The 72,089-nt window shown below is 37.0% G+C and overlaps 4 protein-coding genes across 9 annotated transcripts; 2 read left to right on the top strand and 2 right to left on the bottom strand.

The window, feature by feature from the left end:
- The first annotated feature begins 24,673 nt into the window (after window positions 1-24,673).
- Window positions 24,674-27,146, top strand: LOC109240153 (eukaryotic translation initiation factor 5A-2-like). The gene is made up of 5 exons (XM_019406780.1): window positions 24,674-24,915; window positions 25,720-25,842; window positions 25,933-25,989; window positions 26,071-26,145; window positions 26,691-27,146. The coding sequence occupies exons 1-5, from the start codon at window positions 24,793-24,795 to the stop codon at window positions 26,790-26,792; spliced, it is 480 nt and encodes a 159-aa protein (XP_019262325.1). The 5' UTR covers window positions 24,674-24,792; the 3' UTR covers window positions 26,793-27,146.
- A 383-nt stretch (window positions 27,147-27,529) lies between these two features.
- Window positions 27,530-39,242, bottom strand: LOC109240151 (glutamate 5-kinase). 6 transcript variants are annotated; one of them, XM_019406776.1, is made up of 13 exons: window positions 39,032-39,242; window positions 36,284-36,418; window positions 33,902-34,132; window positions 33,625-33,722; window positions 33,061-33,103; window positions 32,414-32,475; window positions 32,230-32,286; window positions 29,580-29,615; window positions 29,435-29,512; window positions 28,856-28,922; window positions 28,677-28,739; window positions 28,213-28,316; window positions 27,530-28,009 (listed from the first exon to the last, which is right to left on the bottom strand). In XM_019406776.1, exons 2-13 carry the CDS (start codon window positions 36,318-36,320, stop codon window positions 27,914-27,916), a joined length of 972 nt encoding a protein of 323 aa, XP_019262321.1. In that variant the 5' UTR covers window positions 36,321-36,418; window positions 39,032-39,242; the 3' UTR covers window positions 27,530-27,913. The 6 variants fall into 6 exon arrangements, with proteins under 6 accessions (XP_019262321.1, XP_019262324.1, XP_019262322.1 ...); XM_019406779.1 differs by having other exon boundaries at window positions 33,902-34,137; window positions 39,032-39,235; XM_019406777.1 differs by having other exon boundaries at window positions 36,284-36,443; window positions 39,032-39,110.
- Window positions 39,243-44,128: 4,886 nt separating this feature from the next.
- On the bottom strand, window positions 44,129-45,160 carry LOC109240145. The gene has a single exon (XM_019406768.1). The coding sequence runs from the start codon at window positions 45,158-45,160 to the stop codon at window positions 44,129-44,131; it is 1,032 nt and encodes a 343-aa protein (XP_019262313.1).
- Window positions 45,161-49,779: 4,619 nt separating this feature from the next.
- Window positions 49,780-52,501, top strand: LOC109240150. Its single transcript, XM_019406773.1, has 2 exons — window positions 49,780-50,361; window positions 52,255-52,501. Exons 1-2 carry the CDS (start codon window positions 49,903-49,905, stop codon window positions 52,339-52,341), a joined length of 546 nt encoding a protein of 181 aa, XP_019262318.1. The 5' UTR covers window positions 49,780-49,902; the 3' UTR covers window positions 52,342-52,501.
- Window positions 52,502-72,089: the final 19,588 nt, after the last annotated feature.

Below are 72,089 nucleotides of genomic sequence, written 5' to 3'. Positions count from 1 at the left end.
TCTATAAAAAGTGGTTCTTTGTATTTATCTTTGAATACTTCCCTTACAATCCAAAAATCCCCCCACCCCCCCCCCCTCCACCCCCCTGCTTTCTATCTATTCCCTTATTTATATGGGATATCTCCAACGAAACTTAGAAAGTACAACTAGAGGGAATATTCTATTGAATATTCTCTTCACAGATTCCAAAGCCAAACTGACCGTTACTTTCCTTCCTTGCTTGATCTCGTCCCTAGCGGGCCACTCTGTGGCTCGTTCCGCTTGTCATCGACTTCGGGTTTAACGATTCCTTCAATGGCTCGTCCTGGTCGTACTCGGCTGAGCCGCCCATGGTGAGCTATGATCTCCATGATGATAACATTCGCATACTGAGTTTTCTAGATCGGATCTTAGCCCATACAAGGGGGGAAAACATACTTCAAGGATGACAATATTCTTTTACCTTTGCCAAGAAAAGATAAAACAACTTTTGCATAATGATTTTCTAAAACAATACTTTAGTACCTTACTTTAATTGGCACACTGATGAATCTTAAGTAGGACGCCACATGATTTGGTATAGTATTTAATTTGTTTCTTTGTGCTCACACCGACACTCACAAATACGCCATTTTCTTTAGTCCACAAACTTATTAAAACACACAAAAAGAACGAAGAAAAAAAGAAACCAAACAGAACGACAAGATGGGTGTGACCTAGTGCAATGAAATGTATTGAGAATTATAATATTTCAGGTTTAATTTTAGCGGTCGCAAAAGAATTGTAAGGTGATTTTTTCAGTTTCTTTAAATTTTAAAGGACAAAGTTAACCAATAATATTTATACCGATAAAAATAATAAATATTCATAAAATTAATCGTGATACACGTAAACAAATAAGAAAGTTTGGTTATTAAAAAAATAGAACGACTAGACACTGTCGTCAGCTCCTTCTTGGTTAGTTGGGTTGTCTTTCTCTTTCCTCTTTCCTCTTTCCTTCTAACCCCACTTCCACTGTCGGCAGCTGTTAAGAGACAATTCTTCAGCTGTTAAGAGACAATTCTTCTACGGGCTACAGCTCATTTTTCTGTTATTTTTAATTACTACTCCTACTACTATTATCTAAAGAATTTAAATTATATGTTTTCATTTGTAAAAAAAGTTATATCATTAATTTAGTTGTAAAGTAAAGTTACATATACTTACAATATAATCAATTTACTATATATATACTTGTTCTCAATCTATTGTTAGGATACAATATAAGACCTCCATCAAAAGAATATGTAATAGAAGACTAGATGTAAATTAAACTCATAATGTGTTATTCACTGTATCGTCAGGCTATTAGAAACCGTTATCTATAGTCTATTTAAAAATTAAGCTCTTTATGTAAATGTTTTTATTCAAATATTTCGTACTCCATTTATTCTTGCATCAGCCTAAAAAGGTTTTACATATTTAACTGTTATTTCCATATGTATTAAGTAGAAGATTCTTTTCTTTAGGGGTTAAAAAGTCCTTGTATTGCTACAGACGCTTCTCCCTCCATAGCAACGAATTGAAAAGACGGGCGACTCTTTAATTTTTGAACACAATTGCATTCTTTACATGAATACGTTGGCAATTAAGACAGATAGAGATTTTGATAGCTGCAAAATTTAACCATTGAAGAGGACACTTGGTTTACTTTCCGATTTATGTTCCTTATTGAATTATACAGGAGTGCTATTTTTAGGTATAAATATTCAAATACTTCGCTTTGATAAAAAGTTTCTTTTTTCCTAAACTAACATAATTACAAAAAATGAGAACACTCAAAAGTGGAGTACTGTTGGGATCGAAAAACATGGTGCACGCGGAAACTAACAATATAAAGTTTGGTGGACGATAAATCAACGACAAAAGAAAAATATATTAAACTAAGCATAATAGTTTATAATGATTTGATCAATCGAAAAGAAGAAAAACTATCAAGAGAAAAATCAACCCCTAAACAAAACTCTTTAATGACTATATTGTGGATATTTTTTTTTTTTGTGCACTTGTGAGAAGCAGAGATTCTTAATTTATAGATGTGCAAAACTTGTCTTCCAAGAAAAGGATAAGACATATTAAGGAGATTTAATCCTTTTAGGAGTCTTTTTCCATTTCTTTACGAAAGAGAGTCCTAATAAATTAGAAATTGAGGGCAAAATCCTAACAAGTACTACTATCATTTATAGTTGCACGTACACTTTTGGTTCTAATATCCGATTGGGGCTTTGTTTTACTCTAGTCAGTTTCAAATAAAGTAGCTTATTGAAGTATTTTTTTCACCTTTTATTTAAGGAATTATACCCTCAGGGTCCATTTAGTTTTTTTGTGTAAGAAAAAATAATATCGAATTACACTCGCAGACATTATGTCTCTGATTATCATTTTAAGAAGACCCTTAAAGTTTTAATAAGCCTGTCTTATCTTAAAGGGGCACTGCTTCATTGAGTAAAAGTAAATTCTTAATAAAAATAATACAATTACATAACGGAAATTACCAGCTATTCCATTTATAAGTAGCTCATTACAAAAATTGACCAATTGATAAAATATTACTAATATTAGCCAAATTAGCCAATTAGCTATTTGTAGCAAAAAATATCAAATTTTTGCTTTGTTTTAAGTGGGTGTTATTAGAATAGATTGGGCACAACTTAAGGAGCTTGAATCTCAGTTTTGGGATGATTTGGTGAAGTTTTGAGGTGGTTTGAATTGAAAACTCGAAGTAAAAGCTGAACATGAAAAAAAATGATATGTGTATCACACTGTGTATCATTTGTGTATCACATATGTATCATATTTGTATCAATTGTATATCACATGTATATCCATGTGTACCTGCGTGTGTGATACATGCGTGATACATGTTTGATACATGTGTCGCAGAAGACTTTTTTGAACTCGATTTAATTACGAATTTTGATACAAAACCAGTCCAAATCACCTCCAATCTTCCTCAAATTTTGTATATTGACTTTTCTATATATTTTCAATGAATTTCAACTATACCCATTGAAAAAGTTCCTTTTTTTGTTTAGATTTTTGGAATATTGTATAGTTTTTTGTATTTCATCACCTTGTTTGCTACCCCGTCCATGAAATTTCATTTCCGTCTTGTATCTAATGTTGCTAATCACGCTTAAAAATATGGAAGGTGATTTTTGCATGTGATTCTTTGAGAGAAAGAACCCTATTATTTGGTTTTTTAATTTTTGTTGGCTAGTTTTGGTAAGTCTATGACTAATGGCTAAAGGTTGGTAAGTTGAGATTTATTTGGGACATTTGTGTAAGTTTCCCTTACTGTTTGGTGGGCAAGGAGGAAAATGATTTCCTAACCATCTAATAAAAGTAATTTCCAACAACCCTAACCTTCCACGTTACTTAGAGGTACAATAACGATTTAAAGTTTTTCTGAATTTGTCATCAAATTTATAGCTTGTCTTTGTTTTTGGATTCACAATTAAACATTTATATATATTTAATAAATTTTTTAATATAAATACAAGTTCTAACTTCTAAGCAAAAACTAATGGATTTGTCTGAACGGGTACCTAATACTTTAGCTCTATCTCTGACTTTACCCCATCCCCCATTCCAACCGTGGCTGATCTAGAGCAAATGTTACGGTTCCTGTGAACCTAATAGCTTTTGCATAGACTCTATATTTGTAATAAAAAAATTATTAAAAGTATAAGAATATTTAGCTTGGAACCCAGTTCGTTGGTCCAGTTATTATATAGATTAATTGAAATTATTGTAGGAACTCATAAGTTTAAATTTCGAATCCGCCTCTGACCGTGATCTAATTAACATCTTGAAACAATTGTGAACTATCTTAGAGGTAATAAAGTTAACAAAGCAACTTCGTGATCACATATATACAGCATTAAGTAGTTCAAACCAATTTGCAACGCTATTATCACTGCTGGGCTATGGGTCATTTTGTCACTGCAATTCCACAATTTAATTTCATATATTAACAACAAGATCTAAGCTTCTTCATCAGGTGATATCTTAACTCCTTGACATTGAAATATTATCCTGTCGGCATACTTGGTATAGAAAATATATGAAAAATTGCATTCTTATTTTGGAAAATTTTAACCAGAAATTTTGAAGAATTAACCCAAATAGTCGTTCACCCAACCGCTTAAACAAAAAAGAAAAATTTATCTCCTATAGCAAACTATTACACCCTATTTATTATAAACCAAAACAATTTTAAAATATTATTATTTATAGCTACATTTTCTATATTATAGCAAAATAGGTATTTATTTTATACCCTACCATTGAGGCATGAAATACGGCAATTATGTTCTTTCTCTCTCTCTATCAGCATGATTCTCAATCCTCTCTCTTCTCCCTCAAACATAACACAGCTTTTTTGGCATCTCGGATTCGGTTTGTTGTTAAACTTACCCAACTTCTAGACTAGAAGAAAAAGTAATATTAGCACTGCTACTTTCATGCTATATTCTCAGATCAACATTCTCCATCAACTCGCATCCAAGCGGCTTGCTGACTGCTGGCGAGCAGATCTGGTCATGGCTACACCGGAGAAGATTTGAGGGTAGGATTTTTGTTCGTCTCCATTTTTAATTTTAATACAATATATAAAGTATTTGCTTGGCCGGTGTTGCTCCCAAACGCATACGCAAGTATACGTGATCGGCAAGCAATATTTGTAAGTCCAGATATCGTACCCACATGGACTTGTGATTAACTATCAACTAAATTAAACTAAGACCATTAATCTATTCAAGCGACTTTCTAAAGATTATTAACTACAACTAATCTAGAGTAGCAAACTAAGAAAGTAAAGGTAACAAGTCGGCAATCTTTGACACGAATTCAATTAGAGACAATATTCTAGAGCTATGGAATAGCTAACAATTCCGTTGAGTCTTCCACTTAAATTGTCTAATTAATTTATCTGATTTATTAGTTGACATGGTTAATATTACTCGTAGCCTTCTCCCGAAGTACTACTTGCCTATTCAAGCTAACCTAACGCCTATATTCCTATGGAATTAGGATTAACAAGAACGCATTTATAATTCCCATATAGTAACCAAGCAAGGCGATTAGGTATATCCCTATCCTAACCGCAAATCCGTTCCCGATGCTCGAGTTCAAGGTCTTGCTCTATTCAATCTTGTATGCAATCTAGAATTCCCTCTCCCAAGTTCAATCCTAGATTCGTAGATAGCATTCAATTGTCGATCAAGCAATGAAATAATTAAGCACAAGATTGAATAAATAAACTAATAAGAACAATTCAAACTTCAAACTACAACCTTCATGTAGCACCCACAACTCTAGAACTAATGAGCTATAAAGTTAAACGAAGAGAAAGAAGAAAAACTCGTTAGAAGCCTCCTCCATGCGTGGTATGGGTTCCCCCATGTGAATTCTCCTTCAATGTATGTTATCTATCCTCCAAATTAGGTTTAAACTTGCTTTTATACGAGTTTGGGGGAGGGGGGGTCTTGGGCCGAAATAACCTTGTCGCGGGGGAAGTAGGAGATGTTTTCCATCACCAGCGATCGGGGTAACGTGGAGCGCTGGAAAAATAAGCTTTCTGAAACAGGGCCACAGGTAGCGCCCATGCTACCTGAGGCGCTACACTGTCCCACTTTTTCGTTTTACTCCATTTTGGCTCTAATCTCGCACCTTTCGCCCCCTATTACCTCCGGATGATTCCTACATATAAAATCACCACGAATTAACATAATTCAATACATTTTACATCCGAAATCCACGAAACACGAGTAAAACATGAGGCAATATATATATATATATATATATATATATATATATATATATATATATATATATATATATATATATATATATATATACATACATACACACACACTTTAATCCAAATATCAGCCGGAAAATGCCATCTCCGGCGAACTTTCTTCTATTCTTTGCTATTTAGTCATATACAATGATACAAATACATTGTATTGTATACAAATACATTGTATTATGTACAAATACACTCAAATACATTGTATTTTTTTGCCTGTTTTTATGTATTCTAAAGGTCTGTATGTTTTTAATACAACCGAATACCACTGTATTTTGTGATTTTTTGTTGTTTGAATATAGCCGAATTGAATACAGTGTATAATAGTGAATAATGAATATATGTGAATTGAATATAGTGGAGACAGTCGAATTGTATAGAACGGTATACACCTTATTCTTGATTACCTCACTATATTTATAAATACAGTCGCGCGAATACATGAAATACAACACAGTAGCAGCAAAATTTTATGTAGAATTGATTTTGTTGAGATAAATTAGGAGTGATACGCACTAATTGATCCTCTTTCCGTTATTAAACAACTGGATTCCCCTATTTTTTAAGCGAATTCCGCTACTATATTCTTGAATACAGTAGCATGAATACATCGAATACAGTCGCACAGCTGGATTCCCCTAATTTTTAGGTGAAATCGTAACAACTAAATAGTAGCTATAGAAAGTAATTATGTATATGATAGCTATATAAAATTAATAGCTATTATACAATAATTATTTCTGAAAATTACTCAACAGAAAATAGTCGGTGGAAGTATAATATGAAATAGGTTCCAGCCCACTGTTTAGTGGCCCTTGAAGTTTGGATAATCAACAAGTTGCACATGCACTTTCCCTTTTGTCACTCCATTCAAGAAAATGCTATCCTACATTCCTAATGGAGCAATAAAATATCTCTCCTACTTAGTTTCTATTTATCCTTCATATAAATGCAGGAAATAATTGTCATGCACAGACACCCTTCATTTTATTCATTCAACTCATGTAAAAAATAGGCCAAATAGGACTTGATTGGATAAATTTTGAACAGCTGAATTTCGATATGATTAGAGAACTTTTAAAACAAATAATTATGTGCGCAAATTAGGTTTTAAATTGTGTATTTAATTAAGTTAATTTTCAAAAACAAATAGTTAGGTTAAATTAATATCCAGAAGCTAAAATAATCTTTTCAGAAAATGAGATTAAGTTTGTTCTGATTTCTGAAATCAAATTAAGTTTGTTTTTCGAAATTTTATTTGTAACAGAATATTTGTAAGACAAAAATTTGATCCATATATATGATATGGTGGCTTCTTGTTATTGGTGATGATGATCGATGAAGAAAACTATCAATATGTATCGAGTGTAAATACAAAATTTAATTAACTTATTATGGTTAAGTAATTAAATAAGTTAAAAGTGTACATCAAAATAATTATGGTGCAATCATAGAAATTTATGTGTAGCAATATGTCATTTGTGTATTAGTTTAGTGTAAATACTAAGTGATTACTATTATTATTATTATTATTATTATTATTATTATTATTATTATTATTATTATTTTCAAGAATGATAAGTGATGAGTGACAAAGCACCTGTCTTTATCAGCTTATTAATTCCGAAAATCTTATTAAAATTAAGAAAATAAGATGGGTTTGTGAGTCAATTAAGTTAATCACTCTTAGTTCTGCTGTTTAGTTATTCTATATTACGTATGTCGAAAATAGTACGAATACCTAATAATTGTAATATAGTAAGGAGCTTAGACAAATAAAGTAGTCCCCACAGGACATGCCATGGTCACTTCCATAGGAAATGTGTGACACTTTACCAAGCCAACCACCCCAAGATTTTGCTTAACTTCAAGTTAAGGGCCCTTTCTGGCTCTCCAAATCATCTTGTCCCTCTAGCTTTAAATTAATTCTTTTGGATTTCTTCTAATTTTTTTAAAAGTTAAATAGTCGTCTGCCTAAAAAGTAATCGACAGATGAATACAATCATGTCACGATCCCAAACTACTCCGGTCGTGATGACGCCTATCGCAGTACTAGACCAGCCGATTCAATATTTAAAACATAAAAGATCTTTTTCTTAATCCATTTACTAATTAGATTTATTATAATTCTTTCGTTTAAATATTTCAAAACAAGCAGAAACAAATAAGCCAAAACATCAAACACTGTCCGATCCCGGTGTCACTAGTCATGAGCCACTAACATACAACCTGATACTGTCTACTCAATACAAGATGAGTCTGATAAAAACAATACTAAAGATAGGAAGGAGAAAGGCAGGGTTGTGGACGCCATGCAGCTACCTTGCAATCTCCGGAATGCTCTGAAGGCAAGAGACGGCTCTCACTCGGATGCTCTGGCACCTGGATCTGCACACAAGGTGCAGGGAGTAATGTGAGTACGCCAACTCAGTAAGTAACAATTATAAATAAAGGCTGAGTGCAGTGACGAGCATTTAAAATCATATACATATCATAACATAAAAACCTTAGTGGGAATAATAAGATCAAATCAGTAATTAAATTCTGAACATCTAGTAAAAACACCAGTTTCAATGAAAAGTCGTAAAAAATATTTGTTCAACATTTTTAACAGAGGCTCGGTAATAAGAAGAGTGAAAACAGTATTTTCATAAAACAAGCCCCTCGGGCATAACATCACTCATATATATAGCCCCTCGGTCAAGCCTCTCAGTCACTCGTGACTCAACTATCATCAATCAGCTCTCACGCTCAATAGATATCTTATAATAACCGCTGCGGCGTGCAGCCCGATCGATAAATATATAGTCGACTGCGCTCACTGGGGGTGTACAAACTCCGGAGGGGCTCCTACAGCCCAAGCGTTATATCGCTGCGGCGTGCAGCCTGATCCATGTATATATATATATATATATATATATATATAACGTTGCGGCGTGCAGCCCGATCCATAACTATCCTCACAATCCGACCCTCGACCTCACTCACTCATCAAACCTCACAATCTGCTCGGGCATCTCAGTGCAAACTCAGGGAACTCAGCCCAAAACACATTCATAAATATTAAAATAGAATGATGAACAAGATTTAACAATAAATAGGTATAACCATGACTGAGGATAAAGCTTTCTATCAAAACACTGTGAGGATAATAGTAAAATACCCCTAAGGGTCCAAACAGTTCGGCACAAGGCCCCAAACATGGCATTCAACCCAAGTTAACAGAATCATTTCTAAAACACATAGATATCATATAGAGTTTATCAAAATATGCAACTCTACAGTTGTCACGGGATGGACCAAGTTACAATCCCTACAGGTGTACGCCCACACGCCCGTCACCTAGCATGTGCGTCACCTCATTTATCAAAATAGTACGAAATTTCAGGGTTTCATACCCTCAGGTCTAGATTTACAATAGTTACTTACCTCGAACCGGACGAAAATCTACTCTGCAATGCCCTTGCCGCTCGACTCGGCCTCAAATCACCCCGAATCTACCCAAAATCAGAATCATATCATCAATACATGCCAAAGGAACAAAGCCCACACAAAATTATCAAATTTAATCAAAATTCCCGAAATTGGCCAAACCCGACCCCAGGGCCCACGTCTCGAAATCCGATAAAAATTACAACACTATAATCCTTATCCTCTCACGAGTCTATACATATCAAAATCATCAAAATCGGACCTCAAATGGCCCCTCAAATCCCCAATTTAAACTCTCCAATTTCAAGCCCTAATCTCCAATTTCATCCTTAATTTTTCCACAAATTCCATGTTTAAACAACAGAAGTCATCACATATATAAGTTTTAGGACTCAAGTTACTCACCTTGCTGTTAACCCTTGAATCCCTTCTCAAATTCGCCCTCAAAAGCTTCAAAGCCGACCAAAAATGGTGAAAAATAAGCTGAAAATTGCGAAGATGGCCTTTTATACTTTCTGCCCAGCGATTTCCGCATCTGCGGACAAAATCTCGCACCTGCGGGCCGCTTCTGCGTCCAAAAATCCGAACCTGCGGATTTTACTTAAGTCCTCAGACGCCGCACCTGTGCCCCAGGTCTCGAGCCTGCAGGCTCGCATATGCGGTCCAGCCCTCCGCTTCTGCGACCAATGCTGCTTCTGCGGTCTCCTTTCCACTTCTACGGCTCGCACCTACGGTCCCCTATCCGCAGGTACGGTTATGACAAAACAGCAGCTTCAGCTGCAACTCCAATCTTTCCAACTTTCCGGCAACCCTTCGAAATCATCCTGAGGCCCTCGGGACCTCAACCAAACCTACCAACAAGTCACATATCATCATTCAAAATTATACCAACCTTCGGAACACTCAAAACAACATCGAAACACCAAATCACCCTCGGATTCAAGCCTAAGTATTTCAAAACTTCCGAATTTCGCAAACGTTGTAAAAACCTATCAAAACTCGTCCGAATGACCTGAAATTTTGCACACATGTCACAAATGACACAACGGACCTACTCTAATTTTCGGAGTTCCATTCCGACCCCGATATCAAGATTTCCATTGCCGATCGGAAAGCTCCAAATTTCTAATTTTGCCAATTCAAGTCTGAATCTACCACGGACCTACAAATTACATTCCGAACACGCTCCTAAGTCCAAAATCACCTAACGAAGCTATCCGAACTATCAGAATTCACATCCGAGACCTTCTAGATATAAGTTAACATCCGGTTGACTTTTCCAACTTAAGCTCCTAAATTAGAGACTAAGTGTCTCATTCCACTCCAAGACCACTCCGAACACAGAACAACCAACACGATATGATGAAATACAGCTGAACAACACATAAAGAAGCAGAAATGGGGAAAACGGGGCTGTAACTCATGAAACGACCGGCCGGGTCATTACAAATCAATCCTCTCTATAACAGTCACGTTTATTCCGGATATTTTTGAATATTATAGTGAATTGCTGTTATAGAGAACATATATTATAACAAAATATGATATTTGGTTCCGAAAAAATTTGGCTTTTATAATAAAGTGATGCTATATAAGGATATTGTTATAGATAGGTCTGACTGTATATAATATATAATTAGTGCATAATATATGTGTATTAACTAGTGCTGTAAATATTTTCTGCCAGAGTCTGAAATTTTTTAGATTTTGCATTTTTGTCTTTGGTGTTTATTGGCTATTCGTTGTGTGGCACATGGGTTGGTAACGTTATTTACACTAAATTAATAAATGTATTTATATTATGTGATGGACTTCTATCACTTTACTATGATTGGTTGTTATATATTGTTGTCGCATTAAATTACTTAACTATGATAAACCGATATGGTTTGATAAAGCACTCGTTGGTGGTAAGTTTTTTATCAGGAGTTTATTCTATTTGTTCCTATACCCACTCAGTAAAAATTTACCCTCACTCGGATTTAGACCAAATTAATAAATAAAAAAATAATGATGGGACTATAGGAAAGGGGGGAAATGAGAGAAACATAGTTAACAAGGAAAAGAGTCATGAGGTAATGATATTGCAGTGGGAACAAACGACCAATGAAGTAGGTTGAGAATCATGAAGTCTTAAGTTTAAATTCAAGTGAAGATAAAATATTAGGTAATTCATTTCATTTGTTCAAGCCTTGATGTATAGAATTATATAATACCTATTGCTGGTGTGAGATGACATATATTTTGTGTAAGCACAAGTTGTTCCGCATACCACGCTTATCTTAAAAATATTGGAGGAACTATATAGTGTGTTCCTTTGGACAAATAGAAATTAACATCTAGAAAAATTCTCCCTCTAGCTAAAGTTGGAAAATAATCCATCAAAGATCCATCTGTAATTCTCATCTTACTCAGCCGTAAAAATTGCACGGGGTGTCCTATTTGATCGCCCCCATTTAACCTATACTCATATTTTTAAAATTATTTAACTTATACCCTAATTTTGACAACTTCAAATCGACCTATTCCGCTCCTTTCTTCCTCCTCTTCTTCTTCTTTTCTCTCTCAAACGCGTTATCCTATAAGTTACACATGTTATCCTCTCAAACATTAATACATCCTAACACAAAGTACATAAATAATAAAACAAGAGTTTATATTCAAAACTCGAAGAAGCACCAACTGAAGTTTGGGACTGCAGGGCCAAACTTCAGACACTACCAGGTTAAATTTCGTCTGAAGTTTGCAACTATCATGCCAGAAAAAATTATCTGAAGTTCAAATATAACAAGCTGATTTTGTTTGAAATTTGCACTACAAATTAGTCTGAAGTTTGCACTACAAACTGAAGAACTTCAGACTAATTTGTCTGAAGTTTGCACTATGAATTGAAGTTTTTTCGATTGCTTTTGCAAGTTAGGCCAAACTTCAGACGAAAGTATCTGAAGTTTACTTTGATAAGGTCACACTTCAGGCAAAAAAATCTGAAGTTCAAACTTCAGACATAAATTCTTGGTACTTCAAGTCCCGTATGTCTGAAGTTACCCGAAAAGTGGGTATATACGCTTGCATTTTTTTTGTAAAACGGGTATAAGTTAAACTGTGACCCAAAAATTGAGTATAGATGCAAATCCCCCTACTCAACCTTAGGATTTAAATAGATTATCATATATCAATGCAATGAATAACTGTAGTGCCTTTTTACTTATATATTGAGTTAAAAACAAATGAAATTTCCTTTTTGATTAAATTATTATTCATGAAAAGCCAATATATTCTTCTGTTTTACCTGAAAAATTATCTAATTTCTTTAACTGAATATGGAGAAACAATATCTTCCTCGATCTGTAACTTCTCTCATTTTTCGCCTCCGATGCCAATACGTACTATATACGTGATTTCTAAAGGCACATAATCAAACAAATCTTCCTTTTGGAATTAATTATTAAATAAATTACTCACTCCATCTCAAATTATCTGTCGTGTTTTCTAAAAATAGTTATTTCAAATTATTGTCATTTTAAAAGTTTAAGACAAAACAAATTATTATTATTTTCATTTACCCTTAATAGTAATTGTTCTTGAAGATCAAGATATCACATTAATAGAGTAAATATTCAATGAAGAGGGATTATATTTTAAGATATAAATAAGGGTAAAATTGACCAAAAATCCTTCAAAATAATATTTTCTAAGGAGCATGTAAAAGAAAAATACGACAGATAATTTGAGACGGATAAAGTATTAAACTCACATATAATGTCAAGTACCCGATAAACTCCCTACTAATTTTAGAGTTATATATACCTCCTTGTCGAATTATCATTAGGCAAATTTTATTTGCCACTAATTCATTTTCTTATGTAAAAAAAAAGTATGTCATAACTTTATCTTGGATTCGTTTTCGTCTCATTCTTTCTTACTTTCTTTGCCTTTTTCCTGTTTAAGTCAACTTATATATAAAAAAAAAAAAAAAATCAACTTAACCTTTTACTGTGCTTTGAAATAATAGGGAGACGTTAACACTTGGAAAGCATCAAAATTGTGAAGGCAGTCCAACTTTTGCCATTAACAAAATATATACACAAAGAAGAAAAACATTTCTCTACATTCTAAGCAAAAGTGGTTTGTTCCAAAATTGAAAAGCACAAACTATTCGAACAACTTTTACCTGATGAGCATCAAGGGCGGATTTACAATATATATATATATATATATATATATATATATATATATATATATATATATATTGAATTTAGTACTCCCTTCGGTTCACAATAAGTGACCATTTTATCTTTGGCACACTCATTAAGGAAATACGAACTCCTAGAGAAAAAAAAATGTATTCACTAAATTAACCTTAATTAATTGTTACCTTGACAAATTAGAATATGTAAATAAGGGCAAATTTTGAAAAAATAAAATTAATTCCTTTTAATTATGTGATTGAACACTTATTTTGAACCAAAATAAAAAGGTAAAATTGTACTAATTATTCGAGGAGTAATTATGGAGGGCCAAAAGCCATGCAACACTAGTCTATATGACCAACAAAGGTTGTGGTGGAGTGGTAAGTACTCCTTCATTCTTAATCATAGGTCTCGGGTTCGAGCCCCTGGATACTCCCTTTTGTTAGGGAACGCTTTACCCCCCAATATGGGACTTTCCGGCGCGAATCGGGATCTAGTCGGGCCCCAATATAGGTACCGAACACCGAATGGGAAACCAAAAAAAACACTAGTACGTCTATATGTGGAATGCATGTGACAGTTCTTTAAAAAAAGAGAGGTGTTTCTGTTAGCAACTTTTATGCAAATTTGAGATAAATCTACATACTCAGCATTATTTTCAAGTTTTCATTTCCAAAACACGGCAACTTTATTGAACATATCACTTGCAATTATTTCCTACTTCATAAGTCTGGACAGTTTGGAATGATAGTAAAGCAAAGTTAGCTCGACATTATTTTTATCTCGCTTTATAGATGTTAAATCATACTTCAAGCAATCTTAAATATTACTATGGTTTTGATATATTGAATTTGTTCTAAAATACTTATTCTTTTAAAAACAAAGTGATATTTCTTACACTTTTATTACTACTTTAATCAGTAGAGTTTTAATTAGACAAAACGCTTAAGAGATAGAAACATGGTAGCATAAACAAATATTTTATGTACTTACCACTACTTTCTTCGGTCTATTTTAATTGATTTTTTTCTGCGATTCACAATATTTGACTTTTCAGATATCAAGAAGAAATTAACTTCTTTTTTCTAAAATTGTCCTTGAAGTAAAGAATCTTGGAGTATCTGTTATACTTCTAATAAATAAATTAAAGAGATAGTAAATATTAATATGAGCAATTTTAATATTAATTAATATTAAAAGGTGAATTGGTTAATATGTGTAAAAACAGCCCAAAAAATCGATCAAAGTAGACCCAAAGAAGTATTACATAACTTTTATTTATAAATGTATGTGATCCTTAAAAAGACAAATAATATGAATCAAATATAATAATTCCTAAAATATCATTATTGTTGTAGGCATGCAAATTTTATTGAATGTAAATTCAATAAAATTATTTGGACCGTTTTAAATATATTAGTCTAAATAAATATTATGGGCTAATATAATTGAATTAATTATGTAAGTCCAATATATATGGATTAAATAAATAAGTCTTAATCCATTGGGCTAGCCCATTTAATTGGGCTAAAGGATGAGCCCACTTTACTAAGCCCAAGATGTCATCTTCCTAGAGGCCCAGTTTGATGCCACGTGTCAAATGACGTGGCGCGCCAAGTCAAACGAAAGAGCCAATAGGACCATGACACGTGTCAAAATGACAAGGCATGCCCAGTCACACTAAAAGGCCAATGAAATCGCGCCACGTGTGCAGGTGACATGTTCTGGCCAATCAAATGCGGCCATGTCACACTTCAATTTGATTGGTCGGAAAGAGTTTGTTCTTATCACAACTCCTCCTTTCCATAACTATAAATAGGGGTCTTCATAACTCAGAAAAGGGACCAGAAGTTATAACAAGAAGCAAGAAAGAGCTCGTGGATCAAACACTACAAATTTCTCCACAAGTTTCAAGCTTCAAGCAATCAAGTTCAAGTTCAAGAACGAAGAACAAATCAAGTTCAAGTTCAAGCAATCAAACTCAAGATCAAGAACGAAGTCAAATCAAATACAAGGCGTTCAAGATCAAGGCTACTTGTTCGTGATAAAATTCGTGGCAACAATCAAAGTGTTCGCGACGGATAAATCAAATTCAAATTCAAGATCAAGCTCAAAGGCCCTTGAATTTATTTACCATTGAAAAGAAGAACCAGAGGAATTATAGAGATTGTACACTCAAATATTCAAAATCAAACACTACGATTGTTGCAATATATTTCGGTCTTCATTTTATTTTCTCGATTCAAATTTATTATCTACAAATTCTGGCACGCCCAGTGGGACAATCTCTACCTCTCATCTCAACTTTTCAATCACTAAAGTTCAAGAACATTGAAATGGCTTCAAAGAAAATCAACTTCGTTTCAACTTCCACCAAGGCTGCTAACTCCAGGTTCTATGTTGATGTGGAAAACATCCTCGATGTCACCTTTGGAAGCTTCGGACCAGTTACGAGGAGCAAAGCAAGCTCTTTAGGACAACAAGCACCCCAAGTGTCGTCCGCATCTACCCCTGTTTTCGGATCTTCATCCTCAAAAGGAGTAAGATCTGCCACGAACGCATCTGAAGGAGGAAGCAATGTTGCTGAAAAGATCAAGAAAACTCTTTCTCTGCTTGACCTCTCCGGCTCCAAGCACTCTGCTGTGAAGGAAGATGATGATGCTTCAAGTGATGGATCCTCCCCACTTACACCACATAGCGTGAGCCAATCAAGGATCAATCTGTGTGAAAATCCATGCTACTCTCCGTCATCCACGACTATCGTGCAAGCCATGGTGACAAACACTACATCCATGGAGGAGCAGTTGGCAAACTTGACGGAAGTGTCACACCACTTTTTGTACCCCCCGAAATATATGTATATATGGGTTAAAGAGTTTTTCCAATTAAAGTGACAAAAAACTTGAGTAGGGATTATTTTATTGTTCAGAGTCGCCATTGGAATTGATTTTTTCGGTGTTCCAAGTCACCATTTATTTGAATCCCTAGTCAAAGGAAGGTTTGACTCTATTTTTATCGGTCCGCGAAAATAAAGTTCGGATAAGGAATTCTGTTGACCGGGGAGAAGGTATAAGGCATTCCCCGAGTCCCGTGGTTCTAGCACGGTCGCTTTATTGACTTAAACTTGGCTTGAATTAATTTTGGACAAACTGTGATTTATATTATTTTCATGTTGTACCTATCTGCTTTTATCTCTTGATTATTAGAGAAATCAAAGAATGTTTTTGAATAATATAAAAAATGTCATAACCACGCTACGCGAGCGAATGAGTGATCGAATAAAAAATAATTAATTAATTTGTCATAATTGTGCCTCGCAAGCGAATCCGAAATCATGACAATCAATTATTTGTAATACTTTTTAAAAAAAAGAAATACTACATTTGAGAAAATTAGCTCTTTAAAATTTACAAGTCAACCGTCGCGCTACTCAAGCGAATGCGTGATCGACGAAATTTATTATTTAATCATAACGGCGCTACGCAAGCGAATCCGCAGTCATGACAAACAATTGTTAGCAAGTTATTTACTTCTAGGAAAATTAATACATTCTAAGAGTTTAATTATTAATTTTTTTTTGAAATTTATTAAAAGGTCAATTATCGCGCTACGCAAGCGAATCCGCGAGTTTGACAAAGAGTTTATTAAACTAAAAAATCAACTAGAAAACTAACGAATATTGTATGACCTTGTTGAATTAAATTATTGAATGTTGAACATCACGTTACGCAAGCGAAACCGTGGAATTAGAGCGCACCTACTAATTGCCTAGCGTTCGATATAATTAATTGGAAGAAAGTGAGTTACTTAATTGGTATATAAAAAAAATCTGATTTTTTATTTCTATTTTTCTAATCTTATTATTGAAAATATTATGCAAATAAATGTTGGACCAACTCTATCTATTTTAAAGGGATGTGCCAACTTCTTTGTTAAAAGGGGAAATGGGCCAGCTTGTAAAGACCTCTTGGGCTGCTGGAATTTATTACTAAAAAATGGGCCAAGAAATGGATTTTTATTGGCCCAATGCTATATAGAAGAAAAGGGTAATTTTGTTGTTTAAGGTAAATGGGCCAGCTTTTATTTTTTGGTTCAATAAGGCCCAAAGTTGATACAATATTGGTTCTTTAACTTAGTTTGCATTTATGACCATTAACTACATAGCCACAATTGTATAAACACACACTTTACAAAAATAGCCACTTTTGCAAAGCTGGCAAAATGGCCAGATTCAAAGAAAATACTTTACAAAAATAGCCACTTTCGCAAAAATGGCAAAAATGGCCAAATTCGAGAAAAAAAACAGCAATCCTAAAGCAATGTTGCATTGAAATTTCAGCAACTAAAACAAACTCATGCTATGTGTTATACACCTAAAGTCATTCATGGCATACTTAACATTGTTACTCGAATACAATAGCTTGAAAACATGCTTAAAAATCCATAAAACTACTGACATATCAACTTATTCCCATTGCTAAAAATACATACATTACGAGTCTTAAAGGATTACCTGAATAGCAAAAGAATAAATGGTAGTCCAGCAATTCAACCAGCATAAAAAACAGCAGCACAACAACAGCAAAATCAGCAGCAAATCTGTGTTAAAACAGCCCGAAAATTCAGAGGAGAAACCCAGAAACGAACTCTAAAGAGGACTTATACTTTTCTAAAAGTTTGCACTCTAAAATCAACTCCTAAAGCTCACCATTTCAGCTTACTTTCCATGTGTTCAAGTGCTGATTTTTTAATGTTTTTGTGTGTTTTTTCTTCTCAATTGTAGTGTGTTTTTTAGTCCTTTATAATGAAGAAAGGGCAGCCCTTAAATAGGCAAAGAAAAGCCAACTTTTTGGACAGATTTTGGTTCCCCAAAAATCTGTCCAAAAGAGGCTGAATTTGTGGGCTAAAGGCTGTCCAAAAGGTGAAAGGACAGCCTGAAATCTGCTATGGCAGGAGCCAAAGGGTCACTTCAGCCACCCTACTAAAATAAAGCTACTAGTACCCTATTTCATTATAAAAATATCTAAATTTCAGATTTTAACAACACCAATATCAACCTATTGATTCAAATTAAACCAAGTATTAAAACATGTAATTAAATTTCAACACATGTATTGTGAACCAACATGAGCAAAACAAAAATTAGCTATTAAAATAAAACGGAACGCACGATATCGCCGAAGCGATTTAACAGAGACAAACATAATCAGAAAATGGATTAAATTAAAAAAAAACAGAAACTAACTCTAAAAAAAAACAAAAGAAAAAGAAAAAATCAGAAAATTAATAACGGGGCCGGGATTGCGATTTTACCATATACTCGAGCATCCGGGAGACGACGATAGGCAGTGGTACGACTTTGGAGCAAGCTTCTATTGTTGATATTCTTGAAACCAAAAAATTCCGGCGAATCCGAGTCCGGTTTCAATAATATCAACGACACAACCTTGCTCGAGGCCGGTTAAAGAAAAGAAACGGGCGGAAGTGTGCGGCAGTGGCGGCGGCGGGATGGCGGCAGTAGGGGCGGCTGCCGGCGGCGGTTGGGTTTTTTGAGGTTTTGAGTTGGAGATATGGAAAGAGGGGGACAAGAGGAAACCGGTGGTGTAAAATTTCCGGAATTTGGGGTGGTGGGCGGCGGCTAGGGTGGTGACGGCGCGACTAGGGTTTGATTTTGTTGATTATTGGTGGAGATTTGGGGGATTTGGGTTGTGGATCTAGAAAGAGGGTGATGAGAGGAAAAGAATGGCGTAATTTGGGGGTGTTTGGACGTTGGCCGCCGCCGGTGGCGAATTCCGGCGGGCGGCGCTGGGCGGCGGACAGGCGGAGGGGAAGAGAGGGGGGAGAGAGTGATAAGAGAGAAGAAGAGAAAAGGATTATGCGTGGAAATGGGGAAAATTTTCAGATTTTGGAGGCTTTAAATACCTAGGACAAGAGTGAATGAGATCCATTGGATCAAGGTGGAATGGAGGGGTAAGATTTGATCTTGTTTCATTTAGTGAAACGACGTAGTTTTGATCCAAAACTACGTCGTTTGGACCCTCCTCTTGGCATCCCCTTGTGGACCGGATTTGGACGAAATGGGCTCAAATTTTGGGCCAATTTTGGCTCAATTTTAATTAAAATATACTAGTCCAATCCCTACCCCATTTATCAAACCATTAATCAACTCTTGAAACTTATACATACAAAAAATAAGAAAAACACACACCCACACACACACACACACACACACACACACACACATATATATATATATATATATATATATATATATATATATATATATATAAACAAGGCAAAAATTAGGCATTTACAGGAAGCAATCGCTAGCTTGACCAAATGCATGCAAAATCAAGAGGCTAGAATTGACAAGCTAATAGATAGGGTGGGAATCTTGATGGAAGAAGAATCTACCCATGCACCCGGCAAGCTCCCAGAAGTTCTAGAGAGTGACTCTCCCCCAAGACAAGCAGCATCCACTAAGGCTATCCCTGTCTCATCTGAAGGGATAATTCCAATCGATCAACTGAAGGAGTTCATCGAAGGAACTATTAAGAACAAATATGAAGTTGCTGCCAAATCCTCCCTTACATATGCAAAGCCGTACACTGCAAGGGTCGATATGTTGAAGATGCCTGCTGGCTATCAACTTTGAAGTTTCAACAGTTTGATGGTAAAGGTAACCCGAAGCAACATGTTGCGCACTTCGTGGAGACGTGCAACAATGCTGGGACTTTGGGAAAATTCTTATCTAAAGATAGATAAATAAAAGGAGAAAAAATTGCTACCCAGATACGATCATGACATTACACACAAATATTGCAACGTCACAGCCCATTGTCTTCTATGTATACTTCAAGACTAATTTTTGAGTTTCGACTAGTCTACACTCCAATAAATCTTGAAGTAGGGGGTATTTGTAGGCATGCAAATTTTATTGAATGTAAATTCAATAAAATTATTTGGACCGTTTTAAATATATTAGTCTAAATAGATATTATGGGCTAATATAATTGAATTAATTATGTAAGTCCAATATATATGAATTAAATAAATAAGTCTTAATCCATTGGGCTAGCCCATTTAATTGGGCTAAAGGATGAGCCCACTTTACTAAGCCCAAGATGTCATCTTCCTAGAGGCCCAGTTTGATGCCACGTGTCAAATGACATGGCGCGCCAAGTCAAACGAAAGAGCCAATAGGACCATGACACGTGTCAAAATAACAAGGCATGCCCAGTCACACTAAAAGGCCAATGAAATCGCGCCACGTGTGCAGGTGACATGTTCTGGCCAATTAAATGCGGCCATGTCACACTTCAATTTGATTGGTCGGAAAGAGTTTGTTCTTATCACAACTCCTCCTTTCCATAACTATAAATAGGGGTCTTCATAACTCAGAAAAGGGACCAGAAGTTATAACAAGAAGCAAGAAAGAGCTCGTGGATCAAACACTACAAATTTCTCCACAAGTTTCAAGCTTCAAGCAATCAAGTTCAAGTTCAAGAACGAAGAACAAATCAAGTTCAAGTTCAAGCAATCAAACTCAAGATCAAGAACGAAGTCAAATCAAATACAAGGCGTTCAAGATCAAGGCTACTTGTTCGTGATAAAATTCGTGGCAACAATCAAAGTGTTCGCGACGGATAAATCAAATTCAAATTCAAGATCAAGCTCAAAGGCCCTTGAATTTATTTACCATTGAAAAGAAGAATCAGAGGAATCATAGAGATTGTACACTCAAATATTCAAAATCAAATACTACGATTGTTGCAATATTTTTCGGTCTTGATTTTATTTTCTCGACTCAAATTTATTGTCTACAATTGTATCCACCTACTAAATACTAATAATAAAAACATCTATATGACAATCTCAAGAATAAGGGCCACAACACAGGAACACATTAGGATAATTATATCTTCTCTACCACTGTTGAGCGTGCATTTTCAATATTTTGTTGAATTTATAAGAAATAGAAAAGAAAAAAATTCAATATTGCAAGGTTTAAATATAAATGATCTATCAAATCATGAAACCTGACATAAATAAATGAGTGTTAACGTTATACCAACTGGCAACTTAATTTACTTTTATGAAAAAGGTTTGACGATTTTTTTAAAAGGTTAACTGGATCAGTTATTATTTTTTTGGGAAACGTTTTATGAATTTAAAATTTTAAAGGTTTTCGATTTTTCCTATTTCTCTTCTTCTGGAAGAGACCGAGATAAACGACATATACCCAAAAATTTTAAAAAAAATGATACCGTATAGCCGTTGTAAAAATAATAGTAAAAAAAAATATAAAATTTATATATTTTATGTATATATATACATTATGTATGTTATATACAAAAATTATACATTTTCTCGGTTACCAACATAAATAGTTTCTGACGCGAGTTTAATATCCCAAAACTTATCATATCAAACTTGCTTGATCGGCTTCATTTCCAACCCAACCCCATATAGCAATTACCTTCTTGTTAGTTATTTATTAGGGAATTTGGGGTGAAGTACACAAATATCCCTCAAATTCCATGGTTGCCCCAACTTGTCTCATGTACACAAGTTGAAGTTTAACAAGCGTTGTCCTCGCTTGACTCATGACCAACACGTTTAACTTTTGATCTTCAAATTCTGCCCGTGAGACAAGCGGGTGTCAAAAGTTAGAAGACCACCCAAAAATTATTATTATATTTCTGTAATTTTTTGAGAAATTTGCGCAGATGTATAGGAGTATCTTTTCAGGCTTTATTGCACTTATTTGGGTGTATTAATGAAATAGCATCCGCTAGCCCAAAAAAGTATTGCTATGTGGCCAAATCCCCAAACCAACATCTTCCTCCATTTCATTCCTCAATCTTCAACCATAAATTTTCTCTTCTCTTCCTCTTTCCTCTTGATTAAACCTCCAATATTAATACCTTCTGATTTGGTAAACAATTGAAAAAAGTTTGGTAGAACCATTACTATAGACTCACATAGTATGTGTATATCACATTAATATTATATGGATATACACGAATGATACACATAATTGCATCAGGTTTTTTACATTTGATTGAGGTGATAATAAATTACTTGTGTGACTTATGAAATGATATTGCTATAAAATCGAAGGTAGATTTGAATTGCATCACGTGCAATTGTGATATTTTTTTAAATGACCATGATACCCGGGCTAGTTTGAGCGTACCACAACAAATTCCATGAGGTATCTTCTATCTACTACTAACATATGTACCCGTTTTGTCCACCAATTAATTTTTTTCCGATTTGAACGTATCAAATTTAGAGCGTTGATGATAGGCTATAATTGCATATTTTAGTCGCTTATTACACTCGAATTTACTGCACTTTAATTGAGTTTGCGCTTTAATCGCTAGTGTTTTGCACTAATTGTGTGTTTTATGCCTTGTAGGTGTGATTCCGAGCTATATAGATGTTATGGAATGAATTTAAGTGATTTGAAGCTTTGAAGTCTGAGTAAACGCTCAAGGAATTAAGCCGGGATCGTGTTCGGGGGTCAAATTTGATAATTAAGTACGAACGAAGACTTGAGGAGGCATATTGCGCACTGTATAGTAAAATAGACATAACTTTTTGCTCAGAATTCCATTTGGGCTCCACAATATATGGTTGGAAAGCTAACTCAAAGGACTACAACTTTCATGTTTTACGTTTTCCCAAATTCCAAACGGAACAGGGCGAAAAACCGCGGTTTTGCCGCGACCGCGGCAGAACCGCGGCAGAACCGCGGTGGAAGGCAGTTTCTGAAGAATGAAGAATCCGCGAGGGCGTTTGGCCGCGGTTCCACCGCGATCGCGGTGAAACCGCGGTGGGAAGCGTAAATTTCAGGGGCTAAAGTGTAAAACATGGGATTTTAAGTCCTAAACCCTATATAAAACAAAGGAGGCCGGCCTAGAACAAGAGGAGGACATATTTTGGACACAAATTAGACCTAAGGAGGCGGAGAGACACTACTTTAGGGTTAGACAACACCCTTGGAGGCAAGAACACATTGGAAGCAAGGCGGAGAATTCTTCTACAAGTTTTTCCTTCCTCTTCCTATTTTTCATTGTTGGTTATGACTTTTAGTATTGTAGTTTTACATACTATTATGAATAGCTAATTTGTTATCTAGAGTTTTGATAGAACCTTTTGTAGGATAAATTCTTGTTATGTTTTTATATAATTGAGCCATAGCTTTTCTCTATTTGTTCAACTACGTTTATATTGTGGTTGATTGAAGAGCTCTCAATTAGCTGTGCCTATTTAGTATGCATAACTCGGGAGAGAGTGCATATTTAGGTAATTGTTGAACAACACCACTCCCAGAGTATATGAGGGATCAATAACCGAGGGTTTAAAGGCGGGATTAGGGATAACGAAGCCTTGGGTGCGATCTGAAGTGAGCTGTATTAAAAGCCAGCTAGCGTAGCTCGGGAGAGTGCGTCTAGTAAATTGTCGTAATTACTCGGGAGAGATTTACGGTAATAAGAGTGCTCATGATAGGTAGAGAATACTTAGGCGAAATTATAGAAGACATAGCGGGAAGGATTCCGACAATTGGGGTAATCATAACTCTAGACCTCCTTAATCTTTTCTCTAACCCTCAGTATCTTTAGTTGTTAAATTACTATTTTAATTTGTTAGTTAATTAGTTAAACACAAGAATCTTAATATCTATAAGTTAGGAATTGTTCAAGCTTGTCTTCTTGGTGATAGTGAACAGCTGTAGCTAAACCTTAGTTCTATGTGGGATTCGACTCCGGACTTGTAAACCGGATTATATTTGCAACGACCGCATTGTCCTTTTTATAAGGCATAGTTGGGCGTGATCAAGCATCAATTAAAAAAGAGATATGGTCATAAAACTAAAAAATAGTTTGTAAGACCTACAAAATTATCTGAAGCAATAATTAAAAATAGTTTGAAAAGACCAAATGATATGATACAAATTTTATAAAATAATAAAAAAATTGATACGATATAAATTGTTCTAACTATTGACACCCCTCCGCTACAAAAATTCAAAATAACTTTTTTTATTTTTTATAAAAAAAAACCTAAAAATAAAATAATACAGCGTCATTTCAACGCAGAACACATACGGGAAATGAAATATCTTTCCACAGACAAGTTAAATCAACGGTTAAAAATTAATCATCCAAAAAAAACCCTAAAAAAGAATATGTAAAGCCCAAAGTTTCCAACTGACACAACCATATATAAGAAGCACACGCGCTCACTGCCTCCCTCCGCCTCTGTTAATTTTTGTTTGTGCTTTCAATTTCTTCATCAATCAATCTCTTCGAAGCTCCTTTGGAGAAAATGTCGGACGAAGAGCATCAGTTTGAGTCAAAGGCCGACGCCGGAGCTTCGAAGACTTATCCTCAACAAGCTGGTACTATCCGTAAGAACGGTTACATTGTCATCAAAGCCCGCCCTTGCAAGGTTTTTCTCTCTTAATTTTGTTATTTTGCTCGACGCTTATGTGTATTATTAAATATTTATAAATTCTAGATCTGATGCATTTTTGCGGATAATTTTACTTGTTTTTACTGATTTAGATTTGTAGTTTTTGTTTCAAGTTTGTATCTTTGTGCTGTCTAAATTTCGATTGTGAATTAGGGTATGATATATTTCGTGCAAAGAAAAGATTTTTGCTGTTAATAGACATTCTGCTTCAAGACATAAAATAGATTCTAACTAATAACTACTTTGTAAGCGGAAAATATTAACCTCATGTGAAAAGCTCAAAGTATGGAAGTTTGTTTTTAATAATGGGATCATAATAACACTAACATATGTGATATTGATGACAAAGATTTTCTGACTTAATCTAAGGCAAGTCTTACTCAAAGAGAGAAGATATTAGCTCAAAAGAAAATAATTTCTAGTGGTAAAAGTGCAACTTGTGATCTGTGGGTTGGGAGTGGGTTCGAACCCTGCTATAGACAAAAGCCTAGTTAAGTGGAGAACGGGAGTGGGCCCGTCATCCGTCTGGTTTCCAACCATGTGCTACGTGCATTCAGGGATTCTTCGGTTAAATAATAATCTCCCTTTTGACTCTTGGGGTTAGATTTAAAAGATTTTCACTTTGTTGCTGAATTGGACATCGTCATTGGTCATCTAGCTTTCAACAAAAAAATTAAATTTGGCCATTGTTCTTTGTTTTTCAATCAGTAAGTTTGTCGTTGTATAAATTTTTCCTTCAGTGCTTCCGGTGTTTGCTAACGTACACACTTCTTGTAACAGGTTGTGGAAGTGTCTACTTCCAAGACTGGCAAGCACGGACATGCCAAATGTCACTTTGTTGCGATTGATATCTTCACTGGCAAGAAGCTCGAGGATATTGTTCCCTCTTCACACAATTGTGATGTACGTGCTTCTGGTGATCTTTATGTGCAGTTCGCTATATTCTTTTCATTATATAATCGTTCTGATGTATTATAACTGTGTTTGTTGCAGGTCCCCCATGTTAATCGTACAGATTACCAACTCATCGACATCTCTGAGGATGGATTTGTATATACCTATTCCCCACTCAGTTTTTTTTTGTTATTTTGATTAATTTGTCGTAATCTTCTGTGCATTATTATATTATAGGTGAGTCTTCTCACTGAAAATGGTAGTACCAAGGATGACCTCAGGCTTCCAACAGATGAGAGTCTTCTCACGCAGGTTAGTAAGCACCGGGCTTATCCAAGTTTTCAGCATCTATTTCCAAGTTGTATTTTGAAGCCCAAATAAATATTTGGTAAATTACCTGTATTATGCACGCTCTAACCCTCTAGGGAAGGGGAGCCTTAGCGTAACTAGTAAAGTTGCTGTCATTTGACCAGGAGGTCACGGGTTCAAGCCGTGGAAACAGCCTCTTGCAAAAATGCAGGGTAAGGCTGCGTACAATAGACCCTTGTGGTCCGGCCCTTCCCCGGACCCCGCACATAGCGGGAGCTTAGTGCACCGGGCTGCCCTTTTTTTTTTGACCCTCTAGGGAAGCTTAGGTGGGTTCATGAGATGACCTCAATTCATTTAATCTTGGAATTTTAACAGCTTATGGAGCAGGCTTTTTAGTAAAAGGGGCATTTTTGTGCCCTCAAGTCAAAATTATAAATGTTGGTGCACATTGTGAGAAACTTATAATGGAGTTATGTTTGGTCGTTAATTCTTCTATTTCGAGAAAATATTGCAGGTTGCTTAACCATTATAATTTGCTTAATGTGCAGATCAAGGATGGATTTGCTGAGGGCAAAGACCTTGTTGTGTCTGTCATGTCTGCCATGGGTGAGGAGCAGATTTGTGCACTGAAGGATATTGGTCCAAAGTAAATTCGTTGAGAGCGCTTGCTCTAGGCAAAATATTTATTATCTTAATGGAGATGGACATCGCAATAGCAGAAAAAGATTGCGGACCAACTTGTTCAAGAACATCTACGTGGTTTTCTTGATATCGGAGGCCCCAATTTTATTTTGGTCCTATATCAATATTAGGACTTGAGTTAGATTGTTGTTTTAATATGCGTTGGAATTTGTTCTGTTTATGTTAAAGGTTTTCAAATTTGGTGTGGGAAAAGTTAGTCTTGCATTATATACAATTTTGCACCTTCAGCTTTTGTGAAGCTGCACAATTTTTTTTGTAAGCGTTGACACAATTCTAATTCCTTTTATCCTGCATTTGCATCTTCTTAACCTCTTTTTCTATGGATGATGATAATGTCCAATACTGGTTTGGTGCACTTGACGAAAAGGAATTCCTTAGATTGAGAAAAAAATTTCCTTGGTAATTAACTTGCATCCTCAATTTCTTTGATTAGGCTACCATTGGGGACTAGGTTTAATCTCATCTCTGCACTGGCCTTGAATGCTTCTTATAGTGTAGTTGAGATATGGCGTCTTAAATTAGCGCACTTGAATTTTTCTTATAATGAAGTTGAGTTTTGGCATCGTATTATTGACATTTTACGGCTAGAATATAAACAAATTTTCTTCTGCTATCACCTAAAATTGTGATGGGATGTCGAGAGGTATGCTTTCTATAAGATTTAATCTGCCAACAGACCAAAAAATGAAATTTTCTAATCCAATACTGCTATGTTCTGTAATAAGGAAAATCTGAGAAAATGATAAGGAAAGGTGACTAGGAATAGGAAGGAAGAAGGAGATCACAACAAAAATCAATCAAAAGGAGAAGTTACAATCCCTGCCCCTATAAAACTGGTTGATCGTTTCTTTTTGTTGCTTTAGTGAACGAATGCAAGGTTCAACAAGGTACGAGTGGCATTATAAACCGAAAATTTGCTGTTTGTAAGTGCCTTCACCCAAATAAAAAGGTCTTAAAATGATTTGAACCCTCGCATTCAGGGGGTCCAGTTGGTACACTTCTTACTGTATTAATCATCATCCTTGCTGCACGAATATACTGGCCAGGTTTCACTGCAGTAATCGATGATTTAACTCATATACCTGATGGCTGTTCCGAGCCAGTCATCAGGTATGCTGCCTTTCAAGATTCCACTAAGGGCTTTGACTGAGTGGTCTGTTCCTGCCTGCACCAACCTAAATCTCAGCACACAAGAAAACCACAACAACGACTACGCCTCAGTCCCAAACAAGTTGGGATCAGCTATATGAATCCTCACTTCTTTCTCAGCACACAAGAAAAGAAATAATATATCAGTCCTTAATCTCAAACTAGTAGGCATAGGCTGTATCTTTTCACCCTCAGTGGCTTTCCAGGAAAACATATTACCTTTGTTATGTAGACATCGATTCCAAGCTTTGCAATCATAGCGGCTTCTGTTATCTTTGTCACCATCCCACCAGTTGTATCATGGGCAGCTACAGTGAATTCAACTGTTGATGAAAGATTGAGGAATGATGAATACCAAGTAACAAACTCTCTCTGAAGATAAGTTGAATGCAAGTCAAGTTGTTTAGTGCCTTTATAACGAAATAAGCAGCTAATCCAGCATGGCACTGTCTTCTTCAGTTGCAATTACGGTATAAGAACAGATGTACTTATTCCGATTGATATATGCACGCAAGGCAATCAGATTCGCAGCCCCCAACAGTATAATCTTCTCCTTTTGGCTCTGGCTTCCTTATACGTAATTGTGGGCTTGTTTATTGAGGAATTTGCACATATGAGAATGAAGCTACATTTGTGTTCAAATGCATATTCAGTTCCCAAAGTAAGGATTGTTCTACACTGACCTGGCTTGCTTGTGTCCTCTAATCTAGGTTTCACTACCGACCAGCTTCCATCTTCACGTACAGCTGTCACAAGTAAACATTTCTCGTCTCAGTATGATGCAGCTTCCGGTAGTTGCTCTATGGAAAGTAATATATTCAAAACAATGAACCCAACTCTAGGGCTAAAATGGAGCATTTACCAATTTCCTGGATAAGCACAGCGCCAGGTTCTACTGGTGGACGATCATATACGCCAAGTACATCCGTCTTCACTCAAGATGTATAGGATAGCATTTACAGAACAAGATCTCATGTTGATCAAAGACAAAGTACCACGAAGATGAGATGAAAAGTAAAAGCTTATGTCTGTCTGCCAAGTTAGTGGTTCTGTATTCATTTTGTGCAAGACTAGAAAGCACCTACACGCAAATCTGTTATCCTGAGATGGATCTAGAAATAGAATCTACAATGCCTTTTAAATCTAAAAACAGATTGCAGGTTTTAAGGCAATGTTTCCGAAAAGAATGTAAATGAACCTTCACATACAACACAGGGATGATGTCTTCTTATAGTTTTACAGAGATATTTTGCTAGAAAGAGCATTCGGACCCACTTTAAGACTATTTTCTCAATGTGACATTTATGTCTCAAGCATAATTAGCACATTCGTGAAAAAAATTAAGAATCTAGAAAGTCTTTTGGAGTAACTATTCTAATTTGCAAATCTCCAGCATGAACAGTATCAGAATGCACTCTCTACATAACAATGCGTCGGATACAAGGAAAACAACAAACTCTGGCTTTAGTTCAGCTGCTAAATGACGTATTATCACGTCTCCACTCAGAATAGTGCACTCCTGAACAAGTGAAAGGATTAAGTAAATGACAACCAAGTTAATGTTCAATTATACTTGAAAAACAGACCTGTAATGTATCCAGGACAGCATCTCCATGCAGAACCTGGAATTCAAATGAACTTGTGTTACAACATTCCAATAATTATGTTCACAAAATTAGAAAATTGAACCAATTACAATAACAAAGTGACCAAATTAGGAAGTGATGTTTTAATTCACTAATCTGATATCCTATGAAAGAATAATGAAGAAAAGCTTTATTAAGGGCAATATAATAGAAGTTCCTTGCAATGAAGAAAAGACTCAAAAGTGTTCGCTCAAGGCAGAGCGAAAGCTAAGCTAAAGTACATTTGCAGAAAACCATCCTTTTCTTTTTGCTAACATAGATTGGTTAGTTCACACAGGTTAACATTGTTTAAAATGAACATGACACTAATTCAAGTAAAATAAAATTTTGAAAAGCTTTCGGACTGCATAAATAAACTTTAACCGTCAGCTTCTTTCGTATATAATTTAGTGATGAACTATCATTAACATTAGAAAATCCATAGTTAATTTAGTTGTACTCGAACCTACTCAGGTTATGCTTGAATACAAAAGTATCTGATTGTGAAGTATAGTTTTTGGGTATAAAGATAGCTTAACATTATGCACAGACAGTTTATACCATGTCTTATTACATTTATTGGCTTTTAACTCTTGAAATAACCCATACGGCTAGGTATCAGCACTCAGCAGGTTTCATGCGTATATGCGATTGTAAGAGAGACAATCATCTGTGGTATTTTTCCCATAAGGAACATGAATTACTATGAGTGAGGAACAAGTTCTCCATATCTCTTAAAATTTCTTGGTAATGATTAAATGTCACGAATCAAATGTTGTGCTAAAAGAAAAAAAAACACTTTATATGCCTTCATATCTTTAACTCTCAACAGAAATCTGCTCGTACATCGTAATTAAAGCGATCCTTTGTGCCTATATTAGTGGTATAGCAGATAGTTAACACTAAAACTCAAGTCATACTCAAATAGATGGAAGATACTTTACTCCAGCACGTGAAAAGGAGCTAGAAGCACAAGTTATAGCGGGAACATACTGTTATATCGATACTATCCACCCCCCACCCCCCCTTAAGAATGAAACATAACGTTTTGCATGATGGGAGTGCCCTCATCCAAAAGATTTTAGCCCCAACCCCACTTTTGTTAATTTTCTTTTCTGCGGGTTGTCATAGTTTGTTAGAGATAAGATGTCATGCATCAATTTAAAGTTTCCAAAAAGTTACATTATGACCTTGGCTGCTTCACACATTATCATAAGGTTTTGGCTTCAATAATCCGGTTTCTTTTACAAGGTAACAGAGCTAATCTTAGGTAAAAATGTTCTCTATGTAAATCTGTTCAATCAACCATTTTCTCTCTACTTCTAGTCCAATTGTATATTGCCTCTACCCAATTAGTCGCTTTGCACTTGCCTCAGTCTACTCAACTCAACTAGCCACTAGATCTATTGTAGGCTCTCTTTTCTCTACTCATTGAACCCAGTTTCTATGCTTCAATCCTCCAGATCCCTTCTTCAACTTGTTGATACTAATCTCTTTGCTCTAAACTCACTCTTCAACCTACGTGCCTCATTAAAACTCAAGTTGTTGAGATTACATATGCGAAATAATGTTCAGATACACAACATGCCGCACCTTGTTAAGAGTTGCAGAAAAGAGCTTTATCATTGTCCGGCTACTCCACCCATTATATTAAGGATTTGGATTGGATGTGCAGATTATTTATAATTTTTACATGGCAAGCCTTTGGTTTAGATATGTGGGCTTATAAGTCACAAAATTTTAAGCACAGAACAATCCACTGAATAGGAAGGTCAGATTCCCTTTTAGGTAAGAGGGCCACATGAATTTTGTTAACTTCAGTTTTGAATCCTCGTGTGTAATTCACTAATTCCTTCGCCCAGTACTCGTTTTTTCACTTATTACTTAATATTTCATGCATGTTTCTCTCTTCAACCCGAAAACAACAGATCCCGAAGTAAAAGATTCTAAGGATCCCATGGATCATCAGAGTTCCTTTCCTTATGCATATAATCTGTTGTTTACAAGCTTCGGGTCTTTAGCTGGTGCTGGCACCTGCGGCTCAACAGCAGCGCCCTCCTCCAAGAAGAATAGATTCAAAATTCTTGATCAACATGTCAAAAACAGTAAGACAGTGCGATTCATCATTACCAACAACATTCACGCACAGAATCATCCTAAAAGTAAAAAGCTAGAACGAGCTTTGAGTAGTAGAACTTTTTCCTTTTCTCCATGTTCTACAGGTTTTTCTAGCTTTTGGTGTAATGTCAAAACCCATAAGATCATGAGATTTTGCACTATATATATATATCATTCTTCTAGACATTCATGTGGAACATCAAGTTTATGAATACACATAAAAAAGATCTGACAGTTAAGCACCTCCTCGACATGAAAAGCCTAAACATCATGAGAAAGCTACCTACAGGTCCTACACAATGCACATTTTGAATGATATGCTTGGCTAAGAAAATGATATGGAAGATATCAGGGGAAAGGTAAGAATATGGTCAGGAAGTCTCTGTTTCACATAAAAAACAAAACTGAAAAATAATCACAGAGCCTAAGGAGATAGTTATATGTGTGAAAAATAATGAGTGGTCAGGCTAAGACCCAACGAGTTTAAACTCACAGGTATAAAACCAGCATCAATAGCTTTAATGACTATTGAAATGTCAGCCTCTGTCATCTGCAAAAGCACAAGTTGTCAAATTTCAAACAATTTCATGGCAAGGAATAATTTGTTTTTTTCGAAAGAGCTTAAAAATATAGCAATATATCCATTTAATAAAATTATCTTCATTTCGCCTTCTAACATTTCTTTGACATGTTGACCAACCACATGAGAATGGAGACATTCCGATGGAAGGAATACCCTCTGCAACAACAAAAACCGTTTGTTAGGGATGTACTGGTAAGAGACCAAGACATAAAATCGTAATGTAGCGCATGACTAAGTAATCTGTGAAGAGTGAATTCAAGTAAGCCCTTCAATTTAAAAATATGCATTTATGATGAATCATTAACAAGCCTTGTACACGAAGAGCGTTGATTGTTTGACGGTTGACTGGATGGCAAGTTATCTAGTACTATGAAGATCAACAGCATGACTAGATTAATTCGGATGTTAGCTTTAAAAAGAGTGATGTGTCCCTTGTAACATCTTCCACAGAGCATCATAGCCCCTCCAATCTGATATGATAATTACTTATGGCCTTCACAGTGTCTTTTCAAATCCTATTTCTTATCGTGCAGTAAAGAAGTTGGGCTAAGAGAGAAATTTCAGCACTTGAACATCAAAATTCATTTCAAATCCCAACCCTGCCCAAAGTGAGACCCACTGGAGGTAAATGGAGTGCAGATGTGAAAATGATACATGTCACGCTACCAGTAACATTTAATCTCATCTATCTCAAGACAGGCTTAGAGACTAGTGGTATATAAAAGAAATTGTTATGAGTACCTCTTGCTAGGGCTCTCACGATTTCAAGATTGAGGGATGTGACCTGGAATAAAGAAAAATGAGTATTCTATCGCATATTACCAGGGCGTCAAAGCAAAAGCATAAAAAGGAGATCATTACATAGAGACAAAGGAGTCCAACAAGTAATTAAGTCATAATCACTTAATTTGTGCAGGAAACACCAAACTCGCTCCTTGAACACCTAAATAGACATCTCTCAGGTAGTGCATAAGGTTAAGTAGATAAGAACTCAAGCATGGACGTTAAGCCCGCATAAGATCCTGGAAATATGCCCAAAGAAGAGAACTAAGATGCATGCATGAAGTATTTTCTGTAATGTTTGTGACCCAAATGAAAAAACCATGGAATGTAGAAATGCAAAAGAAAACAGAGGGAAAAAAATATTTCACAGGTCTCAGCAACGGCACCACTAGTCCGAAGTTAAAAGCAGAATGTAGAAAAGGAATAAAGACAAAATATCAGCTACATAATAGAGTTGAAAATTGTGTGTCACGTGGAACAAAGATATTTCCTGAAAACGGAAAGGTGAGGGCTGGATCTTACTGAAATTCTTGTAGCAACAAAACCAGCCTGGACAAGAGGTCGGCTTAGTCCACCCTTATGAACACCTGACTTGCTAGCTTGAAAGTGTCCAAAGGAACCTGAAGGCAATGATGACAACGTAAAAGTGTCACGAGTTTACACGAAACTAACTAAATTGTCCTTCTAGAGCAGCAAATCTGGTAGATTTATATTTTATTCATTTCATAATTCACATGTTTTGTTGGCTAATGAACCTTAGAAATCTTGCTAATGACTAAGCACACTCGACAATATCAACCTGCTCCATGCACAACAATAAAACTTTCTGAATCCGCAACTGGTTGATCACTGAACTCATCGACGAAACTTGGAGGTTCAGACTGTCCAGGCCTTTTGCTCCAATCCATTCCAAGAACTTTTGCAGAATCAGTATTTGGAATCAATGCTTGACGAAGCTGGGATGAAACTTCCTTAAGATTCTCCTCATCTATAGTCTCCAATTTGTTTTTACATGTGATCGCTGCACCTCCTGAACTAAACAGTAAACAAATAATGAATCCTCTGAAAGAAGACATGCTAATAAGTAGAAAAGGATTCAAATCCCCTTGTTTAAACCAACCTGATGTCACTTCAAATGCAATTTATACATTGTTAAGAGTAACCTAAAATAGTTAAATACAAACTCCAAAGAGAGCATCAACTGGTCCATTCTAATTGTTAAGTGACCAACATATTTCTATTTTTATTTTTTCTACAGGTAAAATCAATCACTATGTCTCAATCCCAAAACTATGGGCTCATATACAAGGAATCCTCCGTATCAGTGAAAGAATATACATTCTTGTTTGGCTATTTTTATGTTGTCCGTCAACTATTATAACTCTCCTTTATCCAGGCTTGTAATGCTATGTTTTGCACATGTGTGGAGTTAGTTTTTCCCCTCTTGTTTGTAGGTAAAAATTATCAGAAAAGAAAATAACAGTGTTTCGTGCAAGATGAAAGCACATCCTAGCTGAGGTATCCGAGAGTTGATAAGTAAAGGAACTCTTTCCTTGAAGAAGATACAAGGATCATAGAAAAATTAAAAAATGGTTCTTTCTTTTGAGTATTTTCCTCGGAACTACAAAGTGTAAAAGTACTTGTTATAGTGAAATCAGTTGCTCCTCTCGGGTCGTGATTTTTTAATTATTTAGAAGGATTTTTCAACCAGTTGCTCTGCTGGGTTGGGCCAACCAGCAGGCCAAGCCCATATCGACGGCTCTAGGTAGACATGAATGAAAAGGCAGCTAGTGCAATCCGACTGCACTTGTCTAATGAAGTACTCAATAATGTCGGTGATTAAGATAGTGACCGTGGTATTTAGAAAAGACTAAAAGCACGTACATGTCCAAAACCTTGGCAAACAAGTTATTTTTAAGAAAGGAACTATATGAGTGAAGGTACAAATTTCTTATCACATTTAAATATGTTAAATGGATTAATCATACAGCTAGCCAACCTCGGAGAACAAATTAGTGAAGTAGATAAGGTTATCTCGCTACTGAACTCGTTGCCATTTTCCTATGAATAATCATCCTGCGTCGTAGAGATGCCATTGAGTTAAAGGAGATCATATCATTCATCCTACTCAATGAGAAGATAAGGAAAAAGCTTGAAAATTGGGGCAGGGCTCTTATCATGGAAAACAGAGGCAGGAGTCATTATAGGCCTCTTATCATGGAAAACAGAGGCAGGAGTCATTATAAAGCTTCGAGTAGCCGTGATAAATTCAAAGGTCGTGGAAAGTCCTGCGACCGGTCAAAAGGTAGAAATTGTTACAATTACGGCCAACCCGATCACTTCAAAAGAAATTGCCCAAATCCAAAAGAAAGATCAAAAGCAGTGGCCATGACAACATAATTGTCGTAGTGCAAATGATGATTTAGTGGCTCTCTTCATCCACGAGGAGGAAGGATGCATATACTTGGCAAGCCAGGAATCAAAATGGGTGATTGATACAGCAACATCCTACCATGCCACTCCGAAATAGTGCTTCTATAGGTACAACCGCAGGAAACTTTAGGACGGTCAAGATGGGAAATAATTGTGGGGATTAGTGGCATTTGTATCAAGGCAAATGTCAGAGACACATTAGTTCTAAAGCTGTGCAACACATACCAAATCTGCGAATGAATTTGATTTCAGGGATCGCTCTAAATTGAGGCGGGTACGCGAATCATTTCGCCAATAGGAAGTGAAGGCTCATCAAAGGATCATTGATGATTGCTAAAGGAGTTGCGCGCTACATATTCTACAAGGCAACCACTCAGTATGTGATGCGATTGTAGATGACATACGAGCATATTTGTGGCACCAAATATTGCGCCATATAGTGAGAAGGGACTGCAGATCTGTGGCATCAGATGCACATTAGTTCTCTACTATGCAAGATAGTTGTTTCTAAATTATCACAGGAAGATGGCAATGAGTTTAGGAACGGGATAACCTTATCTACTTCACTACATTTTTCTCCGAGATTGGCTAGCTATGTGATTAATCCATAAAATATATAACTATGACAAGAAATTCGTACCTTCAGTCATATGAAAGGAATACATTTGCTTTCTGAAAAACAACTTGTTTGTCAAGGATTTGGACATGTACAAACTTTCTAGTTTTTTTCAAATGTCTCAGGTGCTACCTTCATCACCTATATTATTGAGTACTTCATCGGACATGTGTAATCAGATTGCACTAGCCGTCTTTCCATCCATGTCGGCCTAATCCGCAGGTTTCACGGGTTCGAGTTTCGTCCCATTGCCATCTAATGCCTTGCCTGTTGGATGTGTAGATCATTCAGCCTTCATTGTCATATAGAGAAACCATTATCACTGTTGAATTTTGTTACTCCGTACTTTACTCCTGATATTTTTTTCCACATAGTACATTACAACCGACCATGAACAATAATTTTATGTATGAGCAAAACATATGCTTTGATACCAATTGCTAGAAAAAATAACCAACAAAAAATATTCACGGTATATAACTGCAATAAACACAAAGAACCAAAATACATTAATTAACGATAATAATATAAAAACAGGGACACCTAGTTGTTAACATGGAAAATCTTTATTAAAAAGAGGAAAACCACGAACCAAGAGTAGCAATTGATTTCACTATAGCGAGAACTTTTCCACCTCACTATAATACTTCTCACACTCTTTATTTTTCCTCTCAAAGTATTTTATTTCTCACACTTCGTAAATTCTTCTCTTGCTCTCAGTGTTTTGTGTCATACAACTGAGACAGCTCTGGCTTATATATATTAGTAGAATTGCCTTGTGATGTCATTATCCTTTATTCCAAAAGTCAAGTTTGACATTGGTGAACACTAGGGCTGTCTAAGGGTGGGGGATTACGCGGAATCGGTGCGGTCCGTACACGTACCGCTTTGTCCCGGTCCGGTTGGGTTTAGGGGTAAGGGATTGGGGCTAAGGGGTTAGAACCGCTCTGGTTGGTACCCTAAAGGTACCGAACTGGTAGCGGTTCGGTACCGGACCAGTACCCTTAACCTTTTTTCTTATTCAAATTTAACTATTTTTTTACCGTTAGCCAACGGTTATTGGCAACGACCAAAAACGACTATTTTTGCCTCCCTATCCCCTAACACCCTCCCTACCCCTCAATTTATATTTTTAACCTCTAAGTTTGTTAAATTACACTTTGGCTCTATTTTAAACTATAAATACCTCATTTTATTCTTTCATTTATCACATAAAACTCTCTCTCTCTCTCTCTCTCTCTCTCTCTCTCTCTCTCATAGCAATTAACATTATAGCACTCAATTATTTTGCTATAATTTTTCAAGCATCAACATTAATTATACGGTGGCGTATTTTTTTGTTGGTAGTACACCACTAGTCGGAGCAACTTACTTCCATTGACATCAATTATATATTGGCGTTTGGTACACTCGTTACAACTTTTATTAAGTTTCGCATTTATTTTTGTTATACCTGTATTGCTATTTGTTGTTATTTTAATTATTTATTATTAAAAATGGCTGCTAAACTAGTAAAAAAAGTGTTTAATAGATTGAATAAGGGTAATGCTAGGGAGGGGGTCCCTCTTTTTGAAACAAAATCCTAACCAGTCCGAGTTTATCTGTTACATACAAGAAACGTATATTTCTGCTTTTCAAGGTTTTCCTAGAACAACGGTTAGAAATGATGTTTGCGAGGATGAGGAAATGAAGACTTACTGAAATAATGGATTAAAACAGAGAGAAAAAACATTGGCCTTCCAAAAATAATTCAAAAAGACGACGATGCTTATAATGAAATACTATCTACCGGAAATGGCGGGAATGCAGAAGAATTAGTACTATCAATTTCAAGCGAAGAACCACTAAAACAACAATAACATACCCAGTATTATCCCACATCGTGGGGTTTGGGGAGGGTAGCGTGTACGCAGACCTTACCCCTACCTTTGTGAAGGTAGAGAGGTTGTTTCCAATTGACCGAAGAACCACTAGAAGTTAATGAAAAATTATATAAATCCTTCAAAAGAAATATGTAATTTTATATTTATAACTATTGAAATACAAATAAATACTTAGAACCTGTATTAGAAATATAATATTTACATTGTATTAAATAAAATAAAAGACACTTCATAGCCTTGAATTTTTCCATCCCGTAAAGTTTGTGTGTATTTAAATATAGCAATTTACCCTAAGTACCCTTACCGCCCCCCTCAAGTACCCTACCCTAGGACCGGTAGTGGTACTGGTACGGTACCCCCAAAAATCCCTTACCCCGTACCCTTAATTCCCCTTAGCCCCAGTCCCCTTAAGGAACCTCTCCCTTACCGGTACCGCCCCCTTACCCAGTTCCCTAAAGTACCCAGAACCCTCCCCTTAGACAGCCCTAAACACATAAAAATATTGACTGGCCGCCTATTAAGTTCAAAGAGGAACAACAAACTTTCTTTCCTCTTTTTCATGGTTTCACATTTTGGTAGATGGGGCTGGACCTCACAAAAATAAGAGCCTCTTCCTGGTAGGATGAGTTATTTTTTCCCTTCTTATTTATAGGTAAAAATTATCACAAATTGTCCCAGATGAAAACTTTTAAGACCCATTTAGATACATCAGAAGGAAAATTTCTAAAACTTCTTAGACCCATTTCAATACCTCAGCCATTCCAATAAGTAAATGATAAAGTAATAAACAAATTGCTCAAGATCCCAGATCACTCTCCCTAGTATTGGTCGGAAAAAGCAAACTGGGTATTCTAAATTTCAGATTTTTCAATCAAATCCACAGATATCAGATCAAATGTAGAGAAACAATCAAAATTCAACTCAAAGAAACTAAAACATTAAAAAGCAATATTTAATCAATACAAACATTCACCGATAAGAAAAAAGAATAACTCACCGAGCTTGACGATGCAGCGGACGCGTTTGGTTGGAGGGACAGGGGCGGAAGCTTTATTCTGCTCCATTTTGGTTGATGCTTTCTGCTACTCTTCAAGTCGACGCAGCTACTGCAACAGTATAATTTATTAAAAAAGAATAATTTAACAGTAATTTGATTTACGATAACAATATGTGAAAATGGTTTTATGATTAATTTGACCAATCATTAAGGACATTTTAAATATAGAAGCAATATGAATTAGAATTGAAAGGGTACTTTCTCTTTGTTTTTTCGTTCGAAGTGTTTTGGGACCGTTTGTCCATAAAAAATAAAAATAAAAACCTTTTTTCATATTTTTTTTTTCAAAAATGGGTTTATCCATAAAATTTTGCAAGTTTTTAGAAATTTTCGAACATGAGTTTTTTCAAAAAGCAAAAAGTGATTTTGACTATTTTTTCAAAATTTTCAAAAAAAAAAAATCCTCACTCACAAAACTGTAACATTTTTTCAAGTGAAATGTATGTCCAAAAATAATTTTAAATTCTAAATACTAGTATCATTTTTCAACTTAACTCCATATACTATTTTTTTTTTAAATATTAACGCCTACTTGGTGTTGCAAATTCAACTTACTTTAGGGCACATTTGGCCATAAAACAACTCGCTAGCGTTTGAACATATATTTGGTTGAAACTTGAAAAAATGTGTTTTTGAAGATGAAATAAAAAATAATTTTTGAAAATTAAAATTATGTTTGGATATGCATTTTACTTGAAAAGAATTTGAAGTTTTGTGAGTGGGAAACTTCAAAAACTACTCTAGAGTTGTTTTTGGGATTTGAAAATTTATTTTTAAAATCTGCCCCAAAATGGTTAAAATCTATAACAAACAGATAGTTGAAAATAGAATTTGAAAAAGAAAAAGCTCCCAAATTATTTGGCCAAACAAGAGAGAATCACTTTTTTCCAAAAAAAAATTTCACTTTGTTTTCCCATGAAATTCCAAATCCAACTTGAAGTTGAATTCCGGAATTTGAAAAACTCTAAAAAACTATTTTTCACAATTCACTCAAAATCACCCACAAAAATATAAAAACAACTCCGATTTGTATTCATGTAAAACACAACTCTAATTCTAAATATCATTTTCAACTTTTTTTTTTTTGCGAAATTTCACAATTCTTATGTCCAAAAGCCCACTAAATACCACCCATTGACAAATAATAATGAGTTTGGAATAAAAGGTCTGTTATGATTTCAGCATATTGCTCAACTTTTTAACATATTTAATTTTAGGAACTTCGTAAAGACAGTGTAAATATTTTACACTTAAAATTGATAATTAAAAAATATTTAGAATATCATGATAAAAAGAAACAACATTCTACCTCTTTAAGTAGTATAGTGTCAAAAAAAAAAAAAAAAATAGAACAAAATGCATAACGAAGTATATATTTCTATTGCAGAAAGGAATAACATATTATGAACATTAGCTTAAGTATAAGTTTTGAGATTCCGGGTGTGTTTGGTATAACGAAAAATGTTTTTCGTGGAAAATATTTTTCAAGAAAATGTTTTCTTGGAAAATAAGTACTAATCTTACTCATTTTCAGGTGTTTGGTACGCAAATTAAGGAAAATAGCTTCTCAAGAGTATTCATAAATAATTTAGATACAATAAGCACGAAGCCATAAACTTTCGAACCAACAACCTTTCGAACCAACAAATTTCATAAACTTCCGAACCGCTAAATTTTCGAAACCGCGAACTTTCGAACCCGTAAACTTTATAATTTCTAAACTCATAAACTTCCGAACACATAAACCTCCGAACTCATAACTTTGGAACTTGTAATATTTCGAACCTGTAAATCGAAAGATGAAAAAAGAACTGAAAAAATATATTAAAAAAAATCCGGGGGGTGGGATGGGTGCAGAAATACAAAAAAGCAGAAATTTAAAATTACAAAAAAGAAAAAAGTTAAAAAAGTTTTTTGTGCGGGATGGGGGTGGGTGGGGGTGCAGAAAAACGAAAAAATAAAAATTTGAAATTACAAAATAAAATAAAAAAATAAAACATTTTTTTGTGCGGGGTAGGGGGAAGTGGGGGTGGGTGGTGCAGAAAAACGGAAAAACAGATATTTGAAAATACAAAAAAAAAAAAAAAAAATTCGGAGGGGGTGGTGAGAGCAGGGTGGGTGGTGACGGAAAAAAACTAAAATTAGAAAAAAAAAAAAGAAAAAAAAAAGAGAAGAAGCCTTTTTGGAAAGAGGGGGTGGGAGAGGTGGAGTAGGAGTTAGGGTTAGATGTGAGGTAAGTGGAGTGTTTGGAAAATGTTTTCCTAACTTTTTCTAGGAAAGTCATTTCCTCCAATTTCAATGTGATATCTTGAAAAACATTTTTCAAATTATTTTGTGCAACCAAACAATGAAAATGAAAAAATATTTTTCGAAAAATATTTTCCGCCATACCAAACACACCCTCATTTTCTCCCATTTGCCTTCCATTCCCCCTACTCAATGTTAGTGTGGAACTTTCTTTCGGCAGTGATTTACTCCTTGCGCAAGTACATGTAGAAATGACACCAACTAGCGACTTCAAAGGGTTACTATTTAGAAACAAGTTAATGGCATTTTGAATTTCAGTTTTTCAGTTTAATTTTTCGGAACAAAAGTGTGCTGAATTGTCCTCAATTAAGATTTAGTTTAAAATTTTAGAACAAAATAAGCACCGACATAGTACTTACTCCCTCTGTTCCAATTTATGCGAACATGTTTGACTGGACACGAAATTTAAGAAAAAATAAAAACTTTTGGAATGTGTGGTCTCAAACAAATCAAAAAGGTGTCCAGAGTATTTGTGTGGTTATAAAAGCTTCTCATTAAGGGTAAAATTGTAAGTTTAAACTAAATTGTTTCCTAATTTAGAAAGTGGTCATTCTTTTTGGAACGGAGCAAAAAGGAAATAGGTTCACATAAACTGGAACGGAGGGAGTATTATATATCTATTGGTTCGATGTTGTAAATTTTAACCGGATGAATTTTAGGTTCAACCAGGATCAACCGCCTGGTCTGGTCATAACTGAATCACCAGCGTAGCCGTAGATAAAATGGGAACGAGAAGTTTTATTTTGTGTCTCATACAACTGACACTAGTTGTATGAGGCTCCTTTTTGTCTCTCAAAATTGTGCACCCCAATCTTACACTGCTGGGTCCACAAAACTGTGAGACAAAAAGTTGCCTCATACAACTAGTGTAAGTTGTATGAGACACAAAATAAAATTTTCCAATAGGAACATAATCTAATTAGACTCCCATATCAGCATGCTTGTCTTTGAAATAATACTTCCTAGTCTCCCACATTGAATGGAATTCTTAAATCAAATTGGCCGTACCCACAAAATTTAAGGCAGAACCACAATGAAAAAAATTATCCAATCCTGGGCATAGAACACTTAATTATAGGCTACTCACCTGCCTTGCAACATAAAATGCAATTAAAACCATACTATCTACACAGATGATCCTAAAAGGCTAATAATACTCTTGCAATTCTTCTCAACCAGATAGAATGCTAAAAATTGCTCCTTAGTAATATGTAGGTAATGGCACCAAACAATTGTTACTAGTACTTAATACATAACATCCTTCCATAAATGGTTTCTTCTTTGATCCCAAAAATCATCAGAAACAAATAGTACTACACTTTCTTACGAATAACAGAACATTCTCCAAGTAAGAAAAGATTGTACAATAGCAATCTGGTGGCTGACAGCATAATAGAAGAAGGAAGTAGAATTGGATTCTTGATGATTTTAGATGCAATTCAATTCCGAAGAACACGACGTGTACCATCTCTGTGACTGAGAAACATTAGCAGTCAAACTATCGAAAACCACTGACAACTTGAAAGCTCTCAGTTGGGATTTTTCTTCCAACAAGAGCTGACAATCGAACGGTCTAGGAAACTCACCTCAACATGATGGCAAGATTTATTCGCAAATGATGAAGATTGCTTTCTGATGCTAAATCCACAGGCAGAGGAAGTTGGAAATGTTAAAAGACTACTCAAGAAAATTACATGACTCTCGAGCACTCAACATTCCAATCATGGGAGATTGTAAAAAATGCAACAGATTCTCCATCCAAAAAATGGGAGCAAACAATAGGAGCATCGTGAACGGGCTCTGATAGCTTCACAACTTGCAATTATGATGCAACTCATTCCCTTGAAGTTGTAGAAAAAATCATGAAAAAAAAGGGTAATGCAAACAAGCCGAAAACGCCTGAGCTAAAAATGCTGCAGAAAGGGCAATTAATAGACTGTTTCAGCTTGTTAACTCAAACAAGACCATGTTCTTATTCCATGAGAGCTCACAACTCCTTACCCCTTAAGAATATTTTCACCCCACTAGCTTCCGTACACAAATCCTCAATCTGAAGTATGCCGTATCTCTGAGAAGCAACTAGCTTAGTGGAAGTGCATACTAATTCCCAAGTTTAAGTTTGCCAATAAAACAATTAGTAAGTGATAAAAGATATGCAGTCTGTGAATACTACCAGATTGTTAAGGGGGAAAACAGCTGCATGCACTTACCCGATATGTATATAAGCAAAAGAAGCATTTAAAGTCAATGTAATGCGCTTTAAATTTGCTTCCGATCTAATTGTACTACTAAAGCAAGATAAGTTCATCGTTGATCTTCTAGAGTTGAAAAAAATATTACGCTTTTTCAAGGTAAAGATAACAATTTTAGGTACTATTATGGAAATCTTTTCAGGTAACATCCCATAAAAAGAGTACTATCATGGAGCAATAACTGAAGCTAGGGCACCTGGAAATACGATTCAAACTAACTTAACTTTTCATTAAGGAAATGATAGTTTTTACAGTACATACACAAAATGGAGAAGCTAGAAGAAAGCTCTAAATCACTATCCAGCTTCGACGGAACTTATTACATATAGAGATGCATAATCCATATCGATTACACATCTTCACATGATTTCCTAACTACTATGAGACCACATACATGCCTGCGTAAAATTAAAACAAAATTTCTACAAACTATAAAGTAAATGCTGCATCTTGAAAAACCCACTGACCTTAGGCAATTTCAACCTTGAACAACACAAACAACATGAGGAACCTTCTCATTATCAAAAGGCAAGTAGACATACTCACTAGCAAACTCCTCCGCGATATCCAATGCTAGCTCCCCGTGCAATGCCTTGCAATACATATACAACACCACGCTCGCAGCAAGACTCTGAAGCATTAGCAGAGTTGCAAAACCCGAGCTCACCACCATCTGCAGTATCACCCCGAAGCTCGTCCACCCTCCGCTTGCAGCCCCTACAGTCACCAAAAAACTAGAACAACCTCCCACTAACAACCCTATCAGAACCCCGAAAAATAACAACACTGATAGCGCTACCCGTCTCATCCCCTTCACCAAATACGCACTTCTCCTTAACGGTTCATAACCCCATTTCGATTCCACCACTACAATCACATAAGCCAATGACCAGTTTACCTGCAACCATATAAAAACCAATACAAACGCTGCTCCTAATAAAATAGCCAAACCCGCAAAGTAATTCGAGTCATAATTCACTTCAAACCCTAGAAGTTGAACGCACTGGACAGCGATCGCCCCGAATAGGGCGAATAATAGAACGATGAGAGCGTGGATTACACGCGAAACGATAAGGGTTGCAACTAAGGGCAAGAAGGAGTAAAGAACGGACTGCATAGAGGAAAGAAGCTTGACGGGTCTACCGTAAAATCCATGGAACGTGCTGTATGTGATCGTAGCCACAGCAAAGATTGCCAGAAGAACAGCGAATAGGGTGTAAGCAAGGAGAACGAGGAGGAGATTGGGATCGGGTCGGGTTAGGTCCCGGGTCGGATCAAACGGGTTAGGGAGGGTTAAGAAGGAGGAGGAGAGGTGAGCTTGCGGGTGGAAGATAATGGAATCGGACTGAGAGAGGGCGGTTTGGAGGGTAGGGTAAACGATGAGGGAGAAAGAGAGAGGTAAGAGGAAGGAAACGGAAAGGGCTAAGAAATGGCGGGAGTGAGCATTGATTATGCGCTTTGATTGGGAGAGTACTCCCCAGAGGTTAAGGGTATGTGAATAAGCTGACATTGAATAACAATGGCGATGATGATGGAAAGATGAATCCAGAAGGAAAGGATAAGAGAGTGTTTTGGGATGGTTTCTAAATTGGGAGAGATGCAATTTGGGTAATTTTGCCTTTCTCTCTCTTTAATTAATTAAAGGTGTGCGTAGAAAGTTTCAACAAAAATACCATATTCTTTTTCTTATATTTCATAAAATTAAATATCTGGGAATTTCCTATATGTAGTTTTAATTTGATGTTTAGTTATATTAATTGATGTACCTAGTTAGAGATTTGGCTCGTGTTTTACAAATCTAAATACTTTACACCCTTGTAAACTAAAAATATTATTCAAACTAATTTTATGGAATTTTGGGGAAATTACGCTCCTTGTCACTTGGCCCAACAGTCTATCAAAAAAGCCCACATTTGAAGCCCTTACCTGATATAGCCCAGGTTGTATATAATCTGGAAAAACATTTCACCAGTTAGCCCACCCTATTTTTTTCTTTTCTTCGTTCTTCTTCTTCTTCCTCTTTTACGACTTTGCACCCCAAAGTTTCTCTACCATTATATATATTCTTTAATTCTCCTTCCATATTCAAGGTTGATAATCACTATTAAGATGAGAAGAAAAAATACCACTTAAGAGAATTACTATTTTGGAGTCACCATTAAAGGTCATTCGAAGCTTCAATTTCAAAATTAGATTTTTTGATTTTGTTAATTGTTTGGATTGGGTGTTGGCCCAATTGATTGGGTTCGTCAAGGGAGTTCAAAACTCAAATTTGAAGTGAGCAGATTTGAGGTAGATTTGAGTTGAATTTCAGAAGATGCCCAAAGAAGAAGAAGAACCAGTGAAGCTCCATTAATATGATTCATTTGTATAATAGTGTATAATATTGTATAATATTGTATAATATTGTATAAGTAACATATAATAGTGTATAAACATCTCTTATACATTATTTTATACAAGGCTGATACATTTCTTATTCCTCCTCCTCCTCCTCTTCACTTTTATACACTTTTATACAACTATATATATAATATACCTCTTTGTATAAAAGTGTATAATATTGTATAAAAGTGTATAAGCATTTCTGACAAAAATTTTGTACGATTTTCACTTGCAATTTTTGATATTTGGATCCTGTAAATAATGTATCAGCCTTGTATAAGTGAATCTATTTCTCTTTGCAAAGTATACTTGATGTAGTTATGTAGAATGCATATCAGTACTGTGGATTTTCTCAATTGTATTTGATGTAGTTGTCTTGATTCATTTTTGTTGTTTGAGCTGCTTTCTGACTTCTGACCATAATGTGTAATGTCCTTTTATCTTATAGGTTAAAATCTGATGCGAGAAACCGCTCTCTGCAATAATTATTGTTATTCTATTCAGGAGTGCTTTGACACTGAATGAGCATATTGCTTCCATATGGATGAGCATCTAGACTTTAATGCAATGCTGTTGGATTAATGCAGATCTTAGTATAAGTTGGACGACCTTATTTGGACAGGGTATCCCTTTTAAGTTTGGATCGTATTTCTAGCAGTGAAGGAAGACAGTGTTGAATTTTTTTTTTGCCTTGGAGAAAGAAAAGACATATTAAGGAAGAGGCAATGACCTTTATATCTTAGCTAATAATGGAGATTTCAATAGGTGAAGAAGGTAAGCTGAGAAAGCTATCAGGATGTTCATAACCTCCATTAAATGTTTTTGACCTGTGTATGGAAGGGTTTGTTGAATCCGCCCTTTTCCTCCCCACACACCCAGATTGTATCGTGCAGGATGCTTTGGAGTTCTGAAAAGTTTTATCGGAAGGCATCTCTAAGTGGGCTAAAAAAATTCAGATCTAAGCTTATTTCTTTCTACCATACTATTTATTAGTTAGATTGTAGTTATAAAGCTGCCCCCTGGAATAAAATAAAGATAGAGGTTGCATTTGATATGGATCTATAGATCAATCTACAATATTATCTTGATATATGTGAATATCAATTCCATATATGGGATTGACATAGCATCCAATTCCATTTATTTGCTATATCTATTTGTTCTGATCAATCTGAATTACTCTCTCAATTCGAAAATCCAGGAGTTGAATTGATGTCCTCTCATTGATTCCTCCTAAATTGCATTGATTTATCCTAAAGATTTCATTTCAATTGGAATTTGGTTATTCACCATGTACGAGGATCCCCGCTAAGCATCCATGGCTGAATGGTTAAAGCGCCCAACTCATAATTGGCGAATTCGTAGGTTCAATAACATAGGTTGTTAACCAAAAAGGAGAAGTTCCCGTGAAAACAGAAAAAGACCTCTCCCTTTACCCCCCTTACTTGGCAGATTCACATTCGTAGGAAAGGTCTGTTCTTTTGTCTCTTTCCCTCAAGGGAAGGAACCTATTAATAAGATAATAATATCTCTCTGCTTCCTAGATAGATAAATAAGAAAAGGCTTAGCATATCCTATATAGATAGAAATCATAAGCATGTGCTCAATCAGTATTCTCTCCTGCCAAAAGTCCAATCCATCTACGAACACCGCCCGCTGTTATCTGCTACATTTAAATGGGTCTGAGGTTGAATCATTTTTTTAATCCGTTCTTTGAATGCAAAGGGCGAAGAAAAAAAAGAAATATTTTTGTTCAAAAAAAAAAAGAAACATGCGGTTTTGTTTCATATCTAAGAGCCCTTTCTACATTTTTTTCTATTACATTACGAAATAATGAATTGAGTTCGTATAGGCATTTTGGATGCTGCTAGTGAAATAGCCATTCTGGCTATATTTTCTGTTACTCCACCCATTTCATAAAGTATTCGACCCTCAATCGTATGGATATGTAAAATACAGGATTTCCAATCCTAGCAGGAAAGGGAGGGAAACGGATACTCAATTTAAAGTGAGTAAACAGAATTCCATACTCGATCTCATAGATACATATAGAATTCTGCGGAAAGCCGTATTCATCCTTATGTAAGGAATTACAAAAGAAATTCTTTCAACAAAGATGTGAATTAGGAAGGATTGGTCGACGAAATATGAACCGAAGACTGAACCTTGATATACCCCAGAACAATACATTTTTGTTACCACGAGATATATTGGCAGTCGCCGATCATTTGATTGGGCTGAAATTTGGAATGGGTGCACTTGACGATATGAATCATTTGAAAAATAAACGTATTCGTTCTGTAGCAGATCTTTTACAAGATCAATTCGGGTTGGCTCTGGTTCGTTTAGAAAATGTGGTTCGGGGGACTATATGTGGAGCAATTCGGCATAAATTGATACCGACACCTCAGAATTTGGTAACCTCAACTCCATTAACAAACTACTTACGATTGATATTTGGCTACACATTTGCAAACTTGTAAGTGAGCTAAAATAATGCAAGGTCAACTTATGAAGTGCATTATTATGTAATTTTATCTAGAACTTTCGTAATGTAAAGGTATGCATATTTGATTCTAAAATGCATGAGGTCTATCTACAATTGAAATATATTACATGGATATTATAATTTACCTGTTTTTTCTGCTATCATTATGATCCAAGGATTGGTGTGCCCAAACAATCTAAAAACTCGTGCCAAATTAACAAGTCAATTGGAACTGATTTGATTAGTGATGTGTTATTTACAGATTTGGTTTCTAAAATTATGGAAAATGTTTAATTTGAAATTAAAATAAAAGGTTCAGTCCAACGGAAAATGTATATTAGTACCAGTTTGTAATTTTCGGTCAAAATGAAATTGATTCTTGAGTCAATTTTTTTGGTCTTTGTTGGCTCGAAGTTTTTGATTTTTATTCTATTTTTATAAGATTCATTTTATTATCATATCAATGAGTATGGATGTTTTATTACACAATTTTTTATGAGATTACTCATAGACCTTATATACAACAACAATAATAACAACTCAGTGGAATCCCTCAAATAGAGTTTGGGGAGAGTATTGTAACGCAGATCTTACCATACTCCGAAAGAATAGAGAGGCTGTTTTTAATAGACCCTCTGCTCAAGACGATGGACTCATAGACCTCAGATAATGAAATATTATATTATTAGTATTGGTTTCTCTCTTTCTCTCATCCTTCCATTTATCCACACATGATTGGATTGCGGTTTGAAGAACAAATAATTTGAAGTTAAAAGTTAAAAGAATAATCGAGCGAATGACAGTAAAAGCTTTAATGAGATTGCATATCATATTATTTCGTTGATGAATTCTAATTGTCTTTTCGAAGTTATCAAGTTATTGTTAGTGTCATGTCCATAGCCTTGAAAGGCAGGACATAATCATCAAACGATGTGGTGCAGTGGATGAGACTGCTCCTCCCTTAACCAGAGATGTCGAGTTCGAGCCCTGGGCATGGAAAAATCCTTGGTAGGGAGCGCTCTCCCCGAATGGAGCCCTACGCCGCGCGAATCCGAATATAGTCGGGCTCCAATGCTTGTACCGTACACCGAGTGGGAAACCAAAAAAAAAAAAAATAGCACATATGTACTATTTTCTTTTTCTGCTTTGGTCCCTCAAGTGAAAATAACAGAAATAGTAGTAACCCCATTAAGTTATAAGACACTGAAAGCAAGTTGCCCAGCCCATTTAGATATTTAAATATCCCTACCCCAATCCAACCAATATCCAAGATTAGATCTTTATGATACAAATCAAGACAGAAAAGACCCACTACTATAGTATAGCTAGCTCAACTTTCAAATTTTCAGCAGTTATTCAATTTTCCAAAAATAAAAATTATGGCAGATGAGGATGTTTCAGAAAGCTTCAGTGAATGGCAGCAAATCCCATCTCCATATTCTACTGCTGGCAACAAAAATGATGTAGATGTGACCACAGAAGAGTTACCAAATAACAATGATCCTCAACTGTTTCAAGAACCACATAACTCAGCAGTTTCTGCTGCAGAAACTACTTTGTCAGTGCCTTATAGTGATGATAATAATGAGAAAGGTGAAGGAAATAGATGGTTGAAGAAGCATTTGAGAGAATTAACTTCTTGGATTGTTCAGATTGTTTCCAAGGCCAAAAATTATGCTGCTTGTAAAGTGGGAATTGGAACTTTCACTTCAACTAGAACTAGACTATTACCAGTACTTTTGGTTTCCTTGTTTTATTGGATAATACAGAGGCGGCGGAGGCAAAGGCAGATTGACACTTCTAAGAAACTTGTGCTTCTTATCAAAGAAAAAGACCAGGTATATATAGTCAATGTATAGAAGTTAAATTCCACACACAATTCTTGATCTGTGTTCTTAGTAAAAATTGCGTGGGTAGCCACTTTTTAAAGTGGTATTTACTTTTTATCCAGCATTTTTAATGCTAAGCAAAAGTAGCCACTAATCTACTAAAATTAATAAGAAAAGACGGTGTTATCCTTTCTTCTAGCCATTATTCTTTACGCTTATGACTTCTCAGTACACTCTGTTTTGCTGTATGGTTCTCATTTATCTTAGGTTTCTATACGAGTTTTGAAGTTCTGATATTTGTTAGTTCATCCTTAATCACAAAAATTCCATCATATGCCGGAAGTTTGAATAGGCGATCCTTTAAAATTAAATGTTTTCTTGTCATTTTTGCTGCTGCTTGGCCTTTGATCACAAGAAATTTATTGTTCCTTTATTCCGGTGGATGGTGTTCTTATCATGCGAGTTTCACTTTGTTGTTTCATTTTGGAGTTCTTAACATATGACATAAATTTATTGTTCCTTTATTTTGGTTTTCTGCTACATTATGGATCCTGAACTTTCAGTTACAAGTTCAAAAGTTAAGGACACTTGGTCCTGAACTTAGAATTACAAGTTCAAAAGTTAAGGACACTTGGTCCTGAACTTAGACTAACAAGCTCAAAAGTTAAGGACAATAGGTCCTGAACTTACAGTTACAAGTTCAAAAGTTAAGGACAATAGGTCCTGAAGTCCTGAACTTAGACTAACAAGCTTAAAAGTTAAGGACAATAGGTCCTGAACTTAGGCTAAGAAGCCCAAAAGTTAAGGACAATAGGTCCTGAACTTAGACTAACAAGCTTAAAAGTTAAGGACACTTGGTCCTGAACTTACAGTTACAAGTTCAAAAGTTAAGGACACTTGGTCCTGAACTTAGACTAACAAGCTCAAAAGTTAAGGACAATAGGTCCTGAACTTAGACTCACAAGTTCAAAAGTTAAGGACGAGTAGTCCTTAACTTAGAGTTACAAGCACAGAACTTAAGGACAGGTGGTCTTGAACTTCGAGTTCCAAGTCCAAAAGTTAAGGACATGTAGTCCTGAAGTCCTGAACTTAGAGTTGCAAGTTCAAAAGTTAAGGACACTTGGTCCTGAACTTTTATGAGCATAAGGGTGTTTTCGTCCGAGCAGGTAAAGTTTATTAAAACAGTGGCTAAAGACTAAAGACATTTTAAACAGTGGCTTAAAAGTAAATACATGTGTTATTAGTGGCTAACCGTGCACTTCCCCCCGTGTTCTTACTGGAGGTGGCAATTTGAGCCCAAATCCATTTGACTCGTCCAACCCGCCCAAAATTGGGCTAATCATTGACCCCCCATCCCATTTGTTGATTGACCCATTTTGACCCAACCCATTTCAGCTTATCTAAAGTTTGAATGATTTTTAGCCCCCAATTAATCCATAAGTTACTTTACTAAAATATTTTTTAATTTTTTTTTTGATATGTTATATATGACCATAACAAAAGAAAAAAATGTATTATTTGATAATTAAACAATTCATTAGAAAATAATACACATTAATTAAAGCTTGATAAGAATTGGGCGGGTTGTTCTGTGACCCAAATTTTAGCCCAACTAGACTCTACACATCTCAATCCAAGTTACTTTTGGGCGGGCCAATGACCCGCCTATTTTGACCCGCCCAAAATCCGTCTAACCCGTCCATATGAAACCTCTAATTCTTGCCATTAAGATTACCACCTGGATTGGTTAAATTATCTATCCTAGAAGTGTTTCAGAAAATATTCTAGCTACTACTTCATTCTAGCTACAAAATTTGGAAGCAGTTATATTATACTTGTGATATACTTGCTATATACTTAAGAGTCATCAGCTAATTGTAGCTACTAACTTCATTCTTGCAGAAAATCGAGCAGCTCTATCTCCAAATTAGCCACATGAATGACTCCCTACTAGCGCGACGAAAGGTTCCAGTTCTTCGAGTTGACTAATTGATTCACTAGCCATTAATTATTTCTTGGCAACTTCTGAGGGTATATATGGAGCTTTCTCTTCCGTCAATGTTGAATTTGAAATCTACACATCAAAAGTTTGTGTTTAAAGAAACCAGGATACGTGTACGAAAAGACAGATATTTATCAGTATTTGATATGGCATATCTGCTCTGTAGAGTGTTTTTCAGTGTAATGCTTGCTTTCTTTTTTGGTTTTCCATCCGGGCATCGGTATCCACATTGGAGCCCGACGAAACATGGATTCGCACCGGAAAGTCCCGCATTGGGAGTGAAGCGCTCCCTAAAAAAATACCCAAGGACTCGAACCCGAGACCTCTAGTTAAGAATGAAGGAGTACTTACCAATCTACCACAATCTTTGTTGGTTGCTTGCTTTCTTTTTAGTTTCTCTTTGCTAGTGTTTTAAAGAAGTAATAACTAATATCTGATTCAGATAAGACAATTTTAAGATACCACTAACTTTAATTGAAAAAGAAGAATAAGAAGGCACAACAAGTTCCATATTCCGCAGTGCAGAATTCCTAATGTCAAACATAGCTACAATCTCCCAGGGCTTTTTCGCTTACTTTTTTTTTTTGGGTTTTCCCTTTAAAAGTAGCGAAGCTAGAAATTTTCCAAAGGGTATTTAAACTTTAGTATATATTTATAAAAAATAATTTTGGACATATATAGATAGTATAATTTTCTATGTATTCGGTATAATTTTCTGATTAAAGGTGTTTAACTAAGCACTCTTCACTCTATATGGCTATGCCATTGCCATTTTATGTCTGATACTTATATTAGGGCCCCAATTAATTCGAATTTGCAACGCATAAAATTCATTAACGAGGAAAGTGTCACATCCCAACCTCGGAGGAGCGACCGTCACACGATGCGCGAAGGCCAGTGCGATTGGGAGTCTATACTCAAACCTCTTTAACATGATATCTGGGCCAACAAGGCTTCCAAATGTAATACTAAAATTAAAATATTCACAATTGATTTTTGAAAGAAACATTAACATTTTATACATATTCATAATCGTTGCCAACAAGGTTATAGCCAACCCTTACATAAATCCAAATACTAGTCTGCAAGCCTCTAAAAATGCCAACATATGTATACATATGACTTGACCGGGATAGGGCCACACCGTACCCAAAATGACTGGAACATACATATCAGTACCTATCGGCTTCTAAACAGCTACTCCAAGTAAGTGGAGTGCGACCACTAACATTTGAAACATGTACCCTACTGGAGGAACGCCACCAGGTCTATCTGCACATGTGGGTATGGATACAACGCCCAAAAGAAAGGGTCGTCAGTACGAAGGATATATTGAGTATGTAAAACTGATAACATATATAAATCGAAGGCAAGGCATAAAAGACGTGAGTACACAACTTCAACCTGGATCCCGAAGACAAGGCCACCAGGGATGTATATGGTGGTAACTTCGAATTACAATTGCATACAAGTTTTACAAAAATAAAGCTACTCTTCGGGGCATATCATATCACATAGTGCCATGTCATATCATACCCGACCTCAAGGAGGACTCTATAAAGTCTCATGCTTTCATCACAACGTACCCATCCTCAAGAGGTCTCGGTTGTGCCTGGTCTCAAGGGAATTCGGTGATATCACGTTAACACGTTATTCCATACTAGGCCACATCGGGGATCGGTGATACCACATGACATATTATTCATACCCGGCCTTGTCAAGGCTCGGTAGTATTTAGCTAACTCATCATTTCATACCCGGTCCCATCGGAGACTCGGTTAATTAAAATAAATACATAGATGTGAAGGTATGATATGAATTCAATTACAAGAACATCAAGTTAGACTAAAAACGAACAATATTCTACAACCTTATGATACTATTCGGAAATAACTTATACTGGGGAAGAAATGCTACCGGTGAAGAACATACATTAACATGAACAGTATTTTAAGAAGAACTTACACCAATTCCGGCTTACACCATGAGCGTCAAATGGAAAGGTACACTTATATCAAATCATGCCAAGAAGGAAGACTACCTTACATACCTGGTTGAAGAATTACCTACGCTTCATGAACCTCCCGCTTCTATGGTGATTACCTTTGTTTCCGCAGAAATCTCCAAAATCAATATCACAAGCATGTAGATGGTACAGTGATGATCGCAAGCCCTTTTACCTAAAATTTCACCAAGTTTGCTTTTGATTCGAGCCCTATCCGTTTAGGAAATTCTTAGGAAGCTTGAGAGCAATTTGGGTGAGCTAAGGCTGGCGATATTCTCTGGACTAAATGAGAGGAGAAATGCACTGCCCTTTTATATCCAGCCTAGAAAGTTCCACTACCCCAAGTGTTATACGAGTCAACTCGCCCTGGCCACCCCATCCGATGGGACATCTGGCAAAATCTGGTTACATGCAGTCACCCCTTTTTTTCCTATAACTCGCCGCAAGTTGATTGGTTACATCAAATCATTATTAGCCTTTGACTTCACATGTGGGGAGAAATGTGGGGTGTAGCATCATCCCCCTTTCGGAACGTTCGTACTCGAGTGTTGAATCGTAGTCATTATTGCAAAATTCTTCTAATTCTTTTGGGTTGTGTCTATTATAGTAGTTTCACTGTTGCCTCCCGTATTATAGAACAAAAGGGGTACCTAGATTTTATATCTTCTTCAGCTTCCCAGGTCATTTTTTCTATATTATTGTTCCTCCAAAGTACCTCAACTGAAGCTACCTCCTTGGTTCGCATCTTACGAACTTGATGGTTGAGGATAGCCACCGGAATTTCTTCGTAAGATAGGTCCTCTGTGGCTTGAATATCTTCAATAGGTTAATATGGGATGGATCACTCAAGCACTTTTGAACCATGGACATATGGAAAATCGGATGCAACGCTTTAAATTTTGGGATCAATTCAAGCTTATAAGCCGCTTGGACAATTCTCTGAATCATTTGATATGGTCCAACATACCGAGGGCTAAGCTTGCCTTTCTTGCCAAACCTCGTCACGCCTTTCATAGGCGACACCCTTAAGATACCAAGCCTCTTTCAGCAAATTTTAAATCTCGTCGTCGAATATCCGAGTAAGAATTTTTCCTGCTTTGAGCGGTCAATAACCGACTTCAAATCATTTTAACTTTTTCTACGGCCTGTTGCACCAACTCAGGACCTATTAACTTTGTTTACCAACTTCGAACTAGCCGATAAGAGACCTACACTTTCGTCCATATAGAGCTTCATATGGTGCCATTCGAAGGCTAGCATGGTAACTATTGTTGTAAGCAAACTCGATAAGTGGTAGATAATCCTCCCATTTTTCTTTGAAGTCCAAAACACATTCTCTTAACATGTCCTCGAGCGTCTAAATAGTGCGTTCGTCCTGGCCATCAGTTTGTGGACGAAAAGTTGTGATAAGGTTGATCCTCGTACCCAATCTCTTTGTGAATGATCTCCAGAAATTAACAGTAAATTGGGCACCTCTGTCTGAAATTAGCAGTAAATTGGGCATTAGATTAGCCGTACTATGTCCTTAATATGTAACTTAGCGTAATCTTCACTGTAGAAGTAGCTTTAACGGGTAGGAAATGAGCTGATTTAGAGAGCCGATCCACAATAACCCATATGGAATCAAGCTTTCAGTGTGAACGGGGTAACCCAGTAACAAAATCCATGTTAATTATCTCCCATTTCTAGGTCAAAATTTCCATCTTCTAAAGCAACCTCATGGTTTTTGGTTTTCGACCTTAACTTGTTGGAAATTTGAACATTGAGAGACGTATTCAACAATGTTCTTCTTCATATCATTCCACCAATATAGTAGTCAGAGATCATGATACATCTTGGTTGATCCAGGGTGAACCGAGTACCGGGATTGATATATCGCCTCCATAATTTGCTCTCAGAGTCCCCCGACATCGGGAGACACAACCGGTCCTTGTACTTTAGGATTCCGTCCTCGGATAGCTTGAATATTTGATTTTTTTTGAAGGGGAATGCTTTCTCTTATTTTCACAAAGAGTGGGTTATCAAATTGTCGCGCCTTAACTTTCACCACTAACGAGGGTTCGACAGCATTTCGAACTATGGCTCCTCCATCACCGGTATCACGCAATCGTACACTCAAATTAGCTAATCGATACAGATCCTTAGTCATCTCCAATTTATCAGTCTCCACTTGCCTTAAACTACCCATTGATTTTCGACTTAATGTACAACATTCGCCTTACAGGGGTGGCATAGAATATCAGCATCATAATCCTTCAACAATTCAAGCCATCTTTGTTGTCTAAACTCTTTTTTCATTAATATATATTGCAAACTCTTATGATCTGTATATATGTCAACATGAACTCTATACAGATAGAGATGCCACATTTTCAGAGCAAATATAATAGCAGCTAACTCCAAGTCATGAGACGGGTAGTTCTGTTCGTGTTTCTTCAGTTGTCTTAAAGCATATACAACAGCCTTATCATATTGCATCAACACACTACCCAATCCCACTCTAGAAGTGTCAAAATATATAACATAACCCTCGGATCCTCCAAGAAGAGCTAAAACTGGTGTTGAGGTTAGTCTATTCTTTAGTTCTTGGAAACTTCTTTCATAGTCGTCCCACTGAAATATAGCTGCTTTATGCATCATCTTTGTTAATGGGGTAGCAACAGAAGAGAAATTTTCTACTAATCTCCAGTAGTAACCAGCTAAGCCCAAGAAACTACGCACCTCCGTAGGAGTTGTGGGCCTTGGCCAATTCTTAAAGGCTTTGATCTTTTGATTATCAACTTTGATGCCCTCATCCGATACTATATTCCCAAGAAAAGTCATCGAGTTCAACTAGAACTCGCATTTGGAAAACTTAGCGTACAACTTACATTCTCGGAGCGTGCAAAATACTGTTCGCAAATGCTCTATGTGCTCTGCCTTTGATCGAGAATACACTAAAATATCATCTACGAACATGATCGCAGTGATATCTAGAAATGGTTTGAACACCCCATTCATCAAATCCATAAAGGCTGTTGGTGTATTAGTTAGGACAAAGGACATAACAAGGAACTCATAATGGCTATATCGGCTCAGAAAGGCTATCTTTGGAATATCCTCTTCCTTGATTCTCAACCGGTGATACCCAGATCTAAGATCGATCTTCGAAAAGCACTTAGCACATTGCAATTGATCAAACAAATCGTTGATCCTCGGAAGCAGATACTTATTTTTAATGGTTACGTTATTCAGTTATCGGTTATCAATGCACATCCTCAACGAATCGTCTTTCTTACGAACAAATAACACCGGAGCTCCCCACGGGGAAGTACTAGGCCGGATAAAGCCCTTATCTAAAAGATCCTTCAATTGAACTTTCAATTCCTTTAACTCGGCATGAGGCATCCTATACGGGGGAATATATATTAGTTGCATATCGAGAAACACGTCGATGGAAAACTCGATTTCTCTCTTGGTAGGGATACCCGGGAGCTCACCAGGGAATACATTGGGAAATTCGTTAACAAGTGAAACCAATTGAAGGATTGGAGGCTTTGCCTCCGTATCTTGCACTCGCACCAAATGATATATGCACCCCTTCGAGATCATCCTTCGAGCCTTAAGGTAAGAAATGAACTTCCCTTTTGGTTCTGAAACAACACCTTTCCATTCAATAACGCGCTACCTAGGAAATTTAAAACAAACAACTTTCTCCCAATAATTCACAGTAGCATAACAAGAAGCCAGCCAATCTATGCCCATAATAACATCAAATTTTACCATTTTAGTTCATTTAAAGCTGCTAAGGTGTGTCGATCACAAATCGTTACATCATACCCTCGATATATCCTTTTAACTATCACGGACTCACCCACGGGTGTAGACACTTCAAATGGTCGACATAACATTCAGGTCCCTTACCACACTTACTAGAAATAAATGGAGTAATATACCACAAGGTAGAGCTTGGATTTAGCAAAGCATACATGTTAGTGGAGAATACAGATAGTATACCGGTAACCACATCCGGTGATGATTCTAGGTCCTGTCGACTTGACAATGCATAGATGTGATTCTCTTGTCCACCTTAGCTGGATGCTACACCTCTACCTCTACCTCTCCCAATTGATGTTGGCGGGCCTTGCTCATGAGGGCGTACCGCTGAAGAAGAAGCTGCTACGGATCCCGTTGGCTGCATCATATTGCTCCCACCTCTCACTGGGAAAAATGCATGATGTGGTTGGGTTACCCACATGAATAACATAGATCCGACCTTTGAGGACATGCTCCAAAATGATTCTTACCATATCGGTCACAATATGGCATCGAGGACCTCATCTTACTGGAATCCCCACTATATTATAAGCCCTGCCCCCAGGAAGTCTGGCCCAGACCAAAGTAAGTGGTTCGATTACGGTGCTGGTCCGGGGATTGTGATGGTACATTAGCCACCGAATTAGATGGACACTGAGAAAATGGAGGTCTCAACCTACCTTGAGATTTCCTATGTCACCTGTGGACCGGGCTCTCTTATTTCGGCCCCGGTCATGATCTCGAGCAGCTCGCTATTGTCTTTTTCATCTTCCAAATTTTGTGCATAGGCTTGAATACGAGAAATATTCATAATTGGATTCAGAGAGGCAGTAGTACATTCTTTAATCAAATGTGGTCCCAAAACTCCAAAAAATCGATGTACTCTATCACTCATGTCAGCCACAATCGAGGGAGCATACCTAGACAAGGAGTTAAATTGTACGCAATACTCCCGAACACTCATAGTACCTTTCTCAAACCATAGAAATCTATCTTTCCTAGCTCAACGGAGCTCAACATGAAAATACTGTTGCATAAATGCCTTAGAAAACTCCTTCCATCCTGCTGGTGGTGTAAGAGGTCCCCTAGACCATTCTTAAGTCTCATACCATACTAACACAACATCTCTCAATCTATAAGAAGTAAGCTCTATAGACTTAGTATTTGTGGCATGCATGACTCGTAAGGTTCGTTGCATCTGATATAAGAAGTTCTGGGGACCTGCATTTGGATCTGTTCCTATAAATACTGGGTGATCCAGATTACTGAAATCTCAAACTCTCGCACTAATCATTCTATCTGAAGTGCCAGGGGCCTGTCGTTGGGATTGAGAGGCTACTAATAGAGTCAAAACCTACACCGCACTTCTCATATCTAAATCTTGTTCATGAGAAACCGGTGGAGGAATAAGAGGTACAATAGCTTTGCTTCGCCGTTCTGGGGTAGTGGCATGGTTCCCGAAACCTGTGTATCGGTCTCATTGTGAATTTCTCGTTGATCTATGTGGGTAGGTATGTAACGATCCGACCGGTCATTTTAAGAATTAGCATCTTGTTCGGTGGCTTAAGGTCTCGAATAGCTTCTATTATGTATTATTACTTTTATGTGTGGCCAGGTTCATTTTTTGGATGATTCGCGATCGATTTAGTAGAATGATTCTTGTTTTAGAAGCTTAAGTGGTAAGAGTTGACCGGAGTTTGACTTTTGTGTAGGCGACTCTGGAATGGTGTTTTGATGATTCCAATAGCTTTGTATGGTGATTTTGGACTTAGGCGTATGCCCGAATTTGGATTTGGTGGTTCGTAGGTTGATTTGATGCATTTTGGCAAAATTTGGAAAAGTCGAAGGTTTGGAGGTTAAGAGGTTTGACTGGGAGTTGACTTTGTTGATATCGGGTTCGGATTGTGATTCCGGGAGTTAGAATAGCTCCGTTGTTTCATTTGGGACTTGCATGCAAAATTTGACTTCATTCCGGATTAATTTGATATGATTCGACGCGAGTTGTAGAAGTTGAAAGTTCATAAGTTCATTAAATACGATTTGAGGTGCGATTCTTTAAAGTTGTTTGATGTGATTTGAGGCCTCGAGCAGGTCCACATTATGTTATGTAAATGGTTGGTATGATTGGACGGGGTTCCGTGGGCCTCGAGTGTGTTCCGTATGGGCTACATGCCATTTCCTTCTATTTTTAGAATGTTGATTGCTGTTATCTGGTGTTCTTCTTCGCGATTGCAACGAAGGAATCATGTTCGGATAGTGTTCTGTGGAAGCTGGCATTTTTGTTCTTCGCGGTCGCGAACCGCGTTCACGAAGAGGCAACCTCGTTCGCGAGGCTTTGAGGATTTTTATGTTCGCATTCGCGTTACTGAATACGCGATCGCATATTAGGAATTGGAGCGGGTCATCAGGAATTTGCTCCCTGCGTTCGCGAGGTTGAGAATGCATTTAGGATGTATGTTGGGGGTTAAGGGTCGCATTCGCGGCTGTACTTACGCATTCGTGAAGCACGATTTGGAAGCTGAAGGTTTTGTTCTACGCGATCGCGGTAGAAATTTTGCGATCGCGATGTATAATTCACTGTGCAGAATATAAAGTACTCTATTTCGAGTGCTTTTGATATTCTATCACTTTTTGGGTTGGAGAGCTCGATTTTGGGCATTTTGGAGGGGATTTTCATGCTTTGGGTTGGGGTAAGTATTCTTCAACCGGATTTGATTATATTTCGTGATTCCATCTTTGTTTTTATCATTAAATTAGTTATTTGAGTTGGATAAAATTGGGGATTTTCATAAAGACTTTCTAAAATATAAAATGAGGATTTGAAGGCCGATTTGATGTCGGAATTGGATAATTTTGATATGGTTGGACTGGTATTGAAATGGATGTTCGGATTTTGTGAATTTTGTCGGATTACGAGGTGCGAGCCAGTGGTTGACTTTTTGAGTTAACTTTTTAGTTTTCATTAAAGATTGAAGCTTTATTATCCGGAATTATTTCCTATGATTTTTATGTATGATATTCAGTTATTTTGGCTAGATTTGAGCCGTTCGGAGGTTTTATTCGCACGAGAAGGTCATTTAGAGTATTGATTTGGCTTCTTGAGCTAAGTATCTTGCATAAATTTGTGTGAGGAAACTACTCCTTAGGATTTGAGTCGTTTGTGCTATTTTGTGTCATGTGAAAGCTATGTACGCGAGGTGACTAGTACGTACTCGAGCTTATATGTAGAAATTGACTGATTTAGACTCTTAGGATTCTTTCATGTTTTTATTTGAAATTGTTGTCACATGATATCCCTTTGTTGTTGGGTTATTCTCATGTATTTAGTCGTAGTACTAGTTCGCGCCATCTCTTTCGTTGTTAGCTTATTTCTTACACTAGAATCTGAATTTTTCCATTTCATAGAAATACCTTCATTACCGAGTTTATCCTTAAGCAATTAATTGAAGCTGAAGTTATTGGAAGTCATTAATCGCTTTTAATTGAAGTTGTGTTTAAATGGGGTGTTATTCATAATGAGTTACTTTCCCATTCATATTGTTGTTATTGAGATTCCATACACATTGTGTTGAGCCATGGGCTATTTATAGTGGAAATATTGATATTGCTGGTTCTTTTGGAAAGGTTGTGGCCTATGGACACTTGTGGTACGAGTTGATATATCGTGTTGTTGTGATGTAGCACATGTGAATTGTTGTGTGGATTGTTTGTTGTTATGCGGAGCCTAAGGGTAATATCTCACTATTGTTGTTATGCGGAGCATAAGGGTGTCATCTCACTGTTGTTATTACGCAGAGCATAAGGGTGGCATCTCACTGTTGTTGACTGTGCGGAGTGATACATGTGGCTATTGTGTTATTATCCGGGCGGAGCGATAAGGGTGGCTATTATGCAGAGTAATACGAGTGTCTAATGATATTTTAAGGGCAGAGTGATACAGGTGGCTATCAGAGAGATAAGGACGGCAATGTCAGGGATGCTGTGTGATGGCCTAGGGGGCATTTGTTAGTGATATCCGTGTGCTGGTGTGTTTTTCCTTGTGTATGTTGTACACCTTATGTGACTTGTCGTGTTGCTTTCAATGAGCTACTCGATGTATTTGATATTACTTGTTGACTTGGACTGTAATAGTACACTCGCACAAGCATACATAGTAGCATGCTACTTATACTAGTTCATGAGTATGAAACTTAACATTTATTGATCGTGCCCATGTATTCTTGTATTATCTGCTTTCATGTCGATATTTAAGCATGTGGCCATGCCGGGCGGATTGTGGTATTGAGCATGTGACCATGTCAGGCTGATTGTGATAGTGAGCCTGTGACCACACTGGGCGAATTGTGATTGTGAGCCTGTGATTATGCCGGGCGGATTGAGATATTGGCACATGATTTGTCCATGTGGTTGTGATTAGAAACGTGGGCACAAGGTTCCGTGAGCATATGAATGTGGGTTGAGACTTGTGACTTGTGATTATGAGATGCGGTATCTCGGAGTAATTTCGTTACGAAACTTGTGCTAGAACAGCTTGATTAATTGGTTTTTATGTGTTTTCATTATTTGGTTTCAATGGCACTTTCACGGTGCTCGCAATACTTTATTGTTTATATCATATGTTGATTCTTGTTGCCATTTACTGAATCCTGCTTTTATTATTAGCTTTATACTTCTATACTGCACATGTTATTTTGACTAGTAGGTGTCTTGACTTGTACCTCGTCACTACTCCACCGAGGTTAGTCTTGAAATTTACTAGGTACCGATCGTAGTGTACTCATACTATATTTCTGCACATTTTTGTGTAGAGCTAGGTATTGGAGATATCAGACCCAGACAGAGTTAGCTTATTGATCGCGAGGAGTCAAGGTAGAGCTGCTTGGTCGTCGCAGTCCCTTGGAGTCTTTTCCTTTCATTGTACTGTCAGCTTGTCATTTAAATAGTACTCTATTTCGATCTTTGAGATCTTTCCATGTAATCGGCTAGAGTTCGTGACTCAGTATTACCTAGTTTTGGGAGATTGTTATGATTATTTCCATGTAGGCTTATTTCTCTTTTTTTCGGTATTCATATCAAACTATATTTTAAATTATCATTGTTAAAATTGGATAAACCGTTGTAAGTAATAAGCTTACCTAGTCTTAGAGACTATGTGCCATCACGACGCATGCGGTGGGATTCAAGGTCGTGACAAGTTAGTATCAGAGCTCTAAGTTTATAGGTTCTACGAGCCAAGAGCAAGTTTAGTAGAGTCTTGCGGATCGGTACAGAGACATCTGTAATTATCTTGGAGAGGCTACAGAACTATTAGGAAAACTCTACTTTTTTTCATTCCTATCGTGTGGATTTGTTGATTTCGATGTTTGAGCCTTTGTATCTCTATTCTCTCATAGATGGTGAGGACACGCGCTATTGGATCAGCCGAGCAAACACTCGCACCCCTGCTAGAGCCGTGAGAGGTAGGGGCCGAGGTAGAGGCTGAGGAAGGGCACATGTCGCAGCTAGAGCACCTGCCAGAGTAGTAATTGAGGAACTGCCAGTAGCTCCGGTTGGGGGACAGGCCCTAGAGGTGCTTGTTCTTATCCCCGAACTTCAGGAGACTTTAGCGCAGTTCCTGAGCATGTTTGGTAAATTTGCTCAGGCGGGATTGATCTCCGTTGCACCAGCTACTTCACAGATTGGGGGAGGTCAGACTCCCACTGCCCGTACTCTAGAGCAGCAGGCTCATGTTGGCCATACTCCTGGTATGGTTCCGGTACAACCTGTTATTCCGGTTCAGCCTGAGGTCAGGCTAGGGGCATCAGAGGAGGAGTAGAAGAGGCTTGAGAGGTTCAAGAGGTATAGTCACCTACTTTCAATGGCACAACTACCGAGGATGCACAAGGCTTTCTAAAGAAGTGTCACTGTATTCTTCGCACCATGGGTATTGTGGAGGTGAGCGGAGTTGCTTTTACTACATTTTAATTGTGAGGGGCAGAGTGTCAGTGGTGGCATTTTTATGAGGAGGGTAGACTAGTCAATGTAGCACCACCCACTTGGGCTCAGTTTTAGAGATGTTTTTTAGAGAATTTGTTCCCCAGACCCTCCATAATACGTGGCGCACATAGTTCGAGCAGTTGCGTCAGGGCACCATGACGGTGTCAGAGTATGCCATCAGGTCCAATGAGTTATCTCGTTATGCACGTACCTTGGTTGCTACAATCAGAGAGCAAGTCCGCAGGTTTATAAGGGGCTCAATTACGGCCTTAGATTCAGCATGGCTCGGGATTTAGAGACTTATACTCCATTTTAGCATGTTGTGTAGATTTCTAGGAGATTAGAGCATATTCGGGGTAAGGACAGGGAGGATAAGGAGGCCAAGAGGTCTCGAGGTTCTGGAGGATTCAGTAGATTCTACTTTTCAGCTATGACCCATCATGGCGGAGGCTCGGGCAGTCGTCCAGTCCGGTCCGCACTTCAGACTACTCATGGTGCACTAGTTAGTCAAGGTACTCATATGGGAGAGTCATCTTTTAGTGCACCACCTACACGGGGTTCCCACAACGGTTATCCCGATTATCAGGCACAAACTCAGTACGAGCAGCAACACCCGCAGAGGGGTTGTTATGAGTGTGGCGATACTAGGCACATTATGAGAGATTGTCTCAGACTCGGGAGAGGCAGATTTCATCAGAGCACTTAGGCTATGGGCTCCATTCCAGTTGTTACCCCCACCTGCACAACCAACTAAGGGTGGAGGAGAGTCGGGTAGAGGGCGCCCTAGAGGGGGAGGCCCGGCCCGTTGATATGCTTTCCATGGTAGGGCTGAGGCTGCTACACCATATGGTGTCATTATAGGTATGGTTTCGATTTATTATAGAGGAGCATCATTCTTATTTTGATCGGTTCTGCTTATCGGGGTGAGTCCTCCTATCTTGCTTCATACATGGGTGAGTTTCGTGATTCTTGTACTCATGCTTATGTGTTTACCCCTGTTGGGAGATTCTATAGGTGGTAGTCCGTGTCTATCGTCTTTGGTTTATTTGCAATTGAGAGCTATAAGACTAGAATGAACTTTCTGTTACTCATTACGGTATGTTTTGATGTGATTTCTGAGTGGTTTGGTTATGATTTGTGATTTAGGTGCTCTACCGGTATGGAAAGACCATTACGTTTTATGATTTTGTTTTGCGGAATTGAATTAGTGGAAGTTTTCGGTTGGTGTGATGTGTATTCTATTTGTGATTTAGAGCTGAGGTTGAGACCCTCGCGTTTTCATGTGGTTTGATATGTTTGAACCGGGCTACATGCCGCGGTGGAGTTATATTAGGATGAGATCCTTGTGATTAGTTCATACATTTTGATTCTCCCTTGGGGAATTGATTCGTAGTATGGTACTGATTGAGAGTTATGCTTGTCGGGCTTGTTTGATAGTTCTCTCATGTGTTCCTCTTTCAATATTCAGTCATATTCGCGTTGTGCTTATTAGGTTTTAGCTTGCGAGGTGTGTGCCTAGGTGGCGTTGGGTGTGACATGTTGATTTGGGTGAATGGTTATGAGATGTTTTTTAGAGAATTTGTTCCCCAGACCCTCCATAATACGTGGCGCACATAGTTCGAGCAGTTGCGTCAGGGCACCATGACGGTGTCAGAGTATGCCATCAGGTCCAATGAGTTATCTCGTTATGCACGTACCTTGGTTGCTACAATCAGAGAGCAAGTCCGCAGGTTTATAAGGGGCTCAATTATGGCCTTAGATTCAGCATGGCTCGGGATTTAGAGACTTATACTCCATTTTAGCATGTTGTGTAGATTTCTAGGAGATTAGAGCATATTCGGGGTAAGGACAGGGAGGATAAGGAGGCCAAGAGGTCTCGAGGTTCTGGAGGATTCAGTAGATTCTACTTTTCAGCTATGACCCATCATGGCGGAGGCTCGGGCAGTCGTCCAGTCCGGTCCGCACTTCAGACTACTCATGGTGCACTAGTTAGTCAAGGTACTCATATGGGAGAGTCATCTTTTAGTGCACCACCTACACGGGGTTCCCACAACGGTTATCCCGATTATCAGGCACAAACTCAGTACGAGCAGCAACACCCGTAGAGGGGTTGTTATGAGTGTGGCGATACTAGGCACATTATGAGAGATTGTCTCAGACTCGGGAGAGGCAGATTTCATCAGAGCACTTAGGCTATGGGCTCCATTCCAGTTGTTACCCCCACCTGCACAACCAACTAAGGGTGGAGGAGAGTCGGGTAGAGGGCGCCCTAGAGGGGGAGGCCCGGCCCGTTGATATGCTTTCCATGGTAGGGCTGAGGCTGCTACACCATATGGTGTCATTATAGGTATGGTTTCGATTTATTATAGAGGAGCATCATTCTTATTTTGATCGGTTCTGCTTATCGGGGTGAGTCCTCCTATCTTGCTTCATACATGGGTGAGTTTCGTGATTCTTGTACTCATGCTTATGTGTTTACCCCTGTTGGGAGATTCTATAGTGGTAGTCCGTGTCTATCGTCTTGGTTTATTTGCAATTGAGAGCTATAAGACTAGAATGAACTTTCTGTTACTCATTACGGTATGTTTTGATGTGATTTCTGAGTGGTTTGGTTATGATTTGTGATTTAGGTGCTCTACCGGTATGGAAAGACCATTACGTTTTATGATTTTGTTTTGCGGAATTGAATTAGTGGAAGTTTTCGGTTGGTGTGATGTGTATTCTATTTGTGATTTAGAGCTGAGGTTGAGACCCTCGCGTTTTCATGTGGTTTGATATGTTTGAACCGGGCTACATGCCGCGGTGGAGTTATATTAGGATGAGATCCTTGTGATTAGTTCATACATTTTGATTCTCCCTTGGGGAATTGATTCGTAGTATGGTACTGATTGAGAGTTATGCTTGTCGGGCTTGTTTGATAGTTCTCTCATGTGTTCCTCTTTCAATATTCAGTCATATTCGCGTTGTGCTTATTAGGTTTTAGCTTGCGAGGTGTGTGCCTAGGTGGCGTTGGGTGTGACATGTTGATTTGGGTGAATGGTTATGAGATCTTGATAATTCTTGCATCGTTGTCAGCATTGTGAAGGTTGGGGACAAAGTTTTAGCTGATATGAGATTATTTGCTGGTGCTGGATTTGACTATGGGCAACTATGATGGTCAGAGATGTTGTTATGGGCATATGTGTGTCGCACCCCATTTTCTCGCGAAAGCGCGCTTCGACATGTGACAACTCTTTTAAATGGGTATTAAGAGAGAAGAGTCGCCACCTAACTATTTTAAGGTGCGTTAGGGCACCTGTTTGCAAATAACTCTGAGTTAACTAGTTTGCGCTACCAAAGATAGGGAAAAGGCTCAAATTACCTCAAAGAGAAGGTGTTAGGCACTCTTCGAGATCCACAACTGTGGTTCCCGGCCGAATTCTAGACTATGTGGGATTATTGAATTAAACTTGGATGTAAGTTGCTGAGCTGTGAATTAATCCTAAGTGGTAAAGTATATACATCAATTAAAAGCAATTAGTTAAAACTAGTCATGAAAAAAAACGTAAGAATTGTAAATCGTAGAAAGCCTACTTAATTACATAAAAAGAGGACCTAAATTTTTACGCTTAATGGATCAACTCCCGTGCAAAGTCTGCTAAGACTTCTATAGCCAAAAGTGCAAAGGCTATTCGGGCAATTTGTGTATCATGTATGTTACCCTCATTACTATCTTTAAGTTGTTAACCTAAGAGCGCACTAATTAATTCTAAATCGCGTTTTAATTCAAAACTGCCCGTCCCTTCCTATAGTTCAGGAGGCTTTGGACACTATTCTAAAAAAATGGTTCTAGACTTAAAGAAAATTTCAAGTTTCTATTTCTGTTCTTATTAGCGCCACATAAAAGGGAGCACATTGGGACTTACACAAATAACACATAAGATAAGTAAGGGCTCATGTTGGCCTCCGAATTAAAGGATTAGATTAATTAAGTGGAAAAGCAGTACCATAGACTTATAAAACAAATTGGACACTCATTAATCTAATCTTTCAAGTCAAATTTTTTAAAAAAAAGAAGACAATGGACATGATAAGTTAAAATATAGAGTTAAAGCAACTCTAATCAGATGGAGACCAAAATAAAACTTCTGGAGAATGACCGATCCTAAAGAGAATTTGACATATTCATTTTGAAAACATGTAAAGGATGGAGTTTAACTATTAATGAAAGAACAAATTCTTAAAGATAACCAACATGAATAGGCAGATTAAGCATATAAGCATTGTGAACTTAAATATATTTAAACCGATTAATCTGCATAAAACTACCACATAGAAATTTAATGCTTCGTTAAAGAAACTAACCAGTTGGAGAGCGGAATAACAATATAATAAGAAGATTAGAAATCCAGTAACTTCAACAGCAACAAGCCAAATACTCTGAAGTATATATGGTCGCAAAAGGAATTAGGTGAAAAGTCGTTAACTTTATCCAGCGGTTATTGTATAAGTATTTTTTTTCCTGTTAATAGTAAGATAGACACATATATTAGCTACAAGTTCGGAAAAATTTAATAGTTTCTATTTAAATCCTATATATAAATATTTAGTTGTGAATTCAACAATTAAAAATAAGTTATGAATTTGATGGTAAGTTCAGAACCATAAATCTCAAATCTTTACTCCGCCATTAATTAAGATAGGTCTATATATTACGTTTATTGTCAATCGCTTAAAAGAATTTGAGTTTCAGATGTTTTTTTTGTAATATATTTGAAGAGTTTCCTAGCAAATTTAAGAAACACAAAAACATATACAGGGACAAATATTAGGCGACATGACTACATGGATAGAGTAGACTTTACAACATAATTGCACGACATGATATGTACATTCTCCGATCCACAATAAATGACCAGTTTGCTTTTTTATTTTGGTCCAAAATAAGTATTCATTTAGATTAAAAAAAAAAATTCAATTTGTTTTCACAAAATTACCCTTATATATATATCCCTGAAAAGTTTTCTTACTCCTCACATTAAATATTTAATTAAGGGTAGTTTAGTCATACTATTGTAGTAGCAAAAAATCCTCCTCCCATGAGCTCAAGATGCAAGGTATTTATAGTGCATCAAGGTGTATGATTTCATTTGAAGTTCCCATAGAGAAATCAACGGAGATTGATTTAAATTTTTCTAAAATAAGGGGATGAATCTAGTTGAATCCGATCCATGGGAAGGTGCATGTGAGTAACAAAAAATGGTAAAAACAAATTAGAGCAAGATCTGGGAAAATCTTGTATAAGAATCTGCCATGGCAATTGAAAATAAGGAGTATAAATCTTACAAAAGAGGGACAATTGAACTAAAGAGAAAAATAGGAAAAGGAAATAAATAATAGTAAGATTTAAGGAAAGAAAATATTGTAATAACCTGAAATACTTTATATATACTTATTAATATTGGATTGGAAAAGTAATTATTTTTATGGTAAGTGAAAGGCAATTTATTACGTGTACATATATAAGGTACTATATTATATAAATAGTTAGTGGGCCTACTTTATAATTAGACAATATTTGTAAGCACCATAATAAAAAGGAATTTTTACATTCTTATGCCACATAGGAAACCTTATTAACCTCAATATTTAAGGTTTTACTTAATTACACTTAGTATACCAAATTACCAATTCTATACCATAGATTAACTATTAACCTTTTTAATCAGCAAATGTCCGTTGCACGAGCCAATTCAGTTCTAATTAATGGCCACGCCGACGTTAAATGTACTTTTGAAAAGCAATCTAGTTACTTTTCACAATATATTTCTGCTATATCCTTATTCATGCTCGTGTATGTCACACGCACAAAGATTTTTTATGCCAGAAAATATTCTAATTTAAATCTACTTGGAGGAAGATAGTGTCACCCAACTGTATTGCCTTACATCTTTACTTTTGGAAAGACCATAAACATGAATATGCAATCTGATTCCAAACTTTAAATTTGTGGGTAGTTGAGATGGTCACGTAATTAGTGCATATATATATATAATTAGTGCATCCGGAGGCATGCCGGGAAGATCAGAAGGAAATACATCGGCGAACTCTCGGACTACTGGCACTGAATCAATCGTCGGAGACTCTGCAGTGGTGTCTCGAACATAAGCTAAGTAGGCCAAACACCCCTTCTCGACCATGTGTCGAGCCTTCAGGAAAGAAATGACCCTGCTAGGCATATCAACTGTGAAACCCTTCCACTCCAATCTCGGCGATCCTGACATCACTAGCGAAACCGTCTTGGCATGGTAATCAAGGACGACGTGATATGGAGATAACAAATCCATGCCCAGGATGACCTCGAAATCAATCATATCGAGCAACAGAAGATCAGCTCTAGTCTCGAGACCACAGAAAGTGACCACACATGACCGGTAGATCCGATCCACAACCATAGAATCACCCACATGAGTGGATACTTGAACAGGAGTGCCCAAGGGCTCAGAAGGAATAACCAGGAAACGGGCAAATAGTGATAATACATATGAGTAAGTAGACCCTGGATCAAATAACACCGAAACATCTCTACCACTAACGGAAATAATACCTGTGATGACGGCATCTGAGGCCAATGCATCTGGCCTGGCCAGGAGTGCATAGAATCTAGCTGGAGCGCCGGCTGNGGCAAGAACTGATCCCACTGCCCTCCAAAATCAATCGCGCATGCTCTAAGCATATCCTCCAAAATCTGCACCGTCCGTTCCGACTGTCCGTCGGTTTGAGGATGGAATGCTGTGCTAAGCTCTACACGAGTCCCCAACTCACTCTGCACGGCTCTCCAGAAATGGGAAGTAAACTGAGGGCCTCTATCTGATATGATGGACACCGGCACACCATGCAACCGGACTATCTCCCGAATATAGATCTGAGCATACCTCTCCGCTGTATAAGTAGTCGCCACTGGAATGAAATGGGCCAACTTGGTCAATCTATCCATAATGACCCACACCGAATCAACCTTCCGCAAAGTCCGCGGTAGCCCAACTACGAAGTCCATGGTGATGCATTCCCACTTCCACTCTGGGATGGGCATCTGCTGAAGTAGGCCACCTGGCCTTTGATGCTCATACTTGACCTGCTGGCAATTCAAACACTTAGTCACATACTTCACTATGTCCTTCTTCATCCCCCGCCACCAGTAATGCTGCCTCAGATCCCGATACATCTTCGTGACTCCCGGGTGAATGGAGTACCTCGAACTGTGTGCCTCCTCTAGAATCCTCTCCCTCAAGCCATCAACATTAGGAACACATACACGGCCCTGAAGCCGTAACACACCATCCTCGCCAATAGAAATCTCCTTGGCACCTCCCTGAAGTACCGTCTCTCTGAGAACCACCAAATGTGGATCATCGAACTGTTGGACCTTAATCTCCCCCAATAACGAGGACCGAGCAACCACACATGTTAGAACTCGGCTGGACTCTGAAATGTCCAACCTCACAAGCCTATTAGCTAAGGACTGGATGTCCAGAGCTAGGGGCCTCTCCTCTGCTGGAATGAATGCCAAGCTACCCATGCTCTCCGCCTTTCTGCTCAAGGCATCCGCGACCACATTCGCCTTGCCCGGATGATAAAGAATGGTAATGTCATAATCCTTCAGCAACTCAAGCCACCTGCGCTGTCTCAAATTGAGATCCCTCTGCTTGAACAAATGTTGTAAGCTGCGGTGATCGGTGTAAACCTCACAAGGCACCCCATACAAATAGTGCCTCCATATCTTAAGAGCATGAACAATCGCCGCCAACTCTAGATCGTGCACAGGGTAATTTTTCTCATGAATCTTCAGCTGACACGAGGCATATGCAATAACTCTCCCCTCCTGCATCAACACACATCCCAGACCAACGTGTGAAGCATCGCAATACACAGTATACATCCCCGTACCGGAAGGCAATACAAGAACTAGTGTCGTAGTCA

The sequence above is a fragment of the Nicotiana attenuata genome, unplaced genomic scaffold, assembly GCF_001879085.1.
Source record: "Nicotiana attenuata strain UT unplaced genomic scaffold, NIATTr2, whole genome shotgun sequence".
NCBI classification, from domain to species: domain Eukaryota; kingdom Viridiplantae; phylum Streptophyta; class Magnoliopsida; order Solanales; family Solanaceae; genus Nicotiana; species Nicotiana attenuata.
The sequence above is the reverse complement of the archived record's forward strand: the minus strand, read 5'-3'. Positions and strand labels throughout refer to the sequence as shown.

Bases quoted from the DNA above. Each gene is read 5' to 3' on its own strand.
- LOC109240153 (XM_019406780.1), top strand. From the start codon at position 24,793: ATGTCGGACGAAGAGCATCAGTTTGAGTCAAAGGCCGACGCCGGAGCT. The intron at 25,990-26,070 runs GTATATACCTAT...ATTATATTATAG, and splicing joins ACATCTCTGAGGATGGATTT to GTGAGTCTTCTCACTGAAAA. The intron at 26,146-26,690 runs GTTAGTAAGCAC...CTTAATGTGCAG, and splicing joins ATGAGAGTCTTCTCACGCAG to ATCAAGGATGGATTTGCTGA.
- LOC109240151 (XM_019406774.1), bottom strand. From the start codon at position 39,098: ATGGAGCAGAATAAAGCTTCCGCCCCTGTCCCTCCAACCAAACGCGTC. The intron at 34,133-39,031 runs GTGAGTTATTCT...TGTTTAGTTCAG, and splicing joins CCGCTGCATCGTCAAGCTCG to GAGGTGCAGCGATCACATGT. The intron at 33,723-33,901 runs GTTGATATTGTC...CATTGCCTTCAG, and splicing joins TATTGTTGTGCATGGAGCAG to GTTCCTTTGGACACTTTCAA.
- LOC109240145 (XM_019406768.1), bottom strand. From the start codon at position 45,160: ATGTCAGCTTATTCACATACCCTTAACCTCTGGGGAGTACTCTCCCAA.
- LOC109240150 (XM_019406773.1), top strand. From the start codon at position 49,903: ATGGCAGATGAGGATGTTTCAGAAAGCTTCAGTGAATGGCAGCAAATC. The intron at 50,362-52,254 runs GTATATATAGTC...TCATTCTTGCAG, and splicing joins TTATCAAAGAAAAAGACCAG to AAAATCGAGCAGCTCTATCT.